This window comes from Microtus oregoni, unplaced genomic scaffold (genome assembly GCF_018167655.1).
Source record: "Microtus oregoni isolate MIOR12 unplaced genomic scaffold, Mior012 000055F_ref0000237, whole genome shotgun sequence".
NCBI lineage: Eukaryota > Metazoa > Chordata > Mammalia > Rodentia > Cricetidae > Microtus > Microtus oregoni.
This window is the reverse complement of record NW_024543831.1, coordinates 2,098,661-2,160,765: the sequence shown is the minus strand read 5'-3', so window position 1 is coordinate 2,160,765 and position 62,105 is coordinate 2,098,661. Positions and strand designations below refer to the sequence as shown.

Genomic DNA, 62,105 nt, shown 5'->3' with positions numbered 1-62,105 from the left:
CAAGGACCCCCCACAACTCCAAATCCTGAAGTAATGAATACTGCTAGCAAGAGCCCCAATCCTGCCTCTCCAGCACCCCAACCCCAGGCCAGTTCTCACTTGTGAAAAGAAAAGAGAATCTCTGGGCCCAGTGTTAATCAACTTTAATCCTAGCTGAGGCAGGCAGATCTGTGAGTTTGAGGCCAGCCTGGTCTACAGAGTGAGTTCCAGGACAGCCAGGGCTACACAGACTCAAAAAACAAAAAGAAAAAAAAAATTAAAAAGAGGGGAACTTGGTAATTCTGTGGTCTTTCAACTTGACTGAATTATTTTAATAAATGGTCAGCTCTCAAAAGCCGAAGGCAGGAGATAGACACCAATCAAAGAAGCCTTGGAGCTGGCAGAGGAGCCATCAATGGCTGCTTAAAGCGGAGTCTGTGGAGGATAGTTTGACCCCTTGAGCGCAGGACGTTAGACTGAAAGGACTCTACCCTGGCCCGGATTCAAAGTCACTAGGGTTGCTGTGACAGTGAAAACACTTTTTTTATCAAAGTCTGGCTCAATTCTTGCTGATCCACATGGCTAGAGACAGCTGCCTGGCCCTCTGTCCCCAACATTTCCTCTGTCGGCTGAGGACTGTAATCTCCTGTCCCTTTCCACTTGCCCAGCGTGGGGGAGATGACACCACATCCCTAACTAATCCTGAGTCCTGAAGCAGATTGGCTCCTCCCTCCCAGTGCCCTTGAGTCCTGACATTTGCCTACTTCAATTGTCTTTTGGAGCCGCTCCTTGTAAGTGGACGCCAGGCCCAGGCTTTGCATGCCTGGTTGGGAAAGAGCAGACCAATGGGTCAGAACTCCAAAGCCCAACCACCTGTTGGTTCAGTCTGTTTCCCGCCAGAGGATGTGGCCATGTTACTTCCCAGGCTTGCGCCTGCAGCTGCTGACAGTCCTGGCTCAGGAGGACAATAGGAGCCAAGGCTGTGAGGACTGGCCAGGGCTTGCCTCTCAAATAACACTTCTTTTTATTTATCCAGGTGGAGTTTGGAGTGCTAGTACCACAGAACAACAGTAACCCTGCTCTGGGAGAGTCACTTCTCCCTTCTAGGGGGTAAAGAAACACATCTGGTTTTTGAGATAGATGTACCCAGAGGTTAAAAGAGGTCGCCAGTTGCTCTACTCTTTCAACACAGCCCTGCGAGGGACGACTCTTCCGTGAACCCTGGGTCAAGCTCCGCAGGTAGAACCAAGAAAGGAAAGCCGTTGTCCAGGATAGACAATGGGTGAAATAGATGTTTATAAAATGATTCAGAGCCCTGAGAATGTAACGTTTGCAAAGCAAGCCGGAGGTTCGGGGAGTGTTAGGGAAATGAGGTGAAAGAAGCAAGAACTGAGGTGTCGAGAAGGGTTGGGAAATGATTCCAGCTCTGAAATAGAAGCAATGTGTGTGCAAAGGCCCTGAGGCTGAGTGCCTAGGGTTGGACTTTCTTCTGGCGTGGCAGTGAACAGAGGAGACAGGCTGGAGAAGGGCATAGATGCCAGGCCAGGGATCCCAGCTTTTGTTTTCAGGGAATGGGAAGCCTCTGAGGGCCTAAAAAAAAAATCTCTGTGAACAAGAATTAGGGAGAGGCTTGCTCAAAGAGTTCCTGAGGTTTCTGCAATCAGAATTTAGAAGGCTGTGGAAAGAGTATGGAGAAATGAGCGTGGAACCCTGCTAAGCCATTGCTTTTCTTGAAGCCTGAGGAAAAGGGGTAGCCGACGCAGGACTGCATGCCAGGGTGGGAGTCAGGTAAGAAAGAACAGAAGGATTTCTAAATATCACAGCTGCAGGAGTAGGTGCACACGCGCACACACTCACACATAGACACACACAGACACACACATACACGGAGCATGGGGGGAGCAAGCACATGAGAGTGCCCCAGGTCTGGAGCCATGGAAAGATCTGGTACCTGGCTTTTCAAGACAATGCACTGTTGAGTGGGTCACAGACTACACCATGCTACAAAGCTTATACTAAGCCGCATAGCTGACCCCCATCCTCAAAGCAGTCACCTAGGTCCTTGTGCTATGGCAGAAGTAGCCCTTCCAGAGGCAGTGGGAAGGCTGCCTTGTCCAGGGACTAGGGGGCTCACATGGGGATTAAAGGGGTAGGGGGATGACATGAAATCTTAGTTATCCTGCCCCTCCTAACCTTCAGTGCTCCAAGAAAGACCCAGAAGTCATTGGGTGCGGTTTCTTCCTGGGGAGCAGACTACAAAAAGGGAGATGTTCTCACTAACTGCTGCTGTGTACCCATTCACCCCCTTCCTTATGCACGCTGTCGCCCCAGAAGAGGGCAGCTCCCAGATTCTCTGGTCATTCCAAACCACTCCTTCGTCCTCCTCCCCAACCTTTCCCACATTCCTCTGGACTTCAGGCCCTTTGTCTCTTTATATAAGTTCCAAACAATCTGATCAACAGCGAAGTTTTTGGCACTGGCTTACACTTAGTCCTCTTCTGTGGACAAAGAATCCAGGAACATCACATACTGAATCCGGCATCCTGTGTGTGTTAGTCAGCATTCCCCTATGTAACACATACCTAAGTCAAGTCAGGTAGAAAGAGAAAGGGGCTGTTTGGCTCATGGCTTTGGAGGGTTTAGTTTATGTAAAGCAACCCCATTGATCTGAGCCTGTGTTGGGGCAGAACATTGCATGAGGCCACAGGGTATGGTAAAGGAGAGAATCTCAGCTCCTGCTATCTGAGGTAAAGGAAAATGAAGAGAATGAGGAGGAGGGGGAGGAACAGGAAAGATGTTGGGGGGGGTGAGGGGACAGGTGGGTTCTCACTAGCTCCTTCAAAGACGTTCAGTGAAGTCTCACTAGGCTGCATCTCTTAAAGATTCTTCCACCTCCCAATAGTGCCATGGGCTGGAGATCAAGTCTTTGTTTAGAGCATGGGTCATCGTGGGACGGTCCATATCTAAGTCAGAAACCAAATGCCCTACATCATCCTTCGTTTAAGTAGCCCTGTCCTCAGCTCACTTCACCATCCAGAAAAAGTCATGAGCACCCTCCCCTCTCCCCCAGTTCCTCTCTTGACTGTGTGCTCTCTTGTAGTCATTGTTTTCTGATCAGGTCAGGTCTCCTGCTGCTAGCAACAGCCTCCTGCTGCTGGCTGTCCTTTACTCTTCCCACCTCTACCTCCATTGACTCCTGCTTGGTGGAGGTGAGAGTTACTTTTTCCATCATCATTGTGGCAGAAGGCCTGACAAGTGACTTAAGGAAATATGGGTAGTTTCGGCTCACAGATTGAGGGTGCAGTCCCTCATGGCAGGGACGGTACGGCAGCAGGAGTATTAGGTGGCGGGGTGATCGCATCTGCAGCCAGGAAGTAGAGAGAGTCGGCGCTTAGGTGGCTCTTAGGTTACTTTCTCCTTTTCATCCCATCCAGATCTCAGCCCATGGGATGGCTCTGCCTACATTCAGGGTGAGTGACCCCTGTTTGTTAAGGCTCTCTGGAAATGCCCTCATAAACACTCCCAGGGGTCTGTTTCCAAGGTAACTCTAAAACCAGCCAAGGTGACAATGAAGGCCAACCATCGTTGTGGACCTAACTCCCTCAATTCCTGTAAGTCTGTGATCCACACTCTGAGCATCACATTAGTGTTTATAGCCCAGTGACCGCCTACTGCTCTTATTTCATCTTCTGAATCCCCCTGTCACTCTTGTCATCCCCATGAAGGAAGTCCTGGGCGCCAACCCTAGAGTTCACATCGTCTATATTCATTGCCTGCTTTCCTGCCCTCTAACCTTGGCTCATGTGGCTTTCTCCTTTGAAACATCCTCATCCAAGACTCCTACCTACCTCTCGAAGCTAAAGCAAATACTGACCTGTTGGAATGAAGGCTCTTGTCCCTGCCGTCATGAGTAACAATGTGCTTCTACTGTAACTGTGCATATAGCACTGTCTGAGCTGTGTGTTCAAAAGAGGAGGTTGACTGCTCTAATGGAAGTGGGGCCTCTTCAGTCAGATTTGCATCTTAGTCCCCTCACAGTGTGCAGTGTGTCTAGCAGGGCGATCCATTGACAGCCTTTCCAATATAAATAATTGTAACTATTGACTCGTGAGCCCCTTGTGTGATCTCCTCCCTCCCAAACTTTTTATCTTCATCTTGGACACTTTCCTCCTTGCTGTCTCTTCAGCCAGTGACTGCCAAGCTCAGCCAAAGGTCCTTACCAGAGGCCATTAAAGGTCTCTGGAGCTGGCGCCCTGAACTTTGGTGCCCTCAGCCTAGACCACATCTATGCCATACATCAACTTTGTTAATAAAGCCTTGCCCTTCACTCAAGAGAGGTAAAGAAGCAAGAAAATAGCACTATACCAGGCAAGCCAAATATGGATGAAATTATTTTCTCTGAGTGGAAAAAAACCACCCCCATCCCATTAGTCTGGAGGGCCCATTGCTGCCTGATTAACTTAACTTGCTTGTAAGTGTGAAATATCACCCCTAGGTGCCGATCGCTAAGTTCTCTAATTGGAAGCACACATCTCCCAGAGAGCAGGGCTGGTTTATCCAAATGAGTGTCTATGGCCACTGCTCCAACCCCTTTCCACACTGCAAATCCTCAGCCATTTGTCTTCCTGTGAATGCAAACAGAAACATCAAGAAACAATGTTGCTCTTTGGAGATGATGACGTTGGAAACCCAAGGCATAATGGCTCCCTAGACAAGACTAGAATAGCTTCATATTCCTGCCTTTCCATGCACAGAAAAACAGCTTGTGAACACAGGCAGGAGCCTGAACTCCCCGCCTCACCCAGAGTGCCTGGCGCCAGCATTCATGGGGAGACACACCTGTTTATCAACATCTGCTTGCTCCTGGCCCACAGGATGAAGGCTCAGAATGGAAGCCTGAACTGAGTCCGTGAACTAGGAGGAAAGCTAGCGACTCAGCAGGGCTCACCTTTCGGTCTGCCCAATAGCTGTGCAAGGAGTCTGTACCATGGCAGCCCGGTCGTGTTTGCTGGGCACGGAAGGCTATTTGAATCTGCCTGTTTTCTCTGGCATCTTCTGCTCCCAACTTCATCCCCACCCCTAAAAGTCTGAGCTGCAAGGGAAATAATCGGTTGGTGACTGTGGTTTCTAAAGAACTTACGGGGAATCTAGAGAGTGACTGCCACCGTGGCAGAGTAGTGCTTCCCTCCCCCAGTGGGACATCAGGACCTATAGGGCAAGCCTGTTTCTCTGAGTGACGTTGGACATCCAAGAGGGACTTGGGCAGGTGGGGGAAGGGTTCAGCAGACACTGTGGCCATAGTGGTCCTGCCTATTTTGTTTGGGTAGAAAGGACTTGGGTCTAGAATGCGCTCCACCTCCCAGCTGTCTGTAATCAGTATCTCTTTGATGATACTATAATTGCTTCTCAGAACAGGGCCTGTTTTAGGACCACCATTTAAAATATCACACCACACCACCCCCCAATAATTTTCTCATTGGGGCCTTTTAAGGATCTTAGATGTGGTAGGTGAGAAGTGAAGGGTGTAAAACAGATTCCTCCCTGTATTCTCCCCCATTAAACACTTACATAGCCCCCTGAAACATTTCCCCACTAGGTACATTGTCAAAGAGATTCACAGTTACTTCCCTAAGCCTAACTCAGAACCAAGGGAGGGCTGCAGCAATTCAGCCAGACAATTAGTTGATGAAGTTGTCTGCTCCTGGATGGGGGGCAAATTGAGGACAGGAAGGGGAAGGACAGCTGGTGTGTTTTAGCCTCCTTCCTCCCCTCCCCCTTCATCAAGACCATTGGTGTATGACGATCACTTTCCGAATACAAAGACTGGTACCACGGGAAAACACATGATACATCCATCACTGGTCCATTAGTGTCAGTACTGTGATGCTGTCCGAGGCTGCGAGAAGAAAGGGGAAGATGACAGGCAGGTCCTCAGGACATGGCTGCTAGACTTCAGATACATCAGACTCACCGGGAAAGTGTTTTTACAATGATGACAATCTAGATGCCCAGAGCTGGCCTTAGTAGCATTTATTGTCTCTCCGACTCATCTGTAATGACACGCTGTCACTATTCCCTCTTCAAAAGGGGGGTGGATAGTCTGCCTATTCCTCAGCCTAGGCTTGTGATTTATTATCATTGTGTGGGGTACCTGACTGTGAGCGTGTGTATGGATGGATGTGTATGCGGAGGCCAAAGGACAACATCAGGTACTACTCCTTAGGAATTGATCACTCTTTTCCTCCTCCTCCTCTTCTCCCTCCTTCTCCTTAACCCCGTCATCCCCCCTTCTTCTTTTTACATAAAGTTTCCCCACTGGTCACTGGCCAGTCACTGGCTAGGAGCTCACTGGTTAGACCAGGCTGGTTGGCCAGCAAGCCCTAGGAATCTCTGTCTCCCTAGTGCTGGAGCTACCAACATTCACAACATTCACCACCATGCCCTTGCCTGTGACTCAATTTGAGCAAAAAAAAAAAAAAAAAAAGGCAGAACTCTTGCTGACTTTCTAGACTGGTACAACCGTGCGACTTCTCCCTTCCATGTGTGGAATGTGGACTTGTCTGGTGGAAACCAGCTGCCTGCCTTGCAAGACGTCAGACACGGATTCCCTGCAGGGGAGAGTCCTGATGTCATCCTTGTAGAATGTTTCCATCCAGCCAGGCTCTCAGCCAGGTCCCTTCCATGACTTTGAACCATTCAGAGGCTTTATCCCCATTCCTTAACTACGGATGGTGAGCAAATAAAGTAGCTAGTGTTTGAAATATAACAACAGGGGCCACTTCGTCCTACAACAGTGGATGAAGCCGGGCGGTGGTGGCGCACGCCTTTAATCCCAGCACTCGGGAGGCAGAGACAGCCGGATCTCTGTGAGTTTGAGGCCAGCCTGGTCTACAAGAGCTACTCCCAGGACAGGAACCAAAAGCTACGGAGAAACCCTGTCTCGAAAAAATAAAAAAAAATCAAAAAAAAAAAAACACAAAAAGTAAAAAAACCAGTGGATGAGAGGGACAAGAATGAATGACTGACACGGGAGAGAGGGACAAGAGTGGATGCTGACATGGGAGAGAGGGACAGCAGAGGATGCTGATGTGGGTGAGAGGTACCTGGTTCATTCCTGTGAACCAGAGCAAGACCTGGGCATCTGCATCTTCCCAACCCCCCTGGGACTGAGAAGTGAGGTTCCGGTGACTTCTGCATATGACACTGTGCGTCTGGAATAGAGTGACCTGACCTGCAGCCCGTCAGGGATGCGTGTGTTCAGGGGCTTTGGGCAGCTTTAGAAAAACGGCTTCAGAAAAAAAGAAGGCTTAAGAGACTTCTGTGTCTGGGGCTCAGAACTGGACAAAATGAAGAGAAACAAAGAGGCAGAGCCAGAAATGTTGCAAACAGGATCTGGCCTTAGAGAACACCCTGAGAACTAGGAGTCTGAGGCCCAGAGGGGGCTCCTGTTCTAGTTTGCTTCTCTACTGAGGTAATAAACACCAGGACAAAATCAACTTGGGGAGGAAAGGGTTTGTTTCATCTTACAACTTTCTGCTCACTGCGTCACTGAGGGAAGTCATAGCAAGAACTCCAGCGAGAACCTGGAGGCAGGAACTGAAGCAGAAGCCCTGGAAGGACACTGCTTACTGGCGTGTTCTTCACGAATTCTCAGCCAGCTTTCTTATAGAGCCCAGGTCCACCTGCCCAGAGACACGGCTCACAGTGCACTGAGCCCTAAGACATGGTCACAAACCAATGTAACGATGGCGACTCCTCAATGGAAGTTCTCTTTCCCGAGGTGTTCCAGGTGTGTCAAACTGACAACTAACGTTAACTATGACAGCAAGTGGCTTCCTCAGAGTCACACAGTTTGTGAGTGGCTGCAGTAAGACTAGACTGAAGTCTCCTGAAACTAGCTCGGTTCTCTTAATCCACACGTTTCTTGGGATTTTTGTGGAGTTAGGAAACACGATGCTTTCCTAAATGCACAAACTATTTGTTGATGAGTTACATGCATGAGAGGCCTTCTCATTGCTGTCCCAGTCAACATGTGTCTACCGATATCCCCCCAAGCAGAAGGATAGGACTCTGCTGTGGGACTCATCGGGGACACCTTCCTGGAGGAAGGTTGGGGATGCGACAGGCATTCTTAGGTACCGGGTAGGAGCCAGGCAGGTGGATCTACAGGCGAGTTACTGTACAACAGGCAAGAAAGTCCTGGTGTGGAACTGGATTTGTACATTCCTCCCTGGGAACATTATCCTAGGTGAAAGGTCCTTGATACAGACTTCCCTGTCATTCCAGGTCAATTGTGCTGATGAGAATGACATGCAGGGCCAAGAAGGTGGCCAGTATGGGGGACAGAACCATTTGTCTATCAGGGCTTCTCCCTGCTTCTCTCTCCCTTCAAAGTCTAGCCTCCCTTTATCCTTAAAGGAGGACTCTAGACATGACCCAGACAAGATTGTTTCTAGTGCCTCATTCTTTTAAGAAACACTGGTCACGGAGCAAGCTATTGAACCAGTTTTGGCTGCTTTTTGCTGAAGGCTGGATAAGAGAGAAGGCATTTTTGCCTGTAGCAGGAAAGACAAGGCTGGGTACCGAGAAAATAATTCTTCTCTCTCTGCCTCCCTCCATCCCTGCCTGCCTCCATTCCTCCCTCTCTCCCTGCCTCCCTCCAACCCTGCCTGCCTCCCTCCTCCCCTCCCTCTCTCTTTCTGTGTATATACACATACCTGTGTGTTGTGGCACACGTTTAGAGTTCAGATGACCGTCTTGGTTGTCAGTCTCCATCTTTCACCTTGTCCATTGCAGGGAGAATATCTTGTTCTCCACTGCACCGGGCTAGCTGGACTAGTAGATCCTAGGAATTCTTCTGTCTTTACTGGGATTACATAGGTGTGCTGTGTCCTGTTTTAGGTGGGTGCTGAGGATCTGAACTCAGGTTCCCAAGCTCGTGCAGCAAACACTAAGCCATCTCCCCAGTCCTCCTTGGCAAATACTTCTTATTCAGTAAAGGGATCAATAATCTTGTCCGTGGACTTCATGCCACAGAACATGGTGCTTTCAGAGACTATGGGGGGGGGGGGCGGAGAATGAGCTCACGTGACCATTCTTTGGAATTCATTCATTACTGTCAGTCTTGAATAAGTGATTCAGCTTCTCTATGCATCAGCTTCTCCATGTGTTACGATAATATTCATGGTATGTATTCCTTATTCCGTGGACTTACAAAGATTGATTCGCACTAATAACATAGCTGCTGAAGTGGCAGACACTGATGATGATTGCACAATAAATATTTGTTTCTTCTAATGTGTGTGGGACTAAGGTTGTAGATGTGTGCATGTTTATGTGCATTTGAGTATGTGTGTGGGTATACATGCACACATATGAGTGGGTGTGTATGCAGGTAGGTGCGCATGTATGTGACGGGAAGAAGACAACCTTGCATGTCTTTCGTTAGGCACTGGCTGTGAATTTTTAAGACGGTCTCTCACTAACCTGAAGCTCATCAAGTAGGCCGGCTGGTTGGTCAGAAAAAGGTCCTGAAATCTGCCTGTCTCTACCTCTCCAGCGCTGGGAATATAAGCAACGCATCTCTGTGTCTGGAATTTTTTAGGGGGGTTCTGGGAATTGAACTCATGACCTCATGCTTTCAAGGCAAACCCTTTGCTTACTGAGCAATCTAACCAACCCCAATAATTGTTCTTGACTTTCCAATACTAGCAAATCCAGAACCAAGATAGAACTTCATGTACTATATGCCTACTATGTGCCAGGTACCAAGTAGGTCTGTGGCACACCTTACCACACACAGCAAACTGGCAGCTAGGTTTCTTTCCTATGTATGACTCTGTCTAGGTGCATCTGTTTAAACATTAAGTCATGGGGGAGGGGTGCAAGTTGTAGGACAGGAATCTATATGACCAGACTGTTGCACAATACTTGGAAACTGAGTGTTCCAAGAGGGAAGAAATAGCCATTCCATTGTCTTCAACCCAGTGTCTGGGTAGTCCTGGGCAACCCCTTCTAACTCTTTGAGTTGGCTCAGGTGGTAGATTCAAGAAACTGATGTAGTTTTCTGGGTATGAGAGGCAACAAGGAAACAGTACAGACATAACAGGCAGCTGAACTGGATCTTACGCCAATCAATTCACACTTCCCATCTTATTTAATTGCCACAACAGGCCTGCTATGTGGATCCTATTGCCATCTGTGCTCCAGAGACAAGGAGACACAGAAGAGACAAAGAGCACAGAAGAGATAAAGAAACGTGTACAAGATCAGTCAGCTGGCAAGCATTAGAGCTAGAACAGAAACCTGGGTGCAAAGAAATGCTTGCTTAGGGCCTTCTTTGAGGAAGGAGGTATGGCTTCTTCTACACATATTCCCACATCCACCAGCCATTTCAAATCCTGCCCACTCCCCCCATCTACCTCCATACCAAGTTATTTGCCAAGGATGGATAGGAACTATTTATTTCATCCCGGCAAAATTTAAGGGAAGAACAAGCAAGTGGGCTTTTCCACTCTGAATAGGTCATTTCTTTTGTTTCTGCTTTCTACACTGTTAGGTTAGATTTCTGTCTGTGATAAAAGTGGGGAGCCATGTGGCTACTCTCCTTCAGGTCTGGCACAGATGATGCCCTAGGTTGGCTGGAGACCCTTCTGGCTAGCAGCAGCAGCAGCAGCAGCATTTATATTTGCAAAGTACCCCCAGAGTATCTGCCCTGGACTAGGAGGGCTCTGGAGAGGATAAGGCCAAGTGAGATGGCGTGGATCTCCTGTCACAGGATACACACATGCAAATCTCCACCTGCAAGGCAAATTAGCCCCAAGCCTTGCCCACACAGGTGCATTCAAACACAACCTCCAAGCCAGGGTTCCTAGGCTTGAGTGTGTATCACCATCGTGAAGGAGTCTTGATGAGACACACATTGCTAGAGCTACCCCCAAAGGAGGCTGATGCTGGGCCAAGTGATCTCAGTTTGAGAGCCAGTGTACTCTTACACTTCCCAACATCACTTGGGTATTCAACACGGACCCACACACATGTGCACATTCATATGTGTACGATCAGACAGAGGCACTCTTCCATATCCTCTAGCTGCATGCGTCCTGGGCTAAAGGCAGGAACCCCTCCGCATGGACAGAATTCCAGGCAAGATGCTTGCTTTGTGGCAGCCAGGCGACACGTAGAGTCCCAGTGGATGTGGGACAAGGGATATTGCTTATTTTCCCTGAGCACGGCCCCTGCTGTCTCGTGAAGTCTTCTCAGCTTCAACTCTAAGCTCGACGTTTACTTTCCAATGAAGCCCTTTTTCTCTCTCCTACTGCTCCAATCACCATCACCAGACAAGGAGGAACCTTGCTGTAGACGATCGGACGTTTGCATAATTTTTCTTGGTGTATTTTTAAAATGTCTGTTTATATTTTTTTCATACAATATATTTTGATTAGGTTTTTCCCTCCCTGAACTCTTCCCAGATACTCTCCCTTCTCTATTCCTTCATGTGTCAAAGGCAGGGTGAGTTTAGTTATTATGTTTCTAGATGTGAGTTTGCTGAGAATGCATTGGGTTTCTCACGGTTTCAGACCTAGTTTGTTAAACTTTGTTCCAAACCAGAAGCTGTCCTGTTGCATTACTCAAATGCCCATCACTGTGGAAAGGTGTGTTCGAGCTCATGGAGTTGGAGCTGTTGGCTCCTAGTTGGCTGGCTCTGTGGATTTTAGGTGCGTGGCAAGGAAGAAACTTCATGGAAAAGGGACTTGGTAGAGGGAATGTGCTTATTCCGTGGCAAAGAAGCAAACAGGAAAAACCATACAGAGACACCAAGGACACACCTGTAATAACCTCGCCTTTGACAACCAGTCCCCAACTCCTAACATTGCCACAGCTTCTCAATAATGCTGTCAAAATTATTATGAATTATGAATCCCCCAATGGACAGGTCCACTGGTGTATCCGAGCCCTCATGATCTGCTTATCTGTCTGTGACTGGTTGCTCTAGCTAGAGACCCAGGCTCTGATCAGGAGCTCTTAAGGGGAAAGTTTCACCTATGAGCCATCCTACTTACTACCCTGACACCGCTCCACTCACACATTAAGTAAATGGATCTAGCCTCACACCAAGATACTCTGAAACAGTTAGAAATGATGATAATACCTAACTCCTGGAGAAAGCATTGATCCCTATTATTAAGAAAAAGCTTGGCATAGTGGCTCACACCTTTAATCCCAGCACTCAGGAAGCAGAGAGGGGGAAGATCTCTGAGTTCGAAGCCAGTTTAGTGGACTACATAGAGACATCGGTTGCAAAAACAAAACAATCATGGTATCAAACCATCTATATAATATGATCTTACAGACATAAAAGTGTACCTCTATCTGTGACTATGTAGAAGGAGTTCCTGGAATATTTCACCCAAATGCTCACAATATTTTCCTTTATGTAGTGAGACCTGGAAGGAATTTAATTTATTCCTTCAATAATACCGACTTCATAATGTTAAGAGATTAAATGAAATAAAGTATGGGACAATATGATGAGTTTATTGCACAATAAATAGTAACTTTTATATTTTCTTTGTACTTTTCAGGATTGTTTGGGGCCTCTCTCTTTTGGGTGCTTCTGTAATGAGGTCTACATGACAGATACAGTCAGGCTTTGAAATGATACAATAGGGCTGGAAGGATGGCTCTGGGGTAGGGAGCTTGCCTATGTAAGGGCCTGCACTTGGTTCCTAGAAAACATATCACACACACATACGAGAGAGAGAGAGAGAGAGAGAGAGAGAGAGAGAGAGAGAGAGAATGCAAAGATGGGCAAAGGAATCAGAGAGAGATGAACACTGTTCAGCTCACTTTCTCCTTTTCATTCTGCACAGGACCCTGTCTGTAGGATGGTGTCACTCACATTCAGGGAGGTCATCTTACCTTCATTTCTCTTTAAACACTCTTAAAGACATGCCTATGTGGTTTTAAATCCCAACATGCTGATATCAAAATTAACTATTCAGAGGGGTTATTAGTGAGGGACAGTATTAGTTTTTTGTTGCTATGATAAAATTCTTTGAAAAAAGCAACAAAATTTTATTTTGGTTCAGGCAAGGCTAGATCCTCATCACAGCAAGGAAGTCAAGGTAGGAGCAGAACCAGCCGGGCACATTGCACCCACAACTGGGAAACACAGAATGGTGAATGGAAGTTCCTACGTGGCTCCCCTTTCCCACTTATATAGTCTAGGATACTAGCCAAGGGAATGGCGCCACCCTTAGTAGGTATGTTTTCTTTCGTCTTAGTTAACATAATCAAGGTAATCCCTGCTTCTGGGTCTGCATAGAGATCTATCTCTCTGGTGATTTTAGATCCCGTCAAGATGATAATTAGGTGATTTTAGATCCTATCAAGATGGTAATTATTAACACTAACGGTAACAGAGATCAGTATTTTTCTGATCTCTTGTTCCAACCACTAAGACATTACCCCAACCCTACCACGGATTTTGCGAATATCAGTCCTGCCTTCCCCAGGTCTAGGGAAAATGATTCAAGTGTTTCTTACTAGTATTAGAACACTCGCCTGGGTGCTAATTCATCAAGAGCAGAAAGTTAAGAACAAACAAAATCCTAGTCAACTCTTCTTTCCCTGTCCGCTGCGCTTTCCGTGAAGCTACAATTACATCAATGTTTCTGTTCTTCAACTAGACCTGGCCTCTTAGCACAAAGCCTTTGATCTCTTAGTTTATCCACTTTCCCCCTCTCCCTGTAACGCTGGAGACTGAGGGAAAGAGGACACAGTTCCAGGAGAATTTCCAGGAAGTATCTGAAATCAGTCTCAGCCGGTTTCATTGTGGTGAGATTCAGGGTAGCGGTGATGGGGGTTCAGTGTAGCGGTGGTGGGGTCAGTGTAGCGGTGGTGGGGTCAGTGTAGAGGTGGTGGGGTTCAGTGTAGCAGTGGTGGGGTTTAGTGTAGAGGTGGTGGGGTTCAGTGTAGCGGTGTTGGGGTCAGTGTAGCGGTGGTGGGGCTCAGTGTGGCGGTGGTGGGGCTCAAGGTGGTGGGGCTCAGTGTGGCGGTGGTGGGGCTCAAGGTGGTGGGGCTCAGTGTGGCGGTGGTGGGGCTCAAGGTGGTGGGGCTCAGTGTAGCAGTGATGGGGTTCAGTGTTCAGTGTAGCAGTGGTGGGGTTCAGTGTAGAGGAGGTGGGGTTCAGTGTAGAGGAGGTGGGGTTCAGTGTAGCAGTGGCGGGGTTCAGTGTAGCAGTGGCGGGGTTCAGTGTAGAGGAGGTGGGGTTCAGTGTAGAGGAGGTGGGGTTCAGTGTAGAGGAGGTGGGGTTCAGTGTAGCAGTGGCGGGGTTCAGTGTAGCAGTGGCGGGGTTCAGTGTAGAGGAGGCGGGGTTCAGTGTAGAGGAGGTGGGGTTCAGTGTAGAGGAGGTTGGGTTCAGTGTAGCAGTGATGGGGTCAGTGTAGCAGTGGTGGGGGTCAGTGTAGCAGTGGCGGGGTTCAGTGTAGCAGTGGCGGGGTTCAGTGTAGAGGAGGTGGGGTTCAGTGTAGAGGAGGTGGGGTTCAGTGTAGAGGAGGTGGGGTTCAGTGTAGCAGTGGTGGGGGTCAGTGTAGCAGTGGTAGGGTTCAGTGTAGCAGTGGCGGGGTTCAGTGTCGTGGTGGTGGAGTTAGTGTAGCAGTGGTGGGGTTCAGTGTCGTGGTGGTGGGGTTAGTGTAGCAGTGGTGGGGTTCAGTGTCGTGGTGGTGGGGTTAGTGTAGCAGTGGTGGGGTTCAGTGTCGTGGTGGTGGGGTTAGTGTAGCAGTGGTGGGGTTCAGTGTAGAGAAGGTGGGGTTCAGTGTAGCAGTGATGGGGTTCAGTGTAGAGGAGGTGGGGTTCAGTGTAGCAGTGATGGGGTTCAGTGTAGCAGTGGCGGCGTTCAGTGTAGAGGAGGTTGGGTTCAGTGTAGCAGTGGCGGGGTTCAGTGTAGCAGTGGTGGGGTTGAGTGTTCAGTGTAGCAGTCGTCAAACTAGAACCTGAGTACTACTAGAGTCCACAGACGTTTTCCAGGGATCAAACGTGTTTTCCTAATCATACCCCAGTGTCCTTTGACCTCTTCATTGGATCAGCATTTGCACTAATGGCACAAAAGTGATGACAGATGAAACGCTTGGCTCCTTCCCACGAATCAAGGCAGGGGCATCAAAGGAGACCTGCAATTATTGTGTCCTCAGCATTCACGCGCTTGTCAGTTTTACTGAAGAACATCCTCGGCGAAGCAATAAGCTTAATACCATCATTAAGTCCCGACACTGAGCAAACGTTTTTTTAATATTTGCTGTGAAAAAAAGGGAGGGCTCACAAAGCATTTCTGAAGCATGTCCAAGTATCATGTTTATTTCAGGGAAAAGCACCTTTGTAGCCATATGCTGTACTAGCCACTTTTCTCCTGGAAACATTATTTTTCCTTGAATGAAAGTTGACAGACAAACTGTGATTACTAAGACCTGATAGTTGGGAGTTATTTTCCCCAATGAACAAAATAGGCTTGTCACTCCGAGGAAAGAAGCTGATAATATTTACCGCTAATCACAGAGAGTTTTTCAGGTGAAAATTAGAATTTTTAAGAAAGCATGTCTCTTTCGCCATAAACTTGACAGTTGTCTGGTCTCTAACGCTTTTCTCAGATGTTAATACATGTAATTTCCACAGTGCATGATGAAGTGGGCCGACTTTAAAAGACATTCGAAATCCAGTTAACTAATATTTTCCAAATGGCCATTCAAATGACGCTACAAAATTAGACATGGATGAAACTCAGTCAGAGCATAACACAGAGCCAGAGACTCAATTTAAAATAGCTAGAGAAGGGTCCTTGGTATGGTTTCAGCTGCTACGTTGCCAAGTTTGGGTGTAGTCATAAATCAAAGCATCCACATATCCACATTTATCAGGAAAAGTTTTCAATTACCTTCTTTACAGTTCTTCATGAAGCTAATTTTTCTTCATGTATTTCAACCAAATAATATACCACAACATATTGAATAGAGAAGGAAGTATTAGAATCCAATTATTGTTTATTAAGGTATATACAGGGTTGGAGAGGAAGCTCAGCAATTAAGAGTGCTATTCTTCCAGAGGACTCCAGCACCCATATAGGATGGCTCACAACCACCTGTAAATCCAGCTACAGTGGATCTGATATCTTCTAGTCTCTACAGTCACTTGCACATATGACACTTACACAGACACACATTAATAAGACATAAAAATGAATCTTCAAAAAGATATATATTAAAGAGTTTTGCAAAAATATTCAACAATTCTCTCATTTTTTAATGGTTATTTTTATTTAAAATGTTTTGTTAGCACATGGATACTTAGCCGGAATCTAGCCAACTAGAGGGAGGATATGCATACTGAAAACTACAGAATCTAATCATTTTTAAAGAAATAAATATGACAGCATGCCATGTTTATTTATTATAAAATTCAATTATCAGTGACAGATTAATTCTCTTCAAAGTGATGTATAGTTTTAACACGATCTTACCCAAAATTCCAGCAGGATTCTTCAGAAATACAACTTAATTAATTCTAAAATTTATATTCTGAATGTATATATCAAATATAAGCAAAAAATTTATATAATAATACGAACATGGAGGATTCACTTCACCCAGTTTTGAATCATACAATAATTAACACATGGTGGTACTGGTTAAAGCATAGACAGGACTGAGGGGGCTCAGCTCAGTGATGGAGCACTTGCCTAGTGTTGTCTAAGGTGCTAGATTCCATTCCTAGCATGGAATAATAACAATAATAATAATAATAGTAAATGATAACAACAGACATATAGCTCAATGGAACAGAATGGAGAGTATATATATATATATATATACACACACACACACACACATATATGCATACTAACATTTTCAATTAGTTATTGATGAATTATGTAGACAATCGGATGAAAAATATAGACTTTTCAACACAGAATGCTGGGACCCCGGGACATCCATTTGCAAACAAGCAAAACCAAATCTTAATCTATATCTAAATAGTATCAAAGTGGTTCACTGTCCTGATTGTAAGACATAGAACATTAAAATTTTTTAAACATATCAAATGACATTCTCATGAACTTGATTTGGCAGTCTGACTGTTAAACAATCTTAAACGACAAAGTTAATAAACTGAAGTTACAAACTTAAAATAATTTGTTTAGATAAGGACACAGTTAAGAGACCGTGGCAAGTTACACAGAGAAAGTATTTGCAAAGCACATTTCCGACAAAGACTCCTGTTGTGTGTGTGTGTGTGGTAGGTGTGAATATGGTGTGTGTGTGTGGTGTATGGGGTATGTGTGGTGTGTGTGTGTGGTGTATGGGGTATGTGTGGTGTGTGTGTGTGGTTTGTGTGGTGTGTGTATGTGTGTGTGTGGTGTGTGTGGTATGGGTGGTGTGTGTGGTGTGTGTGTGTGATGTGTGCATGTGTGGTGTGTGGTAGGTGTGAATGTGGTGTGTGTGTGTGGTCTGTGGTGTGTGTGTGTGTGCGTGTGTGTGTGTGTAGAACTCTGAAGATCTGTACTAGTTACTTTTCTAATTGCTGTGACAAAATACCCAACAAGAACAACAAAGGTCTATGTTGGCTCCCAGTCTGAGATGCACTCCACAGTGGTGGGAAGTTGACGGCGCAGTGGAAGGCATGCTCATATGCTCATATGCACACAAAGACACAAACCCATACATAGGAAACAAAACCAAGATGTTTCAAGAATCCCACCTACAGTATTTATTTGTTTCAGAGCAATGAAAATTTAGATTTGCATAAAACCTATGCATAATTATTGAAGCATACACTCATCTTGATTTTTATTTAAGCATCTTTGGGCAAAGTTCTTAAAAGAAGCAAGTTGGTGTGTCTGCTGGGGAAGTGGCTCTGGGAGTTAAGTGAAGGAGAGCAGCCTGAACCTGATCAGAGTGTGCAATTTCGAGACCATATGCTCAGCAAGTTGAGGCTTCCTCCACCTGGGCATACTTCTAGGTGGTGCCTGTGAAGACACCCAACCTGGAAAGCTGTCTGCCCTGTACTCTGAGGGAAGAACATGAAGGTGGGTAGCATTCCGTCTGACTGCAGCAGCTCAGTCGGATTATAATGTTGAAGGTTTGGTTTTTTTTTTTTTTTTTGCATTTGTGGCATTTCTTGCACCTTAGTGATATGAAGCAAATTCCTGCTGGTTCTACAGAAATTATTGGGAAGCCCAGGAAGAGGATGATGTGGACCCTGGAACAGTGAGCATTAGTATAGCTCCCTGCTATAGTTTCATAAGAAATATCCCTCACATTTGGTCCCATGCTGTTGATAACTGATAGTGATGTTTTTTGGATGGTGTGTGTGTGCGCGCACAGGCAACTGTGGAACCTTTAGGAGGCCATGGTGGTTTGAATGAGAATGATATCCATAGGTTCGTTGGAGGAAGCACATCACTGGGTAGGCTTTGAAGTGTTAAAAACCCTAACTAGGCTCAGTAGCTTCCTCTTCCTGTTGCCTGCAGATCCAGATGCAGAACTCTTGGCTACTTCTCCAGCACCGTGTCTGCCTCCACGTCACTATACTTCGTGCATGATGATAATGGACTAAACCTCTGAACTGTAAGCCAGCCCCAATGAAATGCTTTCCTTTATAAGAGTTGCCATGGTCATGGTGTTCTCTACACAGCAACAGAACAGTGACTAACACAGAGTTGGAGCCTAGCTGGAGGAAATGAATCTGGCTTTGGATGGATGTTGCCTGAGGCAGAGTTTAAGGAGCCGACAACACAGAGTTCTGGCAGAGTGCTCTTTGCCTCTAGTCTACTGCCAAGATGTAACTGGCCGCTCAGCTCTGCCGTCTTGGTCCACTGTGCCTTCCCCATCAGCAGCGACAGAAACTCTCCCAAATCATGAACCAGAACAAAGTCTTCCTCTCTCATGCTGCCTTGGTGGGGTGTTTTACCACCATGAGAAGAGAAACAACCAACATAATCATGTACCACAGAGGAGAAGAGAGCCCGAGGTAATCTCCCGGCAGCGTCTTCACAGAGTTTGTGGACCACTGAAAAGAGTCCACCAGAGGTCCAGAGGAGGAAGGGACAGAGTTGGTGACATTTTAGTTGAGTTAATTTTGTCAAGAGGGAATGCTCAGCAGTTATAAGCCACGGAAATTTCTGTAAGATGAGAACTTGCAAGTTTCTACCGGATATGACGACACAGGCTTTCAACCCTGTGATGGGGCAGTATGCAGATGACTGATGGACGAGGATGAGGCTTGAGGACATGTGACCCTCACAGTTCTGAACTTGCCAACTCCGTTAGCTGAAGAGTTAGAGGCTACTGGACACGATTCGAAGTTCTAGAGAATTCTTCAGTGGGCAGGCAACTAGCCCATCAACAACAAAGGGGGAAGATGAACTCAAATCGGGGTTTTGTGGTTTTAGAGAAACAACCAACTGGATACCCACCTGCCCTAGGTAATAGTGTCCCCTCCTGAAAGATCAGTCCCCTGGGTACTAAAGAACAAGGGGGAAATTTACTCAGAGAAACGGTAAGTTTACTAGAACTTGAAGATTTGCTCACATGCCCTCTCAAGTGATGCAGTGACGGAGGAACTGGGTAATCTCTTTGTGTCTCTTGCTTATGTCTATTGCTCCATTTAATTCTACAGCACATAGGAGACACACACACACACTATACATACGAGGAAACAGAGGGATTGGCTTGCCCAGGATCACACAGCTAAGTGAGCGGCAGAGCCGGAATTTGTACCTTCACATCCTCCGGGTCCAAACCCACTCTACTACAACAGGGTAATTAGAAGGAGCTCCTCAAGGCACAGGCGTGGCCACCTCTTCTAAGACTTGGGTAGAGAAGCCATTGGTGACAGCCACATTCCTTGTCTTGCTAGAAGGAGCCGCGCTGGGGAGGCCCAAAGATCAGGTTTGGCCTTCTCCTTTATCGGGGGTCTTCTTTAGCAGTTTTCTTTCTGGGTGGCCCAGGACTGGACATCTAGTATATGACCCTCCCAGTTGTCTGGACAGATGTGCTGTAAGATCACGATGTTGTTTACTTCTGTGCTGAGCCACTTTCTCAAATGACAGGAAGTGAGGACCAGTGCAAAGCAGGTAGGGAATGAATGGCATGTGCCTTTTAAAGCCATTGACCCAGATCAAGGAGCCATGGAGGTGTACTGAGTGACAGCCTTGTCGTGGAGTCCTGGGAACCATCCGTTTGTAGGTGAGGGAGGGGCCTCCTCCAAGGAGCTGAAAACTGCCAAGTTTAAGCTTCTGGTCATGTGACACTCCAAGGGTTGTTCCCAGCAGTCTCTGGGGAGTTGTTCCCCTCCTCCTATCCTGGAAAGATACACAGAACCAGATGGCAGACTCTACTGAGGTCGCAAGTAGGAGGGGCTTCCCTGGCTTTGGGAATCTGCCGTGTGCAGAGTGCAGGGAAACAGCTTTAACAACCACAGTCCAGACTCAAAGTCCAGCTCTGGAGTTTGAGTGCCCTGTGGTTTGGGAGGCATACTTGACTCAGCCAAGCCTTTGTCTCCTTGTTTACGGAGAAGGAGATAGCTTCCGTGTGTGCTCTGTGGAATGGCAGGCGCGCAGGAATAATGGAGGCAGGTGATCAGCGTGGCATCTGCTGAATTATTGTCCCTCTCCTCCTCATTGTCATTGCCAGGAGCTCTCCATGTGCATCTCCTCGTGTTCTCCCAATTGCATCAGAACAAGGGCGAGCAATTATGAGAAACAATGGCCCCTGGGAATCTAATCAAACCCCAGAGGCAACCAGATCTGCAGCCAAGCTGGAAGTGGCTCTTCTCCACAGAGCTGTCACCTGCCCTGCTCCCAACAGCTCGCAAAGTTCTCATTTGCATCCCAGAGAAATTCCATGGAAACTCAACAGCTAACAGAGATGCCAAAGGGTTTGATTGCTATGTGGAGATGTTTGGGATCTGAGAACCTGGGACAGTATTCCATATTTGCCCCTTCCTGCCACTGCATACCTCCCCAAAAATTCTGGACTAATTTGGGAAGTTACCACCCCCTTTCTGTAAGATTTTTAGCCTTTATAGATGTCCCAGGTTAAAGAAATGTATTTTCCATATCCTTTGCAGAATCTGATTTTTTAAATATTCTCTTACCTTACCCTTTCCTACCTGCCAATCAGCTTATAATTTGAAAAGTCTGACTGACCTACCTTGGAAAGAGCTGGCTAAGTGAAGAAAGGTGAACAGAAGTGGCCAATGCCCTACTACTCTGCCCCAGGTTTGGCTTCCAGAGTCATAGCCAGCTTCTTCTGGTGGACAGAGACACCTGGCTGTTGTCTCTAATTCCTGGCCCCACAGCCTCTCAGGGACACCAAGTGCTATCACATCTGAGCCAGCCATTTAAGAAATGGGTGTGTCGTCCAATTGTTTTCCTTCTGGCCAAAAGCAGACAATATGGCTGTGACAGTCACACGGTGGAAAGTCACAGGTCCTGGAAACCCCACGTGGAAGAAAGCCTCCAGCTACTGGAACACCCTCAAGGGACTGTTAATGGATGAGCCTTAGACTTTGATTCAGTTAAGCCGTGGAAAATAGAGGCACTATTAGAGTCCTGATACTAAGACGAGGAGTACAGTGGCCACCCCCCCACCACCACCACCTTCCTTATGCCTTCTCGGGCAGACAAAGCAAGAAAAGAGCCAGAGGAGGGATAGTCTGGGCACAAATAAGAGATACAAAGTAAATAGAAGTATCCCAGTCTGGGCACATATAGACTGGGAAAAAGCTGTCTGTGGCCAGACATGCGCATGTGTGGCAGTGGTGCAAGACAATCACTAGTGGAGTCGTAATTGTTAGGGCTAATGCAGTAAATGCTAAAAAAAAAAAAAAAAGAAGTGAGGGAGCAGCGTGGAGGGGTAAATATGACAGACGAGGCCAAAGGTCACCCACCCAGACCTTTTGTAAAGAAGGGGGTAATGACTGGGGCTTATGAACACATTTCTTAGTGAGGTAATAAAGGCGGAGGGAGAGGAAGAGGGGGAAGATTGACACTAGAGGGCTGGTTCTGTGACATGTCTACTTTAGGAATGTTCTTCTCTTTCAAACTCGCTTCAAACCTCCTCTCCCAGCCAGGCCTTTGCCGACCTCTGGAGACATGGCTGGCTCATATGTCCGCGTTCCAAGCGTGACATCCACACTTCCTCATCTCTTGCATCACACAGGGTAGAGGGTGCCAGGTTGCTCTGGGATCTCCTGGGCTTGGTGTGAGTACCTGGCATCACTGAGCTCTGATATCACTGGGGAAGGAATCAACGAACATTTGTGGGACTTGGTGGACAGAAGCCAAAGGTGAGAAACTCAGCAAGAATCATGTCTGCGATGCCTGGGCACTGGGGCAGAACGCAGGCCATCTTGATTCTCTACCTCCATCATCAATGAAACATGCAACAGCTTCTTCATGTCACACACTTTTATTACTGAAGCTCATCTCTGGGAACTTCTGCAGATGTGAAGACTGTCCCCCTTCCCAGCCTGGAAGACATTTCCGAATGTTCCAGCTCTGATGATGCTACCCAACCACTCTGGCTACCTCCAGCTTGTGTGTGCTGTCCCGAGCTGCTCTGATCTCCTTGAACTTGCCTCTGAGACTGAGTCTCACAAGGGGTCTGGTAAGGCCAAGGAAGGTGAGGGGAGTGGAGCTGAAGAGAAGTAGGCGACCAAGAGAAAAGGCCTCGAGGAAGACCAGGACAACTTAGGCCTCATAGAAGGGCTCCTCAGAGCTTCTGGGAACAGTTCTTGCTTTCTCCTCATGGCCATGTGAGTCAGTACAAAACTGAAAGATGAAGGAAGCCAGAAACAAACCGCATAGTCTCGGCTCAGTCCCTTGGGTGTAAACAATGCAAAGTGCCTAGACTTTGCCAGGGTTGCCAGGGGCCCTGGGAGGTTAAGCAGGGCAGCACACACGCCTTCAGTTCTTCGGACTAGCTGTAGTTCTTGGAGGCTAGAGCAGCATTTATCTTTTGGCAAAAATGACGATTTTCCTCCCTGAGTATCTCAAAGGGCCCTAGTCACCATACTTGTTCGTCCTGAGGATTTCATGAAGTCAGTAACATATCACAGGATGTTTCAGCAGTACAACTCCCACGAGACCCCTGGAGCTCATGAAATGATTTATGCCGAACTTCCCAAGGTCCCGAGGATTTTGAGACTCCTTAAAATTACATAGATTTCTATATTTTAAATATAAAAATAAAATAAAATCCATCCCAATAGCTTGTGACCAAAAGTACAGCAAGCCTGGGTCACAGTCATCACCCAGAGACGGAGAGCCACAGCAGAGGCCAGCTCTGGGACCCACAGCAGCACCCACGGACAGGCAACCACAGTGGAGCCCAGCTCTGCAATCATCACCCAGAGAAGAACGGGTACGGCAGAGTCCAGCTCTGGGGTCCACGGCAGTCCCAAGAGGCCGAGAGGGCCTGCAACTCACAACACCAATGGGTTTGGCTTTCCACCGAGGACAGATGGTCCAGGCACTGAGAAGGCAGACTCTGGCAAAACTTGCTGCTGTTCAAGCGCAGCAATGGACACTGGCTGTTGGGTGTCTGTGCAATCTGGGCCGGCCGCCAAATCAGCGTAAGAAGAGTGACATCTGCTGCTGTCATCTCCCAGGCCCTTCCTGGGCTCAGTTTTGGCTCCACCTCCACTTATAGACTCTTAGGAACACACCTGGTGCCCAAACTCTTAGCTCCAGATTTCCAGCCTGGGATTCTGGGAAGAGCCAAGTTTTCCTGTTTGCTGAAGAACTTACACACACACACACACACACACACACACACACACACAGAGAAGCACGCATGATACAAGCACACGTACACTACATATGAACTCTCACGGAGGCAGCATACAGAGGTGGAAGGTGAAATGTGCCTGGTGACCACTGGCCCAGGTCCAGCAAACAGCCAGTCCCTTTAGCCAGGATCTTCATAGCAGTCGGCGTTGTACGTGGAATTGGTTAAGATTTCTGGAAGCGTACCTCACTCTGAGGAAGAGACCAGGAAATCAGAGTAAGGGTGGGCATGAAACATAGAAGCCCAAAGACTAGAAAGTCCAGAGCCTACCATCCCCTAGGACTGAATGCCAGCAGGCACATTCTCTGGGAGAAAGGAGTTGCACTCTGAGGCCCATGGCAGGGGTTCTGGTACAGTCTCCCTCTGTATTCTGCATTGTCTTCCCCTGCCCAAAGAATGGGGGGGGGGGGGGGTTGGCCATAGACCCAGCTTTATGGTTATAGACAGGAGACTGGCAAGGAGGCAGGGCCAATAGATCCTTGTGTCCTGATGGTCACCTCCCTGCCATGGAAGGTAGCCTCCTGGCGCCCTCTAATGGCCAATTTGTATACCTTTGGTTCTCGCTGCGGGAAGAGAACAATATTGGTGCTGGAGCCAAGCCTAGATTCACCCTTTTAATAACCCTCTGGGCACTGTTCCAAGGGAAAGGAAGGAAGGAAAACAGACATACTGGTCGTGTCCCAAGCCTGACATCTAACCCAGACATCTTGGTCTGGTCCCAAGCCTGACATCTAACCCCGACTTGGACATTCCCAAAGGCCCAGGGCTCAGGTGGCCCCTCTCTAAACACACCCCACCCTCCTCCAGGCTCATCCCTGTGCTGAGCTCACCTCCATCTTGCTATAAATCCAGGGGAGTACTTCTGTCACTTTGGTGTACACACCAGGCTTGTTCCTCTGGCCACAGCCTGTGCCCCAACTGGTGACACCTGCCAGGTACCAGCGGTTGTTCTGCTCACAGACAAGAGGTCCTCCGCTATCTCCCTGCGAGGAAGAGCCAGAGAGTGAGTCAGCCTGGTGCAGAACGGGGGTCAAAACCAGGAAAGGATGGATCTCCGATCCCCATGTCATCCTAGTACTCCTTCCGTCTCCCATCTTCAGGGTCCTGAGACCTGAGCCCCACCCACAAGGACCTCACCTGGCAGGAGTCCCTCCCTCCTTGAAGGTCCCCAGCACACATCATCCTCGGGGTAAGGTAACTGTCATAGACTGAGTAGCCATTGCACTTCTTGAAGTCGATGAGGTTGACCTGAACCTCTCGAAGATAGATAGATGTCTTCTCTTCAGTGAGGTGAACGTGGGGAGAGAGGATAAGAAACCAATGAGACCGTGAGAAACTTCACAGCCATCAGTTGCTCCCTCGGGACTCAGACTCTGAGTCTTCTGGGAGTAGAGAGCACCATGTCTGTGCCCAAACCCACCCCAAGGAGGCCATTAATGGTGGAACACACATTCTCACACCATACACAACTCACTGGCCATACTGAAACAGAGACTTGTTCCCATGCGAACTCACAAGCCTGTGGGCAACCTGACTGCGATGATTTGTACAGACTTGACAGGGCCTCATCACCTATGAAAGAAACCTCAGGGAATGTCTGGGAAGGATTTTCTTGACTAGTTAACTGAGGCAGGGAGTCCCTCCCTAAATCTGGGCAGCACCGTTTCATGGGCTGAATAAAAACAAGACAGAGAACTGAGTAGCAGTACCAATAAAAGTAATACTAGTAATATTACCTAATAGTAGCCTCTATGCTTCCTGACTACAGACACAGTGTGACCAGCTGCCATGACATCCCTGCCATAGGGATTGTATCCTGGAACTGTGAGCTAATAAACCCTTTCTTCCTTAAGCTATTCTGCCAGGTGTTTTGTGGCAGCCATGGGCAGGGTAATAAACACACTGAATTGGCACATTCGTTTACATTCAAAGTACCACCTCATATGCCATTTGTTTCCAGAAGCCTCGAGACTTTAGGGCAGGTCTTGATCTCCCACTTATATGTCTAGACTCATAGGACTGAAGAAATGATTTGCCCACCTCTTTTTAGCTAGTCAGTGAGGTTTCCGCTAGAGGGAGCAGGAAATAGTGACCTGACTGGCGAAGGTGGCCTGAATGTAAGGACCAGGCTGGATAGGCCACTGTGTCGTGGACAGTCATCTATAGCTGACCCCAGACAAAGTGCTCAGACTGAATGAGTCCAAGTAAAACTACTCCACCGTTCTCCCTTTGCTGCCCCAGCCAGGCCTAGCGGTGCAGGTCTGTAATCTCAGTACCCGGAGGTTAAGGCAGGAGGATCAGCTGAAGGTAAGCCTAGGCTGCAAAATGAGCGCAGCCTCAGCTTGGGTAGCCTACTGAGTACAAAGGCCTAGCCATGCCATTCAGTAATAGAGCACTTCTTTTTAACATGAGCAAGAGGCTCTGGATTCAAGACCCAGTACTTCAAATAAAAAGTCCTTATGTAAACCACAGACACGAAATCCTCTCTCCCAGTCAGTCCAGGGCTCATTGCTTCTCCTCCATCATAGTCGTAGACTCTGCCTTCCTGCTGGATGAGATTATTAGGTTTTCCAGCCACTGCTCATCAACAGCATCCAACCTAGCAGAAAGTACCACTTCCTGAACTCTCCCCAGCTTCCCACTCCTACAATAAGCTCTTTTAATAGTTTTTTTAAAAAAAATATTCATTTTATGTGTATGAACTTTCTTGTCTATGTCTGCTGTGGGATAATGCTACTGAACACTGTAAAAATTTATCACTAGCATTAGCTTAATAAAATACTTATTGGCCCGTAGCCAGTTAGGAAGTATAGATGGGGCAACCAGATTAAAAGAATCCTGGGGAGAAGAAAGGCAGAGAGTCAGTCACCAGCCAAGTGCAGAGGAAGCAAGATAAGAATGCCGCACTGAAAAAAGTCACCAGGCCGCGTGGCTAAACATAGACAAGGATTATGAGTTAATTTAAGTTGTAAGAACTAGCTAATAATAAACCTGAACTAGTAAGTTAAACAGTTTATAATGAATATAAGCCTCTGTGTGTTTCTTTGAGACTGAATGACGGGGGACTGGGTGGGACAGAAACTTCTGTCTACATATGTCTATGTTACCTGGTCCCCCTGGAGGCCAGAAGAGAGCCTTGGGTCCCTGGAACTGGAGTTACAGGCTATTGTGAGCCACTATATGGGTGCTGAGAATGAAGCCCAGGTCCTCTGAAAGCGTAGGAAGAACTCTTAACAACTGAGCCGTCTCTCCAGTTCTTCTAACAGCCTCTTACTGAAAAGTGTGTTTCCCCTTACTGTCGTGAACAGTAAACCCACGTTGTTCAGCTAGGGGACTTCCTAGCAGTCTTGCCTAGAAGGTGTTCTCACACAGACTGTGACGATAGAATCACAGGTGTCTATGTTCTATATTAACCATGAGTCTGTACATTCAAACTCTCATCTGAATAGGCCTTCATCAGCATACACATGGCCTACAACAGGCCATTCACACAATGTACAAACATGCACACACACAGCCTTGCATCTCTTCCTCTCACCATCTGTCTCCTTGGTTTTGCCGAAGCCAGTGATCCAGCAGGTCTCATTGAGGCCGAAGGTTTGTCCATGCATAGGGAGGCAGGCAGGGTGGATGTGAGCTGTAACAAGACATTTAGGTGTCAGTAAAAGAGCAAGGCTGGGGGTTTGGGTAGAGGTCGGGGTGAGGCGGAGCAAATGATTTGTAGGAGTGTGTGATCCTTGCTCTCTCAGTAGCTTTGAATCCTCTAAGGTTTTGGACTGACCAGACCTGAAAGTCATTTCAACTGACCCTTGCAGCCCTCAGTGTGCTGCCAGCATCCATGAAGCCATTCTGGTTTCAGTGTCATTGTGTATACTCGACAGACAGCTTTGGTGTATAGCTTTGGGGGCTTGCTGAAGCCAGGCTGGCAAGGGGAGGGAAGTCTCTCCCCAGCAACAGCAGTTCTGAATACGGCTCTCCCAGGCCTTTCTCTTAAAGCGTGGAGAATGAAAGATACGCTTCTGATGTTAGGGCTATGCTGCATGCCACCTGACCCAGGCGGGCACCTGTTGGCTGGCCATCACTTGGGGCTCTCTGTCTGAACAGTCATCCGACATAGGGCAAGTAAACCTTCCACACAGAAAGAGTACACACCTGAAAGCCAAGACCACAAACCCCTGATAACCAGCTCCCATGCTGGGCACCATCTACCAAGTGTTACTGCCCATCACTTCGCAAGCTCCCTCAGCGTGGGATCCCCTTAGGTGGTTTGTGATACTGACCACTCAGCTCCGAAGCATAGGAGGAAAATACTCGCTGGTAGAATCTTGCAGTATGCTCAGTCATCTGTTATGGTCACTACTGCATTCTGCACCCATTTCTAGGCCTGACCCAGGCTCAGGGATCCATGAACATTTGAGGAGGGAGGGAGAGGCGAATTTGGGTTGTGATTGTTGGTTTTAGATGCCAACTTGTAATATCTGGCATCCCTTGGGAAGGGACTCTCAGTTGAGGAGTTATCTAGATCAGGTTGGCCTGTGGGCATGCCTGTGGGGGATTATCTTGATGTTAATTGATGGAAGAAGATCCAGCCCGTTGTGATCAGCTCCAGTGCACAGGCTGAGCCCTGGACTGTCTAAGAGAGGAGAAAGCAGCAAGGATGCCTCTGTTCCCTCTCTCTGCTCTTGACTATGGATGTGGTGTGACTAAGCTGCAGGAGCTCCTGCCTTGACTTCCCTGAAAGGATGAACCATAACCTGGAATTGCAAGCCAAATAAAACCTAACACCCCCTACCCTCTGTACCTTTTGGTCAGGGCCCTTTATCACAGCAACATAAATGAGATTGGAACACATGCTAAATTCTTTCATGAACTGGGTCTTAAACATTAGTATCTATACATTTTGTCTACTAGACCAAACATTGGTATCTACACACACACACACACACACACACACACACACACACACAATGAAAATGAAAAGGTAATATTGACTATTACTTTAAAAAATCAAATCGTGATTCCCTCTTTATGCTCACTGTTGAAATGTGTCTTAACATGTAACATGGTTGTAAATGTTCTGTAAATGTTCTCTTGTTTGGGGGGGGGAGTTTAAATTATTGAGTTTTCACAGAAAATACTGTAATTCAGGAAAATCCTGCCCTGATTTGTAAACCAAAAATCCAATCATATGGTCTGATCATAGGGTTACATAAATCTGAACTGGGGTTCTTAGACTTCAGGTCTGCTTCATGCCCTAGGACGTGTCCATACCAGGAGGGAAACTGGGTTAAACACAGGTAGGTGTTTCAGCCAGGTGGTTTCAGAGTTGTACAAAGTTGAGAATCCCTGTCCAGGTTCATGTTTTGTCTGTGCGAGTTGCAGGGGAAAATGCTGCTTGAGCTCCCAGCTTAGGGCTCCATAGCTGAGCCTGGGTGGGTGTGATCCATAGCTCTAGGCTCCATAGCAGAGCCTGGGTGGGTGTGATCCATAGCTCTAGGCTCCATAGCAGAGCCTGGGTGGGTGTGGTCATAGCCCTAGGCTCCATAGATGAGCCTGGGTGGGTGTGGCCATAGAGACACAGTTCAGAGACAAGACTGCACATCAGAGTTCTGCCCAGAGCTCTTTCTCCTCACCCCATTCTGATGAACTAGCTGCCCTGATGGGTGGCAGACACTGTTTCCTATGGATGTGCAAGGAAACACCAGTTCATAGACGCAAGGCGTCAGAATGCCTGGACTAATCAGAGCTCCCCAAGGAGAGTGCCTGCTTCACTTTCATGAGACTTTTCTTGGGCTTTTCTTACACCCCATTCTTCCGACTCTCTTCTAAGCTTCCTTAACCTGTCTTCACCAATCTCTTTAAAGACTTTAATTTTTAGTTACGTATGTATGCGTGTCTATGTACACAAGAGTTCAGGTGTCTATGGAGGCCAGCAGAGAGCATCAGGTCCCCTGGAGCTGGAGTTTATGAGCCGCTGGACACAGGGTGCTGGGGCCTTGGGTCCCCCCGGTAAAGCAGTATCTGCACTTAGCCACCGAGTCTTCCCTCCAGTCCCATCAGTTCGTTAAGAAGTCACCTTAGCTATCCTCTGCGCTGTCCCCAGCCTGCCACGCCTGACCGCCTTCTCATCTCCTTCTGATTCCCTCACGTGACACCGTGGGCCCTCTCTGGCGTGCACCTGTTCTAATTGCCATTGTCGGTGTGGCAGACATATAGGAAGGAGTGAGCACATGAGTGACCGAATGAAAGAAGGCTTCTTTGAACATCAGTGTCCCCAGTGATCTGAGAACGTCTGTAGCCTTTCTGTCATGTAGCTTTGCTCCCAAGTTGGAGCAGTGAGCCCCTCAAACCTGGGCTCATCTCATGTTCTCCACCAGAGTCAGGTAGCGAGGACCTTGACTTGGAGTCAGCTCCCTCTGGATAGCATCCAGGAGCTACTACTGCCTGTCACTCACACCCTCGGTTAACATCTCTCTCTAAAGCTCTTCTTCCCCATAGGTCAGAAGGAGCCCAGAGGCTCAGCTCTCCTGGGCTGGTGGGGAAGAGTTCACACAGTCATACATATCAAGTCTCTCCCAATGTGTTATGGCTGAGATGTAAAATGCCCTTACACAAGCTTCCTACATGATTGAGCACTGGATCCTGGCTGGTGGCTCTGCTTTGGGAGATCATGGAACCTTTAGAAGGTGGTCTTTGCCAGAGGAAGTAGACTGCAGGGATGGACCTAAAGATTCATGTCTCATCCCCACTTCCTGATCTCACTTGGAACAAGCAGATACACACTCCTGCTGCCTTGAAGCGACATGCTTTCTCCTGTGCCTCTCCTCCATGGACTGCATCCCTTCCAGCCATGAACCAAATAAATCCTTCTGACCTTAGAATGTTCCTCCTAGGTGTCCTGTCACAGCCATGCGATGAGTAGCTGATGCATACTGTCTGGCAGCTACTATGTGCATAGTTACTAGCAGTGTGTCAATTCAATCCATTCACATTTATTAAGGCCAGTATACAAACCCTATCCCTTTGGTTAATTTATAATGTGAGATGTGCCATTTGGGGCACACATATTTCTAAATCTTGGGCCTAAGTCTCCCCAATTCATATTTTCTTTCTTCCTTTCCCTATGTGTTGTTCATTTGTATATGTGAGTGCATGCACACACACAGGCACATGCAGACACGTGTAGATGCTGTTGCCCATACAAGTGTATGCAGTCAAGGATTAATGTCAAGATGTCTTTCCTCAATCATTTCCACACCTTGTGTTTTGAGACAAGTTATCTCATTGATCTAGAAGCTTTGGCTGGCATCAAGCCCCTGGGATCCTCTTGTCTCTGCTCCCCAGTGCTGGCATTGCAGGCACATGCCACCATGCCCAGCTTTTTGCTCTGGTTCTGGGGATCTGAACTCAAGTCCTCATTCTTGAGTGGTCAGCACTGTATGCACTGACTCATCTCCTCTAAACCCCCAGTTTTCTGACTTGTAAAACAATACTTCATGTAATCTCTAAGTTTCTTTGGCGTTTGCTACGATGACACCCTGGAGCCTTAAGCTGGGTGAACAGGGGCTGCAAGTCCAGGAGCTCGGAATCGGGGACCCATTCACTCACATGACAGGGTCAGAGGCTTGGAAAGCCTCATGAGGGCGATGTCATAGTCATCCTGCTTATCGGTGTAGTTGCCATTGATGATGATCTGGGAGATAGAGGCAGCTTCAGGCAGCTGGTGCAGGTTACTGGTGCCTGCATACACCTTCCAACCCTCCAGAACCATCTCCTGGGTCCTACAAGAGCCACAGAGTATGAGGGCTGCAGTTATACACCTGGCACAGTTCACTGGCAAGACCTGCTACACACGGGCAGTCAAAGCAGGAGCACTAGCTGGAGACAGGAGGATGGATAAAATGACCTCTGAAGGAGTCCTCTCTCTTGTGAAGCCTAATAAGGGCCTCTCACTCTCCTCAAAATTGTTCTGAACTGGCTGCCCTGAGCCTTAGAGTGGGGAAACCGAATGAATGAATGAATGAATGACTCCTCTGTGTGTCATGCATTCCCACTACCCCATCTGTATGCCACTAAGGATGGAACCCGGGGAGTGGGACAGATGTCACCAGCCACGGAGATTTAGACAGGACAAGGTAATGAAGATTCTTTACGCGGGGAGCCAGTTTCCACAAGATCTGTGCTATGGGTCCCCAAAGGCTGCTAGGGACCTTCAGAAGCCAGCTGTGCCACCCTCCAGCTGTCCCTGTCCCTCATGTCCTGAGACAGCATTCCCAGTCGTCACTCTTGTGCTGTTAGGTCTTCAGCTGTTATTGCAGGAGGTGGTAACAACAAGCCTGGGCTTCATTTCGTCTGCTCTCTGGGAAAGGGTCTGAAGCCCTTCTGGTCTGCCTTAGGGGCCTCATTTCTCATCCTTAGCTCAAGTTCAAAGCCAAACCCTGACTCACATTTGATCTTCGTGGCAGTAGTTGACCCTGAGGACTAGGCTTGTACTGAAGTCCTTCCTAGCGGCTCCAAGTCCCCAGGAGCATCTAATCAAGCCCCCCACCCCCAGGCACTTACGCAAAGAAGCAGTGGGCAGCGGTGAGCACCCACTGGGCATCGATGAGTGTGCCCCCACAGATGTGGGTCGTGCGAAAGTGCAGGCTGACTTGCCAAGGCCACTTGCTCTCTGAGGTCACTGCCCCTCCCACGATCCGCCCGGTCATAGCTCTCAGACCACAGTCTGGGGGTAATGGAGAGGACAAAACATGACATGTGCTTCTTTTAGAACCTCTGCTACTCTTCTTGGGCCCAGGGACAGGCTTGGGCAGTCCTGTCCTGAAGGCCACCCTTTGGTCATACAGTCTAGTGTGGCACACCTATTCCCTGTCCAAGCACAAGTACAAAGTGATCTTAACCTTCTGGGGTCATCTAGTTGGGACCATCTATCTTCTTCCCATTCATTTGTTCCTTCATTAACCTGCCAAATGTTTGCTTCATACCCAATGCTTTGGCACTGAATCTGGCTTGGTTACGAGGGTGAGTCCCAGGGGTCACCAAGGGCTCAAGAATCAAAAGATGCTACTATAACCCTGAGGCGGTGAGAATTAGTAGAGCAATCTCTCATTTCAGATGAGGAGAATGAATACATTTCTTATGACGCATATCTGGGTTTGCAAAGGGGGTGACTTGCGCAGGACAAGGAGGGGCAGCCTGATGGGTGTGCTCAGACATGGGGCTTGCAGAGGAGAGAGAGCAGCATGCTGTCTGAGCACAGTACTGGGCCAGCCTGCACCCTGGTTTCACCAAAAACATAGATCTTGTGGAGCTCGTCACCTGCCTGGGTTCTGATCTTAGGTGAGGGACATTGAGTAGTAGTGGCAGTGGTCCTGTAGGGCTCTCAACGTCAGTAACTACAGCTATATCTGTACAGACAGAGGCGCGGTACCCTCCATGGACAAGCACGAGTGTTGACACAAAGCTCCCAGCTAGCCCACACCCACTGTTCTCCCTCAGTTCTCAGCCCTTACCAAAAGTCCAGGGGACTCATATGACTCCCTTGGAATGACAGAGATGTCAGGGCTGGACTTCCCAAGGTCAGAAGGACCAGGAGGGAAATATTACTGAGGCACCGCAATTCTTAGACTCTCTGGCCCTGAAGCAGACTCACTGGCCTGGATCCCATGAGCAACCATCCTCCCTAGAAAGGTTCCATCCCTTTGCCCTAGAAAGCCCCCTCACTCCCATCCTCAAAGGCCACACTCCAAGAAGAAAAACAGCTTACGGGAACACTGGAGGGAGACATACCGCTGGGAGGGACACTCAGACCTGCAGCACGGGACACAAAAGGTGAGAAAGGGATCAATAGCTGCTTCCTTTTTCAGACTGGCGCCTGCTCAGATCCTGTCCCATTTCCAAGGAAGCTACCTTTAACAAAGGAGGTGGGGACTCAGACCCTCCATCCCCCCAGTGAGTGATTCTCCTTATAGTGCTTTCTCCAGGAATATGGATGCGAGAAAACTATCTGCATCATCATCCCCTTGCCCTCCCAGCTTTCCCATGGTGAGCCACACATATAGTCTAGTTCCATGTTCTTTGAGCCCCAGAGAGCCTCCACGGTCCCAAACTCTTTCTACAGCTAAGCAGACCCTAATGTTCCTCTTCTATAGCCTCCTGCTCCTCAATGTAGCACGCAGGGAGCCTAGCCCAAAGCAGGCACTGAGGGACCATTTCTCAACTGGAGGCTTGTTTCTTCTCTCACCCTCACATTAGGTAAGCAATCCATGGAAGAATTCCATCTTTAGGGGCAGGGGGGTGACTGGGATGAAGAAGAACTGCTGTGTACAAAGATGACAGGAGGGGCTGAAGCTTCACAGATGGACCTCCTGGGCCCAGGCCACTTGTGCCTGTCAGTCCCCTGCTCCTGTCCCCAGTGATGCATCTTTCCATTCTAACACCACCAGGTGGAGCCTTGTGGACTAGATCTCTGTGGCCCCATGGTTTCTTAGTCATCTTTTAGATCCGGTAAACTGAGATTAGGAGGCAGGGGCCTCTGACCTTGGAGTGATCTCAGCCCTAGATCTCAGATAAGATCTTTGAAGTCCTAGGTGTCCACAGCATTTTGCAATGAAGCCCGGGAGTCTGGGTTCCAGGAGAGCATGAGAGAGGGGCTCCCTGACACTACGCACGGCCCCACCTCAGCCCTCTGCACAGTCGGTTGTTACACTGCACCTGTACAGGCTCTCCTGGATGGTGGAGTTGTATTTGGACAGTAGAAAGCTGCTGGTGACGTCCCTGTGGGCCACTGCGGATGTTCTGTAAGCACTACAAAGAGGAGGGAGGGAGAATGAGTACCTGCAGTCAGCCGACCCTAAGCCCTCCAGCAGCATCAGAGCCCTACGGCCTGGCAGACAGAGGCAGGCCATAATGGCCCGTGTGGTGGCCACGCCTGCACAATGTTCAAAGCCTGGCTCTACCACATGCTCCGCCGCTCTCCGGCACCAGCCCTACAGCTAGCCCAATAGCTCTCCAGTATGGTGTAGGTCTGGCCACAGCACCAGCTCCTGGTTAGAAAGGCATGTTCTTGGCTCCACCTCAAACAGACCGAAACCGCTCTGAGGGGCACCCAGCCACCTATGTCTTAACAGCTCCAGGTAGTCTGGTGCATTCTTGACTGTGAGAACACCCAGCTAGCCCTTTAATCAGGACTGGCTGGTTTTTACATCAACTTGACACAACCTAGGGTCAACTAGGAAGGAAAAAAAAAACCCTTAATTGAGAAAATGCCTCCATAGGACTGGCCTGTAGGCAATTCTGTAGGGTATTTTCTTCCTTAATGACCTGGGAGGGCCCAGCTCACTAAGAGTGGTGCCATTCCTGGGCAGGTGTACTAAGTTGTGTAAAAAGACAAGCTGAGCAAGCTGAGCAAGCCGACAGCTCACTCACGGTCACCCGGAGAGTGATCTGGTATATTTGATAGTGACTCTCAGAACAGCTTGCCTCTGAATTATTGTGGGCATTTGCTAAGAAAGTTCTAAGTCCTTATTCTAGAGATTCAGATGTGAGGTCCATTTTCACAAGCACCCCGGTGATTGCAGTATGTTCTACTCTGCCTGGAACTTACATACATTTCTAGAACATTCTATATCATTCCGTGAACTGGACCTGAGAATATGCCATTCCTCCACCCAAGCACAGTTAAGAATCTTCTCCATTGTGTCCCAACAGAGCCCCCCACATACCCTTGGTGTGGGACTGCTGGGATAACCCTTTCCCACATCACACTAGAGAGTCTGATTTTGTTCTTTCATGCCTACGAGTCCCATAATCTCCTAGAAGCTCTGTGGATGCTTGTTGCATAGATGGCAATCAAAGAGAATTCTGAGGACTTTCCGCTTGTACAAGATCACACACGGACAAAGACAGCTAGGGCTTAAGCCTGGAATAGTCAGTCCCTCCTTTACACACCAGGACTCTGAGACTGAGGTAGTGGCAGAGAACACGCTCCGAGTCCTAGCTCCAACAGTATCTTTCTAGGTGTTTCTTCTAGGGGAGCTCACAACCTCACACTCACCCATTCAACCCTAAACCACTCAGCTGAAGAACTCGGAGAAAGGACTGAGGATGATCCCAGCTGGGAAAGTGCTTGTCACAAAAGCACAAAGGCCTACGTAAAGGCAGGTACTGTGAAGTTCACTGTGAAGTACAGACAGGCAGATCCCTGGGGCTCGATGGCCAGCCAGAATAGCTCGCCTCACAAGCTTCCGGCTGATAAAAGACCCTCTCTCAAAAAATAGGTGACTGACTCCTGAGAAACACCTGAGGCTGACCCTACACACATACATACTTATATACTTGTGCAACCACACACACACACACACACACACACACACACATACAACTCAGACCACGATGGTGAATCTTGGAGGTGCCTATCTGGCCTTCAGGTGAGAGGAGCCTTCAGGTAGGAAGGCTCCCAACACTGGTTCCTTGGTGTAAACGTTTAAAGCCGAAGCCTCACCAGACTGACCAAACGGCACCTGTCCTATCCTGCTTCTCATTTGGTGAGCCTCATAACTAAGCCACAACTGCTGCGGTTCAAAGCACACTGAAAGTTTTGCACGTCCAAGCTCTTAGTGCCCAGTGTAAGGAATGAGATCTGTACAAACACCCACCCTCCTCACAGAGCCGTCCCAGAACCACTCAGTCGGTGATGGCCCAGAAGGTGTTTTCACAAAAAGAGCCCTCGGGAGAACAATGCAATCACAGCTTCCCCAACACACAGTGGGGAAAAGGCGGTGTCCTGGGGTGTCCTGGCTTGGTGGGATCAGCAAGGGTCTTGCAGGGCCCCTTCCCTTCTCCCTACTTCCCTCCCCTCCTTACTCCCTCTCCTTTCCTCCTCTTCCCCCTCCTCTCTTCCTTCCTCTTCCTTTAGTTTTTGAGGCAGGTTCTCTCTGTCCAGGTCTTGCCGGACTCTCATTCCACGCTTACCTGTTAAAACCCAGCTGCTGGCAGGTCCTGTCAGAGTCGCTGTCACTCCAACTGCTGCTGCAGACAGGTAGCCACTCGCCAGAGGACCCAGAGTAGACCTTCAGCAGAGACCTGTCCCAGTCGAACCTGACTGCAGGACAGAGAAGGGCAGAGCAGGGTCTCAGCACCCAGGAAACACCAGGCTCTTGGGAACAAGTTGTGGGAGGCTCTGGGAGAGGTGTGGGAAGGCTGGGCTGGCCAAGCAGTGATGTCTGGAGGCCCAAGGCCTTCATAAGCACAGAGTTAAGGCCAAGGGCTGTGGCTGGGCAGCGGTTCATCCATCAGGACTCAGGAGGCCGTTGTTGGGAGACGGACAAGCATCTCACCCTTAGAAGGCAATGACATGCTCAAAAGAGAATATGACAAGGAAAACGGCATTGATGACCCGAGTGTGGGCTCGTGGGACAGCCTTACTCACCGATAGGTGCAGTCATGGGCAAGGGTGTGTGCATCAATAAATGGAGAAGAGAAAGGGTAGGACAGCCACACCCTCAGCAAGGGTGTGTGAGACCACGCAAGCACAACCACAGAGGGCTAGAGCCCACCAGGTCTTTGTGCTTGGCTAGGACTTGAAGAAACCAAAGGGGTCACAAGTCTGAACATAGAAATTGGGCTCAGAGCACCTTCGGCCTGTTCTCCAGTCAGATTTCCTGTTTTTCTCTGTCTGACAGAGTTTACGTCACTGTCACTAATGTCATCCCGCCCGTTCATTTTACAAGTTAGCATCAGAAGCTCTAAGACGCAGGTAATGCATTCATGCCATATAATGTTCAAAACCAAGTTCAAATCTTTGTCTGCTGCGACTCAAACCAAGATCTTCTAATTCTCTGCCCATTGCCTTTGCCCCAGCTACTGCATTTCATATTGTGTGCAGTCCCTAGAGTGTACAAACAGGCGCCTACACATGCACATACACACATGCACGCACACACACGCACACACGCACATACTTCCCCCTGCTCAGCCTTCTTACCACAACTCAGCTCGTCAGTTTTCATTTTGCAGTCCGCCACTCCATCACACACACACACACATACACACACGCACGCACGCACGCACGCACGCGCGCGCGCGCACACACACACACACACGCACACACACACGCACACACGCACATGCTTCCCCCTGCTCAGCCTTCTTACCACAACCCAGCTCGTCAGTTTTCATTTTGCAGTCTGCTACTCCATCACAGCGAACAGCATGGTTGGAACAACTCTCTATCGGTTCTTTGTGTTTGATCCCTGTGTGGCCTCGCCAGAAGTAGACTGGGAAAACAGAACAATCGACAAAGCAGACAGCTGGTCATTACCAGCAACTGAGGGGCAGCACGCTCAGCAGCCCGAGGCCCTGGGGATTCTCAGACACCGACCTGCAATCCCTCTTGAACTCTGGGGCTCTCGTCCCCCATCTGTATGGAGAGAAAGGCTGCTCAGGAGTGTTCTAGAAAGCTCCCACAATCAGAGCAGCCCCAGACAAATTTGAACAGCCAGCTACCCAGAGAAGGAAAGGAAGAGACCAAGAGAAATAACCAGAGATGGCCACGGATCGTACTTTGGAAGCTTCCTTACCCTATGTGTTAGAAAGGAAAGTAGTCAGAGGAACTTTCTCCTTCAGTATCCCAGAGTTCCCTATTGGAACCCCTCTGGCAACTCCTCTTCTCTGTGCTACATACACACAAACATACAGAGAGAAGGGGGAGGGAGGGGAGGGAGGAAGAGAGAGAGAGAGAGAGAGAGAGAGAGAGAGAGAGAACAGAGAGCACTGCTACCTGGCCTGTCTTCTTACCAGATAGCAATTTCTGAGTTTGCGTCCTCCTCCCTCACCCCTAAACATGTGTGTCTCTTGTATTTGGCCCTTGCTTCCCTGCCTCTCTTTATGCCTTTCTGTGTTTTCTTATTCCACAAGCAACATTTGGTTCCTTTCCAAATGTGCAAGGAAGCTTCTCACACCTTCTTGGGAACCAGTTCCAAGTCTTCCTCTGCCTCTAAGCCTGATCTATCACTCTACTGCCCAAGACAGCTCTCTATGCAGCTCCCCACTCCCCAGGCCTGTCTCTAATGTCAAATCCCAGCCTCTGCATTTCCTCAGCTCTGACCCCATGTTGTCTCCCCAGCTCCACCATGGTCGTGGTCACTCAGGAGAAGGCCCCCTGCTGAGGCAGTCTCTTCCCAGTGCAGACCCACAGCATCCTATTCCCTCAGGGCTGTATGCTCTCCTCTCAGCGGCTTTCTCTCCTCCTCCCACACCCCAGATGCTGAAGCTCTAAGGAGTCCTGGGCGTCCCTCTCAGGGCTTGGGAAACTGCACAGCCTAGGACCCCTGGGAAGTGTTTTGGATGGAGTGATGATGGGAGAAGAACCAGGAGGCCGGGCTTGACTATAGATAATACTACCTCTCTGGCTCCATGAAGGAGCGGTGGGGACTTGGGGAAATGCTGTAGAACCAGGTTAGAGTGTTAAGGCTACTCGGTGAGCTTGCCCTTGAGTGCCTCATGTCCCTCCATGGGTCATTCCCATTGTTCTCAGAAGCAATACACTCTACTGGCAAAGCGAGAAGGAGCAGATACAAGGTACCAGCTCCTTGCAGACATCATACGGCTCATGAGGAACATAGGCGGGATGCTGGAGCAGGAATGTGTGGTAGCAAAGCTATGCTCTAACAGCACGCTACCCTCTTCCCCTAACAGCCACGCCACCGGAAATATCCATGCACCCATCCCTCCCTCTGTGTACCATCTCATGCTGCCTCTTCCACAGAGTCCTCAGTCTATGGTTAAAGCTTTCCGGCCTCATGTAACTAAACAGATGGGCTCCAGGCTCCCAATGTGCATCTCCTCGTTGGGTGGATGCATTCCTCCCCTCCACCCAATGCAGACCTTGACCACCTGCCCCCCATACGCACACACATCTCTGACGTTCAAGAGAGGCACCTCTGCTCTCACACTTTCCAGGTCCTCACTAGGAATTGCATGCACCCTGCCCGGCGCCACTCTCTTGTTCCTGACAGTCGCATTGAGGTCACTTAGCCTGATTTACTTTTAGCTCTGTTCCCCAGGAGTGGATGACCCATCCTGGGACGGAATAGCATGAGATGTGCTCATCTTCGCTCCCGCCTAGGCTCCACCTTTTGGGCTGGCTTCTAATGGATTGCTGATCAAGGAGCTTAGGGCATGTTCTGAGTATCTTTTCCCAAAGGACAACATGAAGTGCCTGGATCCCAGACAGCACACCTTGACCCCTTGACCTTCGGAGGCTTTTCCGTTATTTTAATGGCATGTTGGTTTTCATAGACAGCTGTATGTTTTCATAGTGAGATTTTATGCCAAAAATTGTACACTTCCCTTATATAGTTCTCCTGGTCCAGGTAAAGTGGAATCTTACGAAGTGTGGGCTGAATTGAATGATTAATGATAAACTGGATCCCATTTAATGTTACTGAAACATAGCCCAATAGAGTTCGTGCAATTGCTCCAGTGAATCATCAGAATTCAGCTGCAATAATGGGCCCTAGCCCAGAATCCCATGGTACTCCACACTCTTAGCCCAGTCATCTCAAAGGACCCATAATCCAAGGTCCTTATGCGGATATGAGTCCCTCAGTCAGTCCCCATGGCTCCATAACCCCATTTCAGTCTGAGATGACCCAAACCCACCCTGCCCCCTCTGTTCAACTCACAGAGAAGGATGAGTGAGATCACCAGGCTGATGAGAAGGATGATACACCCGATGAGAGGCAGCTGTCTCTGGGTCTCCTGCCAGGAGAACTTGGGCGAGCTGGGACCTAAGAACAGGGTGGCAGGGAAGAAAAACTGCTGGGGAGGAGTCCAGCATGGTGGAAGACAGAGAAGGAAGCAAAATTGGCCCCTTCGGATCTTGCTAGGACCCTTGCGCCTTGCAATTTATCTCTACCCCTACCTACCCATCTCCATCTCTCTTATGCAGCCCCTCCCGTTGGCGAGGCACTGTGCGTGCGTCCTGCTATTTGATCTTCACGGCATCCCCTGAGCTGAGTCTTATTAGGTCCTTTTCTTTAGATGGGGAAACTGGCGCTCATTGAAATGCAATTAGTTACCCAAAGTCGCTAAGCTAGTGACGATTTGGTCAGAGGTTCCAATGCAGTGTCTCTTTTCAGAATCCATCCCACCAAAGTGCCTCTCCTACCCTGGACAGGGACAAGCGAGGATGGGCCCTAAACCTTGAGTGTTTCTTCACAGTCAAATAGCAGCCAGGCTTGAGTATATATATATGGGGGTAAGGCAACGAGGTCAGGCAGAGAGCAGTCTCCTGAGGGGAAGAGCCGAGGCTGGAGGCCCACTGGGCTCTTTGACCTTCCAGCAACTGAACTGCTGAACCTCCATCCCCCGTCACCGCCTCCCTGCCATATACAAACACACATACACATAGACACACACCACACAAGTTTAGAAGCTTGGAGAGTGTCAGAGTTCCTCTCTTTCTTCTTCCACATAGAAACAGACACTGATCATGACCTTACACTACTGCAGACCCTAGCTTGCCCGGCACACACGCAGATCAGCCCCTCCTCGAGCCAGGAGACCTTACTCTTGGGATCAGAGCTCTCCGATAGGCAGAGCAGTCTTCAGTGTTACAGCTTCCTAGCTCCTGGCTTTGGTATCCCCATCCTTTTGTCTAATTTTCCACTGTCTAAGGCTCTCATGTTATGGTCACTGTCTACCCTCACCTCTCCAGGTACCCTATGTCCCGCTCTGGCTTCCTTCCCCTGTCATTATCCCAGGGTCATGAGGAGCAGAGTGATTTCTGAGAGCATCCCTCTGCCCAAAGACACTGCCCTGGTTCTCTGCCCTCCCTGCGATGACCCCCTTACCTGGGCTCTCCCCGGTGGCCCTGATGGCTGCTGCTGACCTGGCAGGAGATGCCCGGATGGGGACAGCCCCCAATGGTGTTGCTCTAACAAGGTACACTCTCGTTGGGGAGGATGTCGTGGAGGCTGACCTGGCCGAAGATGACCTGGTAGGTGATACCCCAACTGGAGACGACCTTGCTGGAGAAGCCTGAGGAGAAGAAGCCCGGGATGGAGATGCCCAGACTGGAGATGTCCTTGCTGGAGAAGCCTGAGAAGATGTTCTTGCTGGAGAAGCCTGAGGAGATGTTCTTGCTGGAGAAGCCTGAGGAGGTGTCCTTGCTGGAGAAGCCTGAGGAGGTGTCCTTGCTGGAGAAGCCTGAGGAGGTGTCCTTGCTGGAGAAGCCTGAGGAGGTGTCCTTGCTGGAGAAGCCTGAGGAGGTGTCCTTGCTGGAGAAACATCCTGCAAATAGAATGAAGGACATTCCTGTGTCTGCTCCCAGCCAGTCCATTCCAGATATGGGCCCTACTGAATGGGAGGTGAACACTCTGGGGCAAGTGGCAGGGGACAGAGAAAGGCCTGTGCTTGAACATACTCAACACAAGTCCTGAGCAGAGCAGTCCAGAGTTCTCTTGAGAACATCTGACACAAGCTGGGATCATTGTCACTACTGAGTAGACACCGCAAATATAATTTTCAAGTCCTCTCCTCCAGGATTCAGAGGCGATTGGATTGGCCACATCTTCACTTTACTGGGGCCCGTGTGCTGTGTTCAAGGAAGATTTTGACCGCACTCAAGGCAGGACCCAGAGAGTCTCCCATAGAGAGCTGCTGGGGTCCATCCACGGACAGGGGTAGTTACACATGAGTGCCCTTATCCCAGCTGGCAGCACGGGGGATGTATCTGACTGTGTTTAGGGACATTCAGGCTCCTGCTTCTGCTGCCCCAGCTGTTCCAACACCAAGGTCACCCTCTTACTGCTGCTGTCTAGATAATAGATTTCCAAAATAAGCTGACTTTTTTGGCCCCTACAAGGAGGATGGGAACAAAAAAGGCAGAACTAGAGAAGACATACTTGTTTCTACGGGTGCCGAGAGGTGAACCCGGACACTGTGTATGGCAGACAAATGCTCCATTGCTGAGCTACACTCCTTGCCCAAACTGGGCTTTGGGTATACTAGGCAACTACTCTGCCCCTGAGAAACACCCTCGGCTGAGAATGCACTCGACGACAGAGTCAGGCAGCCCTGAAGCCCAATCCTGGGCCCGTCCTTGCAAAGCAGAAGGACTGGAACCAGCCTGAGTCACTTAAAGCTTTCTGTTCATCTTGGAAATAGTCTGGCACTAATCGGGGGAGTCCTCGCTGGGGTCCAGGATGCAGAAGTCACCCTTGTCTCTCCGTGCAGAGGGTCAAGAGAACCGAGATTCAGTGGCCATGGAGATTGGGTGAGTGAGGGGAGAAAAGAGTGTTGGGAAAAAGCCAGACTGTAGTCCTTTATTTAGAGGGACAGGCCTCAGTGATGTGATGTCCTGAGCGAACTTCCCAGCAGTGGTGGCCTGAACCTTGGCTCCTGGCAGGGGCCTGTGTGACAGCACCTCCACTGGTGCCCGTCCTTGCAAACCCGCTCCACTCTTCCCCACCACTGGGGAACTTCCTATGGTTAGATATAACAAAGCACACTTTAGAATCTACAACAAACTTTCACGTCTGTATCCTTGTGGTGTTCTCAACTCGTCCTGAGAGTTGCTTCATCTAGAAGATAATTTTCTAAAGTTGTATTACCAAAACCACAGAGTCAGGATCCCACCCGGGGCTCCTTACTTCCGTCTTCATGCATGAGAAACTGTTGGTGCTGTTTTCTGAACACTGACACTGGGCCCTCTGAGCATTTGAAGCCTGACCAAAGAATTGGTGTCTGGGGCCTTGTAAGGCAGGAGCTCCACTGGGGGCTGAGGCGGAGCCCAGGGATTTCTTGGTAGGATCTTGACCTTGTGGTACTTTTTGTTGTGAACTATGGTTGCCTCCCTGTCCCCATTCCCCCTGCCTGCCAGGCCTGATTGGAGTCTTGTGACCCAGGACTGCAGTCACTAGGGTTACACGACTATGCCAGAATTCATCCTCGTGATATGAACAAGCGACTTTCACGCCTTTCCACGCCAGCTTCCTTATCTGCTAGGTGGGGGTAATCACCTGGCTTCGTATCCCAATAGTCATAGATGTGACATGCAAAGCACTTGTCCATAGTAAGGGCTGGGATGACACTGGCTGTTGACAGTTGGGTCTGCCTAATGTTTGAGAATGCTTGGCTCGAGATTCATCTGCTTGAGCAGGGCTGCACCCATTCCCTGCTAGGAAAAGAGTCAGCCAGAGCTTGTTTGACTTGCATAAACAGGGTTAATCTCATCTCCTTCCCCATACAACCGGGAATCTATGTGAACAAGCCTGGGCTATACACGAGGGTCAAGCTATAATGAAGGTAACAGCCCATGAGCACCTTACTTGGTCCCAGGTCAAGCTCCTACTCGCTTTTTGTAGTTGGCAGTGTTGGCTCCACTTTACAGATATTGGAACTGAGGGCTGGTAATAGAGCTTGCTGCCAGTCCTGAAACCAGAGTTCAATTCCTGTCACTCACATGGCAGGAGAGAAATGATTGTTGCAAGTTATCTTCTGGCCTTCTTGTGAATGTACCACACACAACACACATGTAAAAAATTAATAATAAAAAGGTGATCAATTTTCAAATTTCTAGGTCGAGTAAGGAAGAGGGCTTGTGTTCTCAACAGACCAACTTGTAACCAACGATGTCACAAATGATCAGAGTAGTCTCCCTCGTGTCTCCTGGGCTCACCATCTGTAGAGTTTCACACATACTGTCCGGTCTGCTTTCCCAAGGGGCTGGTAAGCAAACTGGTCAGAATGGCCATCTCTGCTCTCCTTCTCTGGTTTTGTTTGTTTACACAGTTGCTTGTCTGTTTGTTGAGATGGGGGGTCTCATGTAGCTCAGGCTAGTCTTGAATTCCTGGTGTAGCCAGAGATGATCTTGAACTTCTGATCTACCTACAGGTATGTGCCATCATACCCAGTTTGGGCAAAGGTGAAGATCAAATCCAGGGCTTTGCACATCCTAGGTTTGCACTCTGCCTGCCTAGCCACAGCCACGGATCAGCCATCCACACTCTATCCAGGGGAGCTGGGACTCGGGAAATGGCCCCAGCTTCCCAGTTAAAGGAACGCCCATTATTCTGAGTCCCCAGACAAGGACCCTAGCTGTCTCCAACTGAGCTTGACCCTGTGATCTTGGCACCTCACCACAAAGGGCTTGAGGGGAGGGGGTTAAGAAGGTCCGGGGCAAGGAATACAGGTAAATTAGGGTAGAGGAGATTTGTGAAGTTGGAGTAAGGGAGAGTGAGAACGGAGAAAAAAACTGGTGATGGGACAGGAAGGTGAGACGTTGGTAGAAGCTAGAGGAGGTACTGCTGGAAAGCGGGTAGGGAGCTCTGGGTCAGAGGGCACTCAGCCCCAGCCTTGACAGACTCAGCCCTGTGTTATCAGGGCGGGGGTAAGGGGATTGGGTAGTGTAGGGCCTCTCAGACCTATGCGGGAGGACAGACCTAGAATCCCAAAATCTGGATGAGAATGACACTTGGAGAACGGTGAGCCCCAGGAGGGTGTCATGGAAGGACAGCCCTAGGACAAGAAGATGGGAGTCGCTGAACTTTGACCCAGACTTCACAGGTCATTAGGAAGCACCCTCATCTTCAGAGCCATGAGAAGAATTCCAGAGCCCACAGTCTCCCTCTGTACCTATTTCTTGTCCTGCCACTCCACCCTTCTGGAAGTGCTTCCTGATGTCTAACCTAATACAGCATTAACTCATTTCCTCCCCCTCCATCCTCGGAAAGCAACGGCAGAGATGTCACCCTCCCATATGGAGGCTTGACTTCGCCCTGACAACAGATGGGGCCCCAGGAAGGGAGGCTGCTTCTTGCCCAAGGTCCTTAGGTACTAAGGTAGAACCAGGGGACCAGAACTCAGGCCTCCCAATCCCAGCCTTTGCCAGTGAGCACAGCTTCCCGGAAAAGAACTTGTGATGGAGTCCTTGCAGGGCCCTGCCCTTTGCACAGCCTCCTACAGACCAGAGGCCGTTCAAGCTGCATGGGCAGGTGTTGATGACCGAGTTAGCACCTGGGTAACTCGGGACATTTCCTACCACTACCATTAATTCCTTCTGACCCCACCCCACGGTCTCAAAGGTCATCCTTTTTCATAACAATCAGGCGTCAAACATGCTGCACGCTGTCACCTCTGATGCTCCTGGCTGTGCCTGAGAAGCTCCGGAGAACCTGTTCACAGTTTGTTGGGCTGTCTAGAAGTCCTGGTGCGTCACTGGAGACCAAGAAGGCAGGAAGGGCATATACCATGAAGGAAGGCAGAAAGCTGGACGTGGCTGTGTGTGGCTGTGGGGACACGGAGACTCCGACCTTTAAAGCTCACCAGCCACAGACTAACAGAGTCAGTACACTTCCAGTTGAAGGAGAGACCTTGTCTCAAGGCAATAAGGAGGATGTCAATAAAGGAAGCCAGTAGTCACCCTGCTCTGACTGCCACACGCTCATACACCTGTGCACTCACATGCCCGCACACATGAGCACATGCATGTAGGTGAGCATGCATGTGTGTACACACACACACACACACTTACATATGTATATTTTTTCCAAAGTCCCATATAGCAGAACAGGAGCTAAAGCACCCCCTCAAAGCCCCCATTTCTAGTCCTGTCTCCCTTCTACCTCAGCTCCCAGGGATGGATTCCTCACCCCCAGGTGAATGGGGCATTCTTTTGTTCTCTTAGGTGGTGGGGCTAGTTAACAGCTGAGTGTGTCTTGATTGACCTCCCCTGAGTTTCCTGTAGGTTAATCAGATAGCTAGCGATTGCTGCAGGCTGAGCTCCCTGGCTCCTCAGCCCCACTCCCCCATGAGAAGAACCCCACACAGGCTTTTCTGCTGGACCCAGAAAATGTGCAGTGGCCTCTGCAGAGACAGACCATCAGCCTCGCCTCAGACAGGCCTGTGGGGGCTCCCTTCCAGGGCCTTCAAGGGATGGAAGGACCTTTGAAGCCCCACTAATTGCAGCTTTCTTTCTAAGATGGTGGCCAAGGTCCAGAGAGGCTCTGACGACCCCAAGAGGCCATGTGAAGGCAGTGGTAGGGCCATAGCACCTCGTCCCTTCCTTGGGTTGCTGCTATCTAATGCTGTACGCGCCATTGCCTTCTTCCTGCACCTCCAGTGAGCAGGCCCAGACTTGGGCTCTAGGGCACCCCTCTTTACCAGTGACCCTGAGTTTTAGGGACTGTCAAAGGAGGAGGTGCATGAGCTAGACCATGGTCAGAGCCCAGCACTCTGGAGTCCTAGTCCTTACTGGAAACTTATTTTTTTTTTTTTCTGTTGTTGTGTTTTCAATATAGCCCAGGCTGGCCTCGAACTCCCAATCCTCTGCCTTTCAAGAGCGGGAATGATAGGTACGCTTCCCCTGTTTAGTCCAGGAACTGCCTTTGATAAGGCCTAGAAGGTCCTGGCTACTGGAGTGAGGACCGTGGACCAGACTGGTCCAGCGCAAAGTCAGGCTTCACGGTGCCCCTTGGGACATGGCTCTCCTCCACACTCCTCCTCTAGAGAACCCCACAGACACAAGCCCCCTCAGAAGGCAGGATGTCCTCCATTGCCTCGTTCCAAACACAGGACCAGCTTTTCCAGGCATATGCATGCAATATGAGCTCAGGGACCCCGTCAACCTGACCAGCAAACCCTGTGTGAAGTACAAGAGCTTGCTTCAAGCCTAGGCAGCGGGTCCCTGCAGGCTCTTGGCTCCTTAATGCCTTAAATGAAGGGATTGACAGCTGTTTCCCAGAGACTTCCATAACATTAAGGTCTCATAGAGTTATCATGGAGCTCGGTCATGGGCCCTCATGGTAGGGCTTGAGCCCTTCCCCAAGCCAGACAGAAATTCACATTTTTTTCCTGCAGTGACCTCTACCCAGTATTTCATTTGAATAGAAGAGGCAACTGCTGCAAGAACGTGAAAATAACTGCCTTGGGCGAGCACCCAGGTCTTTCAGATTAGAATGCCGCTTGGCACATGAAAGAGACCGAAAGGAGGAACCATGAGATCATACCTCACTCTTCACTTGATGGATCATTCATTCGTTCATTCATTCACTCATTCATCCGTGCATTCATTCATTCATTCCATTCATTCATCCATCTGTTCATTTACCAATGACTTTAAAGAACATGGTGTGTGAACCCAGGGAGATGGCTCGGGGGTACAGTACTTGTCATGAAGGTGTGAAGTTCTGAGTTCAAATCCCCAGAACCCATGTAAAGTCGAACATGGCAGTGCACATCTGCAATCCCAGTGCTCCTGTGGTGAGATGGAAGGCAGAGACAGGATTCCTCTAAGGGAATGGGCCAGCTAGCCTGAAGTATGTATGCAACAGTGAAAACCAGAAATTCCATCTCAAGAAAGGGCCAACTCTCAAGGATGTCCTCTGACTGCCACACAAGCCCTCAAGAGAAAGAGATACAGAGAGATAGAGAAAAAGAAAGAGAAAAAGAATGTATATAACACCCATACATCAAATAAATACATAAAGATTAAAAATAAAAACAAAACACTGAGTGCTCAAAATGTTGCCAAGCAAATGGCATTGTCTACCTCTGTTTCCCTGCTAAGCCTCTCCTGTCTACACACAAAGGTAGTGATGTATGGATCTGGGGCCTAGTGGGTACTTTGGTCTGTCTCCAGCAGAGGAGCCTCCACCCATGAGTGCCAAGACCTTCGCTTGGAGGACAAGCTGATGTCCTGTTGTGTTTTCCCACCTGTCCACCTGCCAGGGTACGGTCCACCCCCATTGTTGCTAGACAGGAGGAAGCTGTGTTGCCAAAACAAGACACTTAAGCTAAGTGGCCACTGTTACATCAGCCAGCCTTCCCGCCCAGTGCTGAACCAGTGTTCACTCCCACATAGTCACACCAAGTCACAGGGGACAAGACAGAATGAGACTCGGTGGGGTGTGCCAGGTGCATGCTGATCAGCACCAGTGACAGCACAAAACAGGTGTTCCAGAGAGGGGTGTGGCCCTACAGGACAAAGGCAAGCTGTTGGCAGTGTCTCCAGGTTGGGGCAGTGGGATGTCAGGGGGTCCTGAGAGTACTGGTCCTCCATCTTGGGAACGTGGCCAGCCTCCTGGGAAGGGTATGCGTCTTGGCTCAATCTGGGCCTCACATATAGCCAGCAGCACTGCAGGAAGTCTTCCTTAGAAGGCACTCAGCTCCTCCAAGCATTGAAAAACATGACCCACTTGGCAAATGCACAAGAATAGCACGTACACCCAGTAGGACATACTTGCAATCCCACTGTGCATCCTTCCAGCAACTTCCAGTGGAAGCAGAAAGAGATCTTCGGGACCATTAGTTCAGCCCTTCTCTTCATCAGGTGAGGAGACTGGGGTATGGAGAGAAGAGTCCGTCCCAGTTTAGAGGGGCCAACACTAGACTCCAGATGGAGATGGAGATGAAAAAGCTACATGTCATGACTGTGTCTGCAGCTGTGGTAGACCAGATGTCATTCAAAAGGAGCCTGACTATACAGAAGACATCTGGGAGTCCTTGAGACAGGTGCTCCATTTTACAGGTGAAGACACCAAGGGACAGGAAGCTGAAGTGAATGTGTTCTGTCACTTCTGTCCACCATAACGAGTGGTTCTTTCTTGGGTTATTTTGCAACTTCAGTCTTGCTATGTAGCCCAGGAAGGCCTGGGACTAATTCTTTATCCTTCTGCCTCAACCTCCAGCATAGTGGGGATAGCAGACGGGTACCACCCAATTCATCCAACTCTGCTTTCCATTAGAATACGGAGCAGCAGCATTGCCTTCTCCACCCCTTCCTATGAGCCTCCTGAAGGTCAGCACATGCTGCAGGAGCACCAGCAACTGAAGCCCACTGGAACTCACTATGCAGACCAGACTGGCCTGAACTCACAAAGACCCACCTGTTTCTGCCTCCCTATTGCTGGGATTAAAGACATGCACCACCACACCTAGCTGCTCCATCTGCTCTTATTTAACTTAAAGAATCCTATGAAACAAGATAGGGGACAACTATAGGCTCCTTGCTCCTAATCCTGGGGAGGTAAGTTCCTCAGCTGGACATCACCTCTAAAACCCAGCTCAGGAGGAGGGGTAAGCTCTCTGCTTGTGCCCAGCTCAAACTCACCACCTTTTAGACAACTCAGGCCCCTTCTTTGAATCTGGGGACTAGCAAATTTCCAAGGAGGGCAATATATGACTGTGGCCGAGGGGTCTCATGCCTCCTACAATACATCGTTCTTCCCTGTGTGGCCCCTTTCTGCTGAGCTTAAAGACATGAGCCAAAAGGACCAGAGGGGAGAAAGACCAAGGGAGGCAGCCGAGGAAAGGAAGAATCTAGAGGGGTCTGGGAAAGGAGGAGAAAAAGACAGAACCCTCAGCAGACACATACCCAGGATCAGAATGGACCACAAGCTGACCGCAGCCTAGAACAGAGGATGGGTTGAACGTCCTCAAACCCAGGGCTTGTTAATCCTCCCCAGAGTCTCAGATCTCACAATATCAATGAAGTGCAAAAGTGTGGACAGGAACAGAAAACAGGAGCCAAAGGAAAGTTAAGGAGAAAGTGGCACATCGAACAAAGCTTCAGGGATACCTGATGTACACACATGACTTGCCTTTCACACAGGACACCCCCACTGCTCTCTATCACCCCTAAAATGCAGCAGAAGAAAGAAGCATGAGTTGTAGCAGAGGATACTATGGTGAGACATAAGTAAGAACTTTCCGTGTGCATTAAGTCCCCTAGTAAGTGACCAAGAGTAGATAAAAACCTCCTTGAAAATCTTAAATGTAGATAGAAAAGTCATATTTTTTTTTCTGGGAAGGTTTAGGAGGTTCTTGGTTCTCAAACTAGCAAAAAAATAACTTAGATTAAATCAGATTCTCAACCAGCCAAGTTGACCATGTAACAGCAGCGATGTCCTTGCCAGGCACAGACCAAGTCAAGCGATGTCCAAGACCCAGGCCTCAGCCACACAGTCCTGGGTGCCTAGTGACCAGACCCTTTTTTTATGGTTTTCTCCTCCTAGGGTTCCTTCTAAGGATGAAGATAAAAGGAGGTTGAGATCTCCGGGTCCCAGGCAGAGTCCAGTTAGAAGAGGCATTCTATTGTCCCTAAACCCAGGGCAGGCCTTGGCAGTGCCCCGCCTGTCTCCAGCCTGTCCCTGTTCAAGTCTGGAAGAGCCTGGGAGATGTTGGCGTACTCACCCGGTGGCTGCCTCTGTCCATGGTCTAAGAGGATGCCTCTTCCAAGCTCAGCTGATGTCAAGGGGAAGATCCATGTTGACCCCCAGGTCCTCCAGCATGTGGGGAAAAGGAGACTGAGGGCTGAGGGCCGGCCCCCAGCAGATGGGGCGGGGAAACTGGTCGGATGTGTGAGGTAATCTCAGGTATAAACAGCCTGGAACTTGCCAGACCTGTCCTTCAGCCCCATCCCAGGCCATCCCTGTTACTCAGCTAATACCTGGGCTCTTGAAACTTCCACCACGGGAGTTTATGTGGAGCCTCTGTGTGTGGGGTCCCCTTCACTGTCCCTCCCAGAAGGCATCAGATAGATTCTGGGATTGTAGGAAGCTCTCTGAAGCACTCAAAATATGTGCACCCGAGCACACCAGGGACAGCCCTGTCCCCATAGTGTGTTCATTCCCAAGTGTTCTTATGTCCAAATCCCAAATCTGGGCACCTGAGATGGACTTCTAGGTTTTTCTGAATCCTGTTTATTTTTATGAAAACACTTAACAAAAAAAATGAAATCGCGTGGTTTTGAATTACACACATAACAAATTACATCCATTGACAGCAATAAACTATTATGAACTATACTGAAGTCAGTTAGTATAAAACATGTAGGTATGTGAATGGAAACCGGTCCAGGGAATATTGAGGTGACTCACAGCCTCCTACCCTGCACTCCGTTCTGATCATCAGAGGCAAAAGAAACAGGAAGAGACGTGTGTCCTTAACCTAGAGTAGCTGTGCTAAGAATTGTGGGGGAAGAGGCGTCAGGTGGACTTTGGGAAGGATGCTCTAAGTTCCGAGCATTTAGAGAGCTCAGCACTGTTCTGACAATTTCTTCCACCTCACGCCACAGATGAAAGCCTGGTGACCAGAATGACTAGGGCATCGGCAGAACTCGCAGGGAGCGAACAGCCACAGGCAGATGCAGCGCAACCGGGAGATGCCAGCACCCATGATAAGCTTCCCTATCCATCACCATTCACTCGTGACATGCCTGGCCCGGCTCCAACAAGTGCCTGGTCGCGGAATGATCAAAACTAAACCAAAATCCTTTCCTACGTTTTGGGGATTTTTGTGTCAGCAAATTACCTCAGAGATACCAGAGCAGGAATTGAATCTGATAGAGAAACTGATTTCCGAAATCTAACAATACCTGGCAAGGGTTGAGAAATATTAGATTGACCAATTTGCCTCAACTTGGTCCCTCGAGAATAAAAATTAAAATTGTGGCCACTCTAGTCTGCTCCAGTTTCTAACCACGAAATTTGCCGCAGTCCCACTTAATTCCGCTAGGCATGCTCCTTCTGCGGCAAAGTCCCAGTCTTCCCTGAGTTCTGAGGAGCACCATGGATTCCCCAATTGGGTCTGTGTTCCCCCATGCAATGACTCTGCACCTGAATACGACTCTTACGTTTTTATTTTTGCCTCTTTTATGAATTCTTGGTTTACACGAAGACCTGGGAGTCCACAAGGGCTAGACCCCTGGACCTGTAATACCAGCAATGACGTGGGGGCCGGGGGGGGGGGCGTTGACGAAATTCAGCAAATCAATGGAGCCATGGGTCATCAGGCAGGGAAGTCAGAGGAAAGCAAGGCGGGAAAGGATGGAGGAGACTGGAGTTGCCCTGACAGTTAGGACCAGAGATCAGGGATGGCAGCTAGGGTGAAGTCTGAGGCTGGCTCTTGCCCTCATTTACATGAGTGGATGTGGAAACTGCTCCAGTTTAGGATGGTCAGGGAACTTAAGACACAGAGATTCATGGGAAAAATCGTGGAAGGTCCAGGAAGAGAGCCAAGGAGCCTCTGATTTGTGTGAGCTGCTTTGCTGGCTGCACTCCAAGAGAGCAGAACTTAGCCCTGGTCCACTCTCTGGTCATCCAGGTCTGGGCACAGGCTGATGTTGTGTCCTGGATCCTCCTTCTCCCCTCGCCTAAGGAGACCCCTTCTGGGCACCACTGAACCACAAGGCTGTGTATGCTTCAGCCTCTTGGCATCCAGAGGCCCGGCCTGGAGGTCTCCACTGAGTCTGTCAGGCAGGTCCTTGCCTTTTTCGATCCGGGTCTTCCCAGCCTCTGGAAAGCGCTCAGACAATGGCGGTTCTGAGCGACTCAGGGGCAGCAACTGAAGGCAAAGGCAGTTTGGAAGTCTGCGTGCGGGTGTGCCGTCTGGAAATCAGTGATGATGACGCATAGGACCCAAGATCACAGCTTTGTAGCAGAGTCAGCTTTTTCTTGGTTTCCTGCCCCAAAGTCTTTGCTAACCAAGCGACGTGGCCCATACAGAGTCCTCATCAGAGTGGATTTAGGAAGCACAGAATCCTGATCCTCCGGCTCCTGGGGTCCGGCTGGGACAGGTACGGGAGGAGCAGGCCGCTGCCGGGGAGAACACGGTGCCTCTCTGGGTTCGGCACACCCAGGCAGTAAGACTTCACTGGGAGTTTTCTCTTTTTAGAGGAAAACTGGGCTGCCTGGATAAAACTCAGGCCCTTCCTTCAGCAGAGCCGGCCTTGAAGCTGCAGACGAGGCTTTGACTTCCACCCATGACCCTGGTCGGGATCTCTTTCCTAGAGCCCTTCTTCCAGGCTCTGCACCCTCCTACCTGGCTGTCCAATCCTGTCTATCTCTGCCTGGCCTTTTCCTCTCCCGCCTTAAGCTCCCTAACTGCTTTCGGGGGAATGCTGGGCAGGCCTGACCTCTCTCTACTGGGGGCTCACACAGCACTTTCATTCCCTGGTATGGGAGGCGGATCCTAGACAATGGTGGGGGCTATGATGGGGACCTGAGCCATACCCAGCCCATCTTAAACATTTCCTACCTCTGGCTCATTTCCTTTGGGGTTAGAGGGAAGTTTTACATAAAAACCATGACAGCCAGGCAAAGAACTCAAGGCTTCTGGCATGGGGAATGGAGGAAAACTCAGGGCTGTTTGGAAACTGTGCTCCCAACTCTGGGAGTTTCAGGGTTCCATCTGGTGCTGTGGGAGGGGACACGGCACTCTTTGTCACTCTCTGCTCTTAACCTTTACTCCCTCCTGGTCCCACTTTGGGCAAAGCTCTTCTTGATGAGCCTCACTCTGGAGTCTACTCCTCAGAACCTTCTTTGGGACCTCTGAGTACCCTTTCCTCTTTGCACCCCACTTTTGTTCTCCACAACACAATGGGATTACTTCCAGGCCTGAGCCAAGCAGGACAGAGAGGAGACACCAAGCCCACCCTAAGGGAGTGGGTCACTGGGAGTTACCCCTGAGGCCCAGGGCATCTCCCACCCATTTGCTCTATGACCAGCCCCAGTAGAGGGCAAGTGTCTTCTAACCCACTAACTCCGGCAGCTATGAGGCCAACCCTTTCACCCCAGCCCCAGGACTGAAGCAGCTTGATGATATAGCTGCTGCCTGCATTTAGAAACTAAAGACTGGTTCTTTCTTCTTTTTCTGCCCTCAGGGCTGGATGAGCGTAACCAAGAGAGATAATCACCCAGGCTGTACAATATAAAAGGGTTCCCAGTAACCAAGATTTATCATAGTTTAGTGTTTAAAAAACCATCAACATTAACACAAGAAGTCTATCTCTGAACAGAATGTCAAAAATTTAGGTGAAAACAGGATCAGAATTCTGCCCAGATTTCACCTTCTATTTTTCTCCCTTACAGGTTCTCAGGGCCTCGGTTTCCCCGGTAACTGATCCTTCTATCTTTGCAAGCTGCCAGCCTATAGGTCTTCAATGAAAGAGAAGCATCTAAGGCAACCAATACCCAGGGACCTGAATCCTAGGAAGGAAGTGCCCTCTCTGTACAGAGCAGAGCCCAGCTCTAGGGAGCTGCTAGCCTTACTGTGAATGCCCACTGAATCTTCCTGAAAGTGTTGTTTACCTTGTGTCTCCATGAGCCTACCTACCTCAGAATCAGCACCTAGTGTCCGTCTGACCATTGCCAGGGGCAGCTATTGCTGCTAATATGTTCTAAGACTTTCTTTTTCTTGTTTTATACAAGGTCTCATGTAGCCCAGACTGACTTTGAACTAGTTATGGAGCCAAGAATGACCTTGAACTTCTGATTCTCCTGCCTCTACCTCCTAGGTGAGGAATTACACTCCCAGTTTTGTGTGGTTCTAGGGACTGAAGCCAGGGCTGCATGCCCAGTAGGCAAACACCCTATCAACTGAGCTTTATCTCCAGGGCCAAGGTTGGTTTCGTAATTTACGATGCATCAAGAAGACGCATAAGCCAGGTGTCGTGGGACACATAACTGTAATTCCAGGATGAAGGAGGTAGAAGCAGGAAGATTTGGGGTTGGAGAAGAGACAACTCAACAAAGTGAGAACATAGTGTCCCAGGCTAGCCTAGGATACGGACTAAGAAAGACACTATCTCAAAAATAAACCAGCAACTACAAAACCAGAGGAAGTATATAGTCAACTTCTAACCGAAAGAAAAGATAGACGCCCATGACAACCAAGATCTAGAATATTCCCATCACCTCAAAAATTTCTTCTCCACAGTTTCAGGCAATCATCAATCTATCTCCTGCCTCGGGGTTAACTCTCCCTTTCCTAGACTCTCCCATAAATCTGCCCTAAGACAGATGGTGGGAGCACAAGCTGGCAGGACCACAGTGTGGCCCTCAGCAGGTGCTCTAGGGGAACCTCATGGGGGTTACTGTACAAGGTGGTCAGGAAGTGTGGGGACTCCTAAGTGACAACCCACAAACATCAGCGTAGTCCCAGTCCCCAGCTGCTTTCTTAACACTTCAGAGGTTCACAGGGGCTCTATGGTGGACTACCCTTGTGGTTTCCATTTTCAGTAGAAACTGGGCCTCTTGCTGGAGAGCAGGACTGACGAGGGAGTAAGGAAAGACACACACACAAGAAGAAACCAGAAAATAAATGTGACCAAAGGACCACCCAGTGACCCCCTTTCCCAGCACATCTGTGGCTCAGAGAGCCTGGAGCCCTCATCCCAGGGGGCAAGAGCTGCTCTTGACCTTCCAGGTCTTAGCCAGGACAACAAAAACAAAGACCCCTCTCCTTGTGTTGGCCCTTGTTGCCCAAGTACTACCAGATCTCTGCAGTCAGAGGGCACAAACTGGGGGACACCTTTTAGGACCCTAGACCTGATGCTTGGGGACTCAGTTCAGTGGTTCCAGGGAATGGAAAATACTATGGTCACATCTGGACAGAGACCTGACTGGGAAGGTGTCACGTCTTTCCGAAGAAGAGCCTGACTCAGCTGCCCATATGATTCACTAGAGTGTCCCTGGTTCCTAGTCACCTCTATGGGGACACACAGCAGAAGTCAGATCCCACTTCCCCATAACATCCATTCTCAAGCTTGAGGGCCGCAGTTTGGTGGCCCATAGAGTGGGTCACCTTTCCCAGCTGAACACAGCCAGTTCCTTTATCTGTTCCCGAAGAGGTGGTGTCAAGACCTTTCCTTTGACAGGGGTGTCAAGGCCTTCTGTGGGTTTCTCCACAGTCATCCTGGTCTTCCAAAGTAGTCTTCCAGGGCCATACTTCCCCAGAACCCCTGAAGGTAGATAACACTCACCAGTTGTTCCTCAGATTCTCGAAGAACTGCTACTCATTTCCCCACAGAAACAAAGCAGCTGTGGACAGACCAGAGTGGCTAACAGTCAGGTGTGGCCTTAGCCAGCTGTGGCCAACAGCCTACAGCTGGGTGTAACAGTCACCCAGTATAAAAGAGAAATGAGCAGTTTGTGTTGTGACTGCCTGAAACCCCCTTTCAGATGCGAGCATCTTTAACATCTAACTGATTCACTGGGAGAGATTTCTGGAGGAAGAAGTGAGAGTCCAGAGGCTATGAGAGACAGGATGGTGGGCTGAAGCCCTCCAGCTGCCAGAGGGAACATCATAGGCTGGGAAGGAAACGCTCAGAACAGTGAATGAGGCCAGGCGGTACGGAACCACGGCTGTGCCACACCCTGCTGCCCCTTCACTGAGTGTCTCTTACCCAGTATGGGAGATCACCAGCCATTTGGGTTTTGAGTTCTGGATTCTGGAAGGGTCTCACATGTCTAGCGAGCTACTGGGGACAGGTTTCTGCCTAACCCAGGCATATAAATTTTGTCCACATGGCCCGAGGAGAATTTTATACAAGGCTTCCAGTGTGCCTGTGTTTTGACTGCGACATACTGGGTGAGGTCAGGTGCAGAATTCCAGGTGAGGTAGTATGTCAGCGCTCAGAACGTTTCAGATTTTAGGTACCATTTCAGATTTTAGATACCTTTGTGTGCTTGGACAAGGTACTTTGCATTTCAGAACCTCGGTTTCCTCGCCTATAACATAAGGATAATAATTCTTCACAAGAGGGTGCAGGTGTCCAGTCAGCTAAATCACTTGCATTACACAATTTGACACAAGCAATGGCATACAGTGTTCAGCAGTAAATAGTAGCAATTATAATACATATGTTCACACACATACACACACATAAACACACATACACACACCACAGTATGCTGAGCAGGAAATATTAAGCTGTGTTGTTTAAATCCTAAGCCCAAACAGTATCTTTTACTGAAAGATTTGGTGGAGAAAACCTTGGTCTAGGCTTTAAAAATGGGATCTTGGTATGTCTCTAGTTACCTCTAAGCAATGTGATGGTGGTCCCTGGACATCAGCTTTCTCATCTCCAACCCCACCCTCAAAGAAAACACATGTCTCTATAGAGAGATAGTAAAGGAGACTAAAAAAGGAATTGGGTGAGCAGCTGGGGAGATGGTTCCGTGGGCAAGGGGCCTGCCATACAAGCTTGAGGGCTTGAGCTCAGATCTCCAGTGAAAAGCCAGGTAAGGTGGAGATGAAGGATCTCTGGGACATGTCTAGCTGTATCAGTGACCTCCAAGTTCAGCAAGAGACTCTGCCTCAAAAAATAAGGGGAAGAGCGACCGAGAAAGACACTCAGCAATGACCTCAGGTCCCCACACGTGTGTGCAAGCACTTGCATGTGAACCCCTGACACACACATGCAGAAGCAATTGGGTGGCTCAGAGGTCCTCACTAAAGAGCTATGAGGCAGAGAATCTGAAAGGGAGAAACTAAGTCACGTTCTGACAGCAAATGTAGCCAGGGATTGGTCAGAACTCGGGACAGAAAGGTGATCAGGAATCAGAGGGAAGAGGAAAAGCGACTTTGTGTAATAGAAACCAGGGGGAGAGACTGTGTGTGCCTGTGCTTTCTCCATGGCTCACATCTGCAAGGCACTGGCCACATGTTATCGTGTCTTCAGAACATTATTGCACGTGTTTAACATTACCCAACCCATTTTGCAACAAGGAAATGAGAATTCTAAGAAATAGTTTCCAACGCCAACAGCTTGTAAAAGACTGAATCTCCAACCGGTGTTTGCGCCTCTTCACCTGGGCCCTTACCGTGACAAAGCAATACAATAGGCCATTGTGCTTTCAGATTTTTCCTTAATGTCAATAATAAATCTGGATAATACATTTTCCCATGTTAAATCTGCACAAGCGCATTCAAAGCTTTATCTTCACTCTTTACAGCACAGAGCCCCTGAGAAGGAACACTTCATGTCGACACCATTCTGAGTTTCTTTGTCAGCTGCTCCAGACGGGTTGTCATCAGAGCAGGTGGTAAGCGTGAAGTCATTGAAGGTGACCTCCGGCGTGTCCCCGGATGAACCATATTGTGCTTTGTCCACTGTCACCAGACATTTCCCTTGTTGGTTCAGTATAAGGAAAATGTTATGCATTTTAAAAAATTATTTGCTTTTTGAGTATGAATTATTAAAAATAGGTTAAATTAGCCAGACTTTAAACCCAGTTAACAAGACAGTCCTGATATCTGAGCAGACATTCCAGTCCTCTCTCAGGTTATTTGGAGTGAGCTCAAAGCTTTCTGCTTTTCCACTCTCAAAGGACTTCGGCACACACAACACAGTTAATGAAGCCTGGGGCTGATTGCTAACATGAGTTTCCATTCTTACTCTGGGATTCTGAAGGAGCCTGTGAGATCAGCTTCCATTGGCTTGCCTTAATCCAACTCCAGCTGGGAGGAGAAGTTGATAGTATATGCCAGGTGGGGCCCGTAGGCAGGCACAGGAGGGGCACTGTCCCTAACAAGGGACATGGCTCTCCAGCTTGATGCTAAGATTCTGAATGTCACTTTTGCAGGTGTTTTCTCTTTCCTGATCTCATCTGACCCTTCGAATATTCCCCCAAGTTGGACAGGACAGGGGTCATTCTCTCCCCTATGAGAGGAACTCAACACCTTGTTCCAATCCCAGAGCCACCGGCTTGACTGAACCTAGCTGTGGCCTGTGTGGGTATCAAGCTCTTCACGTTAGTGGAACATTTCAGACAACCTTAGAATCCTATTAATAACAATTAATAACAACACAAAACTTATCAAGATACAAACACTTCCCCTAAACCCGTCTCTGGTTCCAACCTCTAGAACTTTGTAGGGAAGTACATCATGACCTTGGTTCAGTCCTGGTGTGATGGTCACTTCCTAGAAGTGCCGTCTGTGTCAATAACTCAGCTTTAATCCTCTCCACAGTGACCCTGAAGTGGGAAGTCTGTTCTGCCTGCTCAGAGGTCACAAGATGTCATGACCCTAGGAGAGCCTGTTCTGCCTGCTTAGAGGTCACAAGATGTCTGGACTGACCCTAGGAGAGCTCTAAAATGCTGGCAGGACATGGGACATTGTCACTGTTGGTTTTAATTCTTGACAAACAACTCTTCCTATCATGGCTTCACCCGGTGATTTTGAGTTCTAAGAGGTTCCCTCTTTCAACACATCTGACCACAGGTCAGCCTTTGAGAGTGTGTAGATTCAGCCTAGGTCTACCCATAGAGAGGGGCTGTGATATTTTTAGTAGCTTCTGGTAATCCCCTAGTCAGGGAAGTGTCAAATCTGAGAGACACTGCATAAAGCAAAAACCCTGCCTCAAAACCTGGAGAGTCGATGGTTGTGGGGAAAGCTAGGAGCAGCCACTAGTTGTACCATATGTCCTAACTCAGACAGCAGTTCCAGTCAACATAAGAGATGGGGAGCCATGAGCCACGGGCAGAGCTTGGATTCTGTTGTTGAGACAGGCTCCCTTCCATTGAAGTATTTATTACATTTATTTGTTCATTTATTCACTACCACAGCATGTGCACGGAGGTCAGAGGGCAGTTAGCAGGAACTGGTTCCCTCTTTCCATCCCTCATGTGGGTTTCACGGCTCAAACTCGGGTCGTCAGGTTTGGAGGCAAGCACCTTGACCTGCCAAGCCAGCTCATGGGCACGCTTCAGTTTTCTGATAGCAAATCAAAGAGTGCTTGCCCAAGCCCTGAATCTCACTTCGTTTTAATGTATCAGATATCACGTCTAGCTGTGCGACTTCCTGTTCCAGGGGAAGTGGCATACTCAAATGATGCAGAGGTAGCCTTCTCTACATAGTCTCATGGACATCCTTGTGAATGAGATGCTTCAATCACCTCTCTCCTTGCCATCACCACGTTGGGACTTTGCTACCAAAACACAATAGTTAATACTATTGGGCCCTTGGGCCCTCTTAACTGCAATATAATATATTATATATATTATATAATATATTATTAACCGCAACATATATATGCAAGATATATATATATATGTTTTACCCATTTTACAGATTGAAAAAGTAACTGAGCTTCACAAAGTGTAAGGTGGTTGCTCCAAATTTTATAGTTGATAGATACTAGAAAGGGATTTGAACAAAACTGTTTGACTAGCACAACTGCTAGTCTTTATGAGCTAGGCTCTTACCAAGCAGCTCAGGTTGGCCTTGAATCTAAGATCATCTTGCCTGACCCTCCCGAGTGTTAGAATCGCAGGCATGCAGCATTCTACCCAGACTTCTGAAACTATTAATAGTGAGTACTCTGTGCCTCTCCATTTACAACAACCTCAAATGAGGAAGCTACTGGTCCTTCTTTCTCCAAAGAGTTCAGGAAGTTTTGCACAACCCTGCTCAGTCAGATTAAAGAAACAACAACAACCAAACCAAAAAAAAAAAAAAAAAAAAAAGGATCTCACTATGTAGCCCAGGTAGGGCTAGAATTCATGATCTTCCTGCCTCAGCCTCCCCTCTGCTGAGATTATGAGCACATCCTCATATTTGGTCTTAGATAGCTCTTCTTGCTCACAATATTTTTTTAATGGTTTTGGATACAACATTCTGAAAAAATCTAAACAGTTATACACTGTATCAAGCTGGATTCATAGATGTATTTCACTCCATTCAGAATATACTAGTTTATATGAATTCGTTACCAACCTTTAAAAATATAATAATCCAAAGATGCCTGACTTTCCTATTAAGTGCACATTGATCATAATGTGCACTTAATCAATATCCGATGAATGGCTGTTAGCAAATATTTTACTTCCCCTTACACCACCTAACAAAAATCTAAGCAACCAGTTAGTCAATCAGCAAGTCTTTATTGAATCTCTACTATGCACCAAACAGAAGTTACTTCATATCTAAATTGCTTCCAGCAAGCTCCCATCACAAAGAAAAATTGCTGGGTCCTCCCACAAAACAACCTCAGTGGCTGAGTCACACCTCTCCCTTCTTCAGCCGGCCCATGCATCACTCCGGCATTCCCAACGCAAGCCAGAGCCTGGTTCCTCAGGATCACAAAACTCTGGATGCAGCAGGGGTTGGATGAGATCTTGAAGTCTGAATCAGGCAGACCAGGATTTGAATGCAGGCTCTACTGAGTGGGAGGTCTGTAACGTGTGGCAGATAATGGGTTGACTCCTCTGAACTTCAGTATCCCGCGGAACCTGACAGAGGAGAATGGACTCTGTTAGGTTCTGCACGAAAGGAGAGGACTCCAGTTGGGTCGAACTGTCCTTCAAAGTAAGTGCACGGTGGTTGGTAACAAACGTACAAACAGGATGTGGGGGAAGAATCCTAAGCCATCTTTTCTGAACAGTCCATGGTTCCCTTGGGCTTCTAATCCCGTCTCCCTATACAGAGGGCTTGGGAAGCTTGAATTTTCCAGCACATCCTGCGCTTTGTCTTTCTTCCCTGTCTCAGCCCATG

General features: G+C 48.8%; 1 protein-coding gene across 1 annotated transcript; it reads right to left on the bottom strand.

Annotated features, from left to right (window-relative positions):
- Positions 1-23,922: 23,922 nt before the first annotated feature.
- On the bottom strand, positions 23,923-51,041 carry Tmprss13 (transmembrane serine protease 13). The gene is made up of 13 exons (XM_041638694.1): positions 51,021-51,041; positions 41,681-42,119; positions 40,511-40,615; positions 37,979-38,101; positions 36,798-36,927; positions 34,539-34,631; positions 33,592-33,635; positions 32,388-32,550; positions 31,434-31,606; positions 27,364-27,462; positions 24,963-25,105; positions 24,656-24,808; positions 23,923-24,016 (listed from the first exon to the last, which is right to left on the bottom strand). Exons 1-13 carry the CDS (start codon positions 51,039-51,041, stop codon positions 23,990-23,992), a joined length of 1,713 nt encoding a protein of 570 aa, XP_041494628.1. The 3' UTR covers positions 23,923-23,989.
- Between the last annotated feature and the right edge of the window lie 11,064 nt (positions 51,042-62,105).

Bases quoted from the DNA above. Each gene is read 5' to 3' on its own strand.
- Tmprss13 (XM_041638694.1), bottom strand. From the start codon at position 51,041: ATGGACAGAGGCAGCCACCGG. The intron at 31,607-32,387 runs GTAAGTGCCTGG...TGGCTCTTGTAG, and splicing joins GCTGCCCACTGCTTCTTTGC to GACCCAGGAGATGGTTCTGG. The intron at 27,463-31,433 runs GTGAGTGAATGG...GTCTTGTTACAG, and splicing joins CAAGCCTCTGACCCTGTCAT to CTCACATCCACCCTGCCTGC.